Raw genomic sequence first — 72,089 nt, forward strand, 5'->3', positions numbered from 1 at the left:
TTAGGGTGTCGTGCTTCATCATGGGTGTTGTCTTGAACCGGATTAAAGCGTCACGTAGTCACCATCATAGATTTTTATGAAAAACAAATAGTCTCATTCCCACAGAGGGCGCCAAATTGTTGGTACAGTTTTCAGTATGATGACGTGTCGCTTTGTGATTCGTCGCTGCCCTTGATTCTTGTTCACCTCGTAACCTGCAAAATAACAAACAACTAGTTGGGGGTGCCGATTTCGCCAACTCGATGCCTAAGTCAGTTCAAACTATTTATTTATGGAAAATGTCTATAATCTCAAAGCTTAGAAGATGCGTGCAAAATACCTGGCGTAGTAGTCTCATTTATAGGCTAGTAGTCACAGACCTACTGAAGCTCTCGAAGTACAATTGGACTAGGAGTCTGAGTCCTGATTTGCTTGGGTCTTAACCTTATTTTCAGGGAATTTGAATAAGGCAGTAGAGTCCAGATTATGAATTACTCTCATTTCTCGATCTTAATTCCATCTTATCAACAATCTTATCCTGTTGGTGAGGGGATAAGAGTCAATCCTGGAGATCTAGGGAGTGGAGTCTTATCGCTATTCTAATTTAATCGCAGATAGGAATCTGTGTCCATGAATCTTGGACGTAGAGTTCTATGGACTCTGAAAAACCCGTTAAACCTGAAACAATAACCTTGAGGCGATTATTCCGTATACTGACCAACCTTACGCTATGGGAATATCCGAGACATGTTCGCTGCGGACAAACTAGGAGATCTCGGACTATTCCGCACTGTAAAGAGCTCGGTAGGTCTGGGACCCAACTTGGATACCTCGGACTATTCTGCACTGTGAAGAGTTCAGTAGGTCCGAGGTGTGATCTTACCGAGATGAACTTTCTATAAAAGGTATCTGACAAATGTCCGATGTGACCTGCGGGTCGGTTCTTTTGGTCCGAACCTTTGACTGTCACAAAATCCATGTGTCTTCGGAGTTGATTTTAACCCCAACAGTAAGCATGAAGTTGGTGTTCTTTGTATGCATGAGTAATGATTTGAGTGGTGTGTTGTGAAGAGTTTTTGGAGGGATTGGAATCATGTTTGGAGGTGATTTTCGAGTGTTGGTGCAATTTATGCCATTTGCCGTCCAGACGACTATAGCCCCATCCAAACGAGAGGAGACTCGTGAGGCTCATTCGGTAGCCTCATTTGGTTTATGTACAAACGAGTTCGGATAAAATAGCTTGTTTGGTGCCTATATAAACGAGTTTTAGACAAAACACCGAAATAGATATAAGAGGCACTCGTTTGGTCGAGGTCTTGATAAGGGAAATAAAAAGAGGAGAGCCGAGAGGCTCATTTGGTTTATGTACAGACGAGTTCAAACAAGATAGCTTGTTTGGCTATCCCAACAAGTTTTAGACAAAACAGCTCGTTCAGTATTCCATTCGGACCTTGTCTGGACGAGAGTATTCAAAATTGGAAACTAGGGTTTTCAATGGGATAAACAAGACTATATGAAGTTCAGTAGGGTCTTAGAACCACCAAAATAACATAAAACCTAACATATAAGGTGGCATAATGCATACAAGTTCAAAAACGGATTGATGATGTGTAATTAGCAAGGGAACTAAGCGAAAGTTGTATATAGAGCCTTCAACCAGTTGTAAATTAAATACTTTACATGAAATGTTTTGTATTGATCGAATGCATCGATGTTAAATGTTAAGTATGTACTACATTATGGACTCCAGTAAAGATGAGTCCTATCTTTCACGTAGTTTAAATTGTAAAGAAAGTATGTTACAAATGATATTATCAAATGTGTTACATAAAGGTGTTTAAGGAAAATGGCATGTACATAATGTAATATATGTAATGTTTTAAAGTTAAAAGAGTAACAAAAATGAATAGTTAAGTAAAGAAAAAAAGTAAGGACTAGCACATTTGGTGATGGTCCAAGTAGTGAGGTGCCCATAGTACGGTAATGAAATGGTTATCCTTGATTCGTCGATGGCCCAAGTAGTGAGGCGACCATATGTGCCAATTTTCACGTGATAGTTCTACATCCCCAATGGCACATGAATGGAAATGAAAAACAATTAAGACCTCATTTGGTTCGTGGAATGGGTATTCTATTAGGAAAATGAATAGTTATTACTGAAAATGAGGAAGAGTAGAATGAAATAATTATTCAAATTTCTTAATTTGGTGACAACACATATACCACAATTGGAATTGACATAAAATTACTAAAAAACCTACATAATTTCTTATTTTTCAAAAAACTCAAGAAATCTTTTTAAAATAATAATAATAATAAATGTTGAACCTTAGATCTGTGGGTGGTCGACCACATATCTGATCTAAATTATTTGTTTTTTATTTTTATTTTTTTGTTTATTTTTTAATTTTTAATTTTTTTTTTTAAAGTTTAGTTTGGAAAAATTAAAGAAAAATATGTTTTTTTTTGGGAAAAGGTTGTCTATTACTTGAGAAATAGCCATTCCAAGGAATAGGTCTCTACCAAATAAAGGAATAGATATTCCAATGGAATAGTCATTCAATTTAAATGACTTATTCCACAAAGCAAACGAGAATAGAAAGAATTATCAAAGGGAAATGTAAAGCTGGTATGTATGTATTGTTAAATGAATGTGGTCATATCTTAAATTGAGGGATAATTATAAAAAGTTTATCAAACTGCTAGTTGTTTTTAAAGTAGCACATTGAACTACCAAGTATACTAATATGACCCTCAAACTATCAAAGAGTGCTAAAAAGGTCATTTTGTCGAAATATTCCTATAATACCCTTGCCACGTGTCATATATTCATTTAAAAAAAAATTAATTAAAAAATGAAAGCTTTAAAAAAAAAAATTTTTAAAAAAAAGAAAAAAGAAAATGAAAGGTGGCTCAAGCCACCCCAAAATAGCAAAATGGGGGTGGCCGAAACCACCCCCAAGACATTTTGTCCTCGAGCCACCCCTCATTTTTTTTTTATTCATTTTTAAAATTATTTATTTATTTATTAATTAAATATATGACACTGTCAGAGGTATTATAGGAGTATTTTGACAAAATAAGTCTTTTTTGTACTTTTTGTAGTTTGGGAGGTCATATTAGTACACTTAATACTTCAGGGGTTACTTTAAAAACAACTAATAGTGTGAGTTTTGTTTTGTTTTGTTTTTTTTTTTTTTTAAAAAAAAAAAATTATCCCTTAAATTTAAGTATGTGTATGTTGGCAACATAATTATCTAATAGTTTTTTTTTTTTTTAAATAAATATGTATGGTACGTATGTTTTTATGCATGAGAAAATTGTGTTATGATGTGCAAGGTTTTATGTTAAAGTTCATGTAACGCTCTTCGTAAGTTTTGAGGGAAAATGATAGGAGGATGGTTTCAAGTAATGTTTTAGGTTCTTGTATTTATGAAGGGTAAATATATAATAAATTCTTGAGTCAATGCGTGATTTGAAAATAGTCCATCACTTTTTTAATTTTAAATATTTACTTCTTAATTTTTTCGAGTTTTTGAATTGGGCCATTCTGTCAATTTTTCATCTAATTTTGTTAATTCCATTTGGTTGAGTCACTATTTGGCCATGTCAGCATCGACAACTAAGCCTAAAAACGATATTGTTTCAATATTTCTTTTTTCTTTTTTTTTTTAATTTTTTTTTTAATTTTTTTTAAAAAAAATGTGAGAAAAAAAGAAAAGAGCAACCCCTTGGTCGGTCTCGGGTGGCCCGTGGCATGAAAAAAAAAATGATGGGTTTTGATCATTGGGGGTGACTGAACCACCACCGTGGACAAACCCAAATTTTTTTTAGAGGGTTTGACCATTGGACGAACCACCCCCATAGGCTATGATGGTGGTTCGGCTACCCCAAAGGCCAAAACACATCATTATTTTTTCTTGCCATGGGGTGGTTCGGCTACCCCAGATCAGCCAAGGGGGTTGAAAAAAAAAATAAAATTATAAGGAAATATTGAAACATCGTCGTTTTTAGACTTAGTTGTCGATCTTGACGTCGCCAAACAGTGACTCAGCCAAACAGAGTTAACAAAATTGGATGGAAAATAGACGGAAGGAGTATGACTCAATTCAAAAATGCGAAAAAATTAAGAAGTAAATGTTTAAAATTTTCAAATTGCGTGTCAACTCAAGAATTTATTATACATTTACCCATTTATGAAATAATCAAAAAATGTATTTAAATGAAGTGTTTTAATTCATCTCCTAAAATTATGTTAAAACAATATTTTTTAGTAAAAATAGGAGAGATGAATTTCTCAGTTAAAAGCTCATGTCAGACACGGTTGATTGATTTTATCTACTTATTGAGCCATGAACTCATAGTTCCAAACGCCACTGGAACCACCATCACCAATGGAAAATGTTCTTAACAAAATATTTTTCATACAAACCAATCATTATTTATTTAATTTTTTTTTTTTGAGGATGACCATTAAACACTGAAAACTCAATAGTTTTCCTAAAAAATATTAAAAAAAAAATTTGTCTTACATTACAAAATAATTAATGTTAAAACAAAAATGGAACCGATTTTTATGTTATTTATTTTAAAAACTATGGTATGTTAATCCTGTTAAAACATGTTAGCTTGACATATGTTATGTTTGAATAATTATATTAAAACAATTGTCCCATGAGTAGTAGAAATGAACACCTATTGTCAATTCAGTTTGGTCAGTGCATCTTTGTTTGCTTAAGAGGTTGGTTTTTGCTCACTTGTTGAATGCATGATTTACAAGAAATTTAATTTGCTTGTAAAATTGTGTCGGCAATGTGGTTGGATAAACTCTCCCCAATCCCTGTCTCCCCCCTCCCCCACCCTTTAAAAGGTTTAAATAGTTGTCCATTTTTTATAAAAAAAAAAAAAATAATAATTTTATGAGTGATTGAAAGGGTTCAACTTTTTGGCCTTTTTCTTTTCTTCTTCTTCTTCTTCTTTTTTTTTTTAAATGTCAACCGCAAAGTAATGATTATTATATAAATGGAACCAACTATACATCTTTTTGCCATATAGTAGCCCTCCATTTCAGCCTAAAAAGCAAGGTCTAAACCAAATTGAATTGGACCAACACAAAAACAATTCCTCAAAATCCATGATCCCCTATCTTTCTATTTCAAACACTTCCAAATTGCATAGTGCCTTTCCACTACCTATGCATGTTTGGGTGTAAGACAAGGATAAAGATATACGGTAATTATTTGTTTGAATTGCTAGTAATTTTGTCAGGTAATGTAAGAGATTTCATATGAAATTCACTTTTCCAAGTAAGTGGTTAGACAATCCAAAATTTATTTGGACATGTGGTTTCTATATAGGTCTTTCACATTACTTTCCCAAATTACTACCAAGTGGATCCCACTCAAACAATTCTCAATTTTCACTTTTTTCCAAAACTCAAAATCTAAAATATGTTTGATTTACTTTACCAAACTGGCCGCAGAGTGGCTTTAGCTATTATTGGGTTTTTTTTTTTTTTTTTTTTTTTTTTTTTAAAAATTGTTCGCTTCACTTTATTACCATGACATTAAAATGCTATTTGGAGTGGAGTAATACAAAGTTGATGTACCATTTAAAATTATTATTAGATTTGAGATGGGTTGATATCGAATTTTGTCCTTGAGATGTGCTATTTGATTTGGGAGTCGTTCTGTACCATTATTGTAAATTGTGTTTTATTTTTATTATTATTTTAAAATTATGTTTTTTGTTTTTTTTTTTGGGTATTACACTACTATTGTTAAACAATTTCTCAATTTAAATAAAAGGGTATTTGAACTAAAATAAAAGAAAAATTATTGAACTGAATTTAATACTTAATAATCACCATTAAGAAATAAATCTCCACGTCATATTTAGTTGGAAATTTATTCGACCTGGCCACTATGCGCGTGGGACCACATCGCGCTGTGCTCATTCGTTTGTTCTGTCGCTAATTTCAAATACAATGAAAGCTTTGCAAAAGACAAAAAGTACAAGGCGGGAACGCCCACTCCAAAGTTAGTGGGGGGCTGGGGCAAAACCGCAATTAGGTAACAATATGAGCCCCTCATTTTAAAAAACAAAGAATCACAAAAAGCAAATCCTTTTTCATTTCAGTCCCACATTTCCCAACGTTTCCAACAAACAGAGAAAGGGGAAAAAAGAAAAGAAAAAGAAAATAGAAAATCCTCTCCTCTCTTATCGCTCTCGCTCTCTGAAATATCGGGCCTGAATTTCGGCGATTTCGGCTTCGTTTCGCAAACGGATCGGTCCGAAACGCGCATCGTTTTGCTGTTGTATGTTTTTACGTATGTAACGCCGATCTCGGAGCTCGGCGATTTGTGGTTTCCGGAGATCTCAACCGCATTTCGCAGCCTTATGAACCCTCAGGTTCGTACTTTTCAGCTACATTCCCCTCGTTCGTCTCTCATTCCTGCGAAAATTGGGGTTTCGGGCGGATCTGATCTGTGAGAATTGACAATGCGAGACAAGAAATGCTGGTTTTGTTTGTTTGTTTTGTTTGTTATTTATTTTTATTTTTAATTATTATTATTATTATTTTTTAATAATTTTTTTGGTGTTAAATAATACTCTGTTTGGTTGCTGAGAAAATGGAGGTCTAAGAGAAGAAAGTTCATTTCGCGTAACATATTATTTTCTGTTTGTTTTGTTTAACAAAAAAAAATGAGAAATTAAACTCAGCTAAGCAAAAGAATTGTAGAAAGTGTTGGAGAAGAAAAGAATTTAAGCGCGCTATGTGTTTTAGCTATTTTCCTTTTTATTTTTGGGTTAATAATAGTAATTAGACAAAAATTACGCTCGTTATTTAGGATCAAACCGCTATCTTTTCTAACTTGGCGTTTTAGATCGCCTTGTTCCATGTAAAACAGGCCTTAAAATTGTGGAGTCCGATGGATTTTCTGAGTGCGCTTATGAGAATTTGTGAAGTTTTATATAAGCAATAGATTGCTTGCTCATCAAGTTTTCGGCTTTTCTTTGTTCAGACCGGTAATTTTGGTTTTAAATACACGCCTGCATGATGACTTACAGTTTTCTTGTATATATGCTTATATATATTTTTATATATACTCTCCTGCCTTCATGATATCTACTCGCTTTAACTTTATAACATATGTATTAATTGAACCATTGGTGAATACAATTTCTAGTCTTTAAATAGTATGGTGTGGGTTATGCTTTCTCAAGGGAGGCAGGTACGCCTGCATTCTTAATATCAGCCTCCACTGACTACATTTTGTTCCTTATGTTTAAAGTAGACTGCTTTTTATAATTTGTATGAATGGAATTGTTTCATTGTAGCACAGTGTCCGTAATTGATCAGGGAAACAAGGCATTTGGGAAGGTCTCATCATGAGCACCTGGTTAGAGCCGTACACAGGTGAAAATGGGGGATTCGGCTATTCAAATGGAGCAAGTGCTGAAGATGTTCAACAACTAGAAATTTATGGGGGTATGGCTGAAGGTAACTGAAGTTATGCTTCTTTAGCACATAACTTGGTTCCATTTGATTTTTCTTTTTCTATTTGTTTTACATTTGAACTCTTATTTTTAGGTTACCAGCGATCTTCTCTGGTGGAGTGGTTGAATGGTATGCTTCCTCATTTAAGTCTGCCTTTGGAAGCTTCAGACAAGGAGCTGAGAGCATGCTTGATTGATGGCACTGTCCTATGCAGCATCTTGAAGAAGCTCAGTCGTGGTTCGATAGATCTGGTAGGATTACCTTTTGTCTTGTTCATTTATAACCTTTTTGGATTTTATATTATTTTGTGCTTTATGACTTTTTTTGTTGTTGTTATGTTTCCTCTTTTTCTTGTTGTTTCCATAATGTACAATTCCATTTGATCTTGCATTTTCTACTTTAGGGAGGCAGTCCCAAGTCTAGTCTCCAAAATGTCAGAAGGTTTTTGGGAGCTATCAATGAAATAGGATTGCTTGGATTTGAACTATCAGACCTAGAGCAGGTATTTGTTTTTAATATTGCATCTATAGCAGCCTGATTTCATTGCACTGGTCAATCATAAAATTGAGCTCGTTGAAATTGACAATCATGTGGGCAACTTCCCCTTGGTTCTGTTACATTAGGCCATGACCTCAGGTTGTCTCATATATATTTTTATACTTTTGCATTGACCCAACCTCGAGAGAAGTGTTTGGTAATATTGTGGTTCATTATCCATTACGCCTAATGATAAAAAACTGAAATGTATTGTCTGTGAAACCAACTCTCAGTTCATTTCTGGGTTTTGCTGAATTTTCCCAACTTGAATTGAGTTGCACCTGTATTTGGTTTGCAAAAATTTAAATCCTTGGAGCTTCATTATCTCTTCTAACTTCTAATTTTTCTTATACTCATTTTGGTTGATTGTCTGATATTATTTTTCAGGGATCCATGGTGCCAGTTTTGCAGTGCCTTAATAATCTTAGAGAGCATTTTAATTCTAATGTTGGGGAAGAAAACTTTCAAAATCATTTGAGAAAAAGATGGGATCTGACAGAGGTAGGCTCTTTAGAGGGAAATGATCTTTCCCAAGGGGATGTGTCATCTCGTGGACAACACTCAGCTGAAAATGGAGGAGAGCGGCGAAGAGATTCAGTTGATGCCAAATTTCAACATCCTTTGCATGGTCCTTCTGGTACGCTTATCCTATCTTAATTGACAGGGGACAGAAGTTAAGTGTGTGTGGCTTGTGGTGAATGTGTGTGCAAATTCAAATGCATAATGTATGAGATTTTGCATGCAGCATGTGATGCATCAAAAGTGTCTCTTTGGCTGTGGTGGACTGCCTTAATTAATGAGTGACTAGATGTGCGAGATTCATTGCAATGAACTTTAAGAAGCAGGATTGGGTTGGGAGAGACCCCGCGGGGCAGGAGGTGTTAGAATATATGGAAAATATATTATATTTTCCGTATATTCCTTATTTGGTTGATATTGTAATATTCTCTATTTACGGTGAATTGTAATCAAATAATGGGGATTTGATTACCATATTAGTATTTACTTTGAACCCTATAAATAGGGACTTTTGTATTGTAGACATGACAAGTTAATAAGATCACAATGTAGCCCTTTGGGCTTTACCCTGTGGACGTAGGTCATAGACCGAACCACGTAAATTCCCTATTTCTTTTCTCTGTCTTGCTTCCGTTATTATTCCAATTATTATTCAGTTCAATTTGACATGGTATCAGAGCCACAAATCATCTAAATTAGGTTTTCTTAGTCTTTCAATTTCCTGGGTTAGTGGGTATCAAAGTATTCCTTTGGTGTTCAATTTGATTACGTCCCTGGTGGTTCGGTGTATTTTTTTTCTGGCGGTTCGGTCCCTGGTGTTTGGTCGGCCGTTCCTGGGTAGCAGCAAGTCGGCTGTTTCTGTGAAGTTCTCGAATGCCGCCTCTTTTTGGTTCCTTGGCAGTCCCTTTGGGTGTTTCTCGAAAATTCTGTTTCTGGGTGATTCCGTCCGGTTGGTGGTGTATTTGTGCAATTTCCGGTTTGGAGATTTCTGGTGGTCCAACAATTTCTGGATGACTACCGGCCATCTCTGTTGAGGTTGTCTCATGCAATCTATGGTGGACAGAAGCATGTCCTTAGGCAGCGCTTTAGCTATCGGTGTTGTTCTGTGTTGATTCTAGGTGCGATAATTCTGGAGGGTTCTACAGTTCGGTTGCTGTCTTACTGTTCTTCTGTGGAGGGGTTGGTTCCTGTGTTTTAGTTTTCGGTTGCTGTGCGGTGAAGTTTGGTGTTCTGTGCTGTGCGAATCTGTGTGGGTCGTGGAACCTGGAGGGTTTGGTGCTGTAAGGTGTTGGTGCGGTGAAACAAGGTGCGATCCTGTGGACTCGCGGAGTGCGTTCTGTGGGCGAAAAAAAAAAAAAAAAAAAAGGCTGGTTTTGTGCTTCTTTGAAGGAGTTTGTCGTGAACTCCTGTGAGAATTTCTGTTTAGCGTGTTATTCTCGTGGGTGTTGTGAATTTCTGGAGTGGCCTCCCGTGGCCTACTATGAGTTTCCGGTGAACGAGGAAGGATGAAATCAGTGTGTTATTCATTCCTTGGTGAGTGTGGGTGTCATGGGTGTGGATTTCTGGTGTGGATTTCTGGTCGCGTGGATCTCTCATGAATTTCTGGAGGGTCTTCTCTCTCGGTTCTGATCTCAGTTCTGGAGTGGTAGACTGGTGCAGTTCGGTGCAGTCTTATTTGCGGTTCAGCGTGTTGGTGTTATTCTGGCAGTGTGTGGTGTAGTGTGTTTTCTGCTATGTGTGGTGCGGTGCTTTCTCCAGGAGTTGCTTAAAAAAAAAAAAAAAAAAAAAAAAAAGAAGAAACGAAAAGAAGTTCTGAAGCAGTAGTTTGGGTGAATCAGCGAGTGGGTTTCCGGTGGGTGCTCCTTTCTTCTGTTTGGTCGGCCGGTTCATGCGGTCCCTTGGTGTGGTGTCATTCCACGATGAGCGTGGTATCCTTGGTGTGGTATTATTCCACGGTCGTGGAATTCTTTGGTGTGGACAGGTTCCGAATGAGGAAGTCCCCTTCGATTTTGGTAGTAGCCGATTCCTATCGGTGATTTCGGTAGTAGCCGATTCTGATCGGTGATTTCGGGCGTTTATCTGTTGTTCAACCGTTGCCCGACGGTTCTCGGTAGTAGTCGATTCCAATCGGCGATTTTGGTAGTAGCCGATTCTGATCGGTGATTTCGGGCGTTTATCTGTTGTTCAACCGTTGCCCGACGGTTCTCGGTAGTAGTCGATTCCAATCGGCGATTTTGGTAGTAGCCGATTCTGATCGGTGATTTCGGGCGTTTATCTGTTGTTCAGCCGTTGCCCGACGGTTCTCGGTAGTAGTCGATTCCAATCGGCGATTCTGGGTATGATCTGATTCTGATCGGTGATTCCAAGTTTTTCAGGGGGAGTATTCCCGTTCAAGGTTTTCAGGGGAAGTAGTTCATGTTCAAGGTTTCTGTTGCTCTTGGTCGTTCAGGGGGAGTAGTTCCCGTTCAGAGAAAGAAGAAGAATCAAACTCAAGATTTCAGAATCTTCCATCTTGAGTTTGAGGGGGGATGTTAGAATATATGGAAAATATATTATATTTTCCGTATATTCCTTATTTGGTTGATATTGTAATATTCTCTATTTACGGTGAATTGTAATCAAATAATGGGGATTTGATTACCATATTAGTATTTACTCTGAACCCTATAAATAGGGACTTTTGTATTGTAGACATGACAAGTTAATAAGATCACAATGTAGCCCTTTGGGCTTTACCCTGTGGACGTAGGTCATAGACCGAACCACGTAAATCCCCTATTTCTTTTCTCTGTCTTGCTTCCGTTATTATTCCAATTATTATTCAGTTCAATTTGACAGGAGGTTGGGGTGGGGGGGTTTGGTCGCTTGGTTTCATTTTATATGTGGAGCTGTTGGTCTTGCAATTCATTATCTTGGACATAAGAGGCAACCACTGAAGAGTTGGGGTGGGGTTGGGGGCATTAAGGCACACATGTCATTCTACTTGCCACATTTGTCTGCTGTTTTTAGTGTTTTAATTGTTGGTTTTGCTTAGTTAATCTTCATTTATATTTTTTCATTCTTGTGTAGAGCCATCAGATGCTTTAATACACCATCTTGGATATAAATTTCATGAGGTGTTGCAATCGGAGCAAGGATGTTTTGCTGATTCTTCTGATGCTAAAATTTTGGACATGATAGAGTCAAACAATTTGGATGTAAGCTCATTATTTTCCTTTATGCATATGATTGAAATTTGCTTTTTCTGCCATTTCAATCTTACGTTTAATGCTTTTCTCATGTTTTATTGCAATTCTTGTTACAGAAGGTGTCAACTCGATTGCTTTTCAACATAGTGAATAAGATTTTGGATGATAGCATGCAAAGAAAGAACGGAGATGTACCTAATGTATGGCAGTAAGAGGACACATGGATGCGTTATAACTAAAGCATGCTGGAAGCCTTGAACTAATACATTGTGATGATTCTTTCTCTTTATTGTTTGCCATTTTGTATCACTCAGTGGTTTTTCCCCCCATTTTGCAGCGTGTGGCATGGCTGCTTAGAAAAACCTTACAAGTTATTGAAGAGAGAATTTCAAACCACGCAGAGAACTTAAAAATTGTAAAATGCTTTAGAGATTTTCTTTCTTCCAAAATTCAGAGAATGTGGTTTTATACTGATCATGAGTAATAAGTGTTTGTATGTTGCATGCTTGCAGCAAAGTAATCTTTATAAAGCTCGTGAGGAGAAGTATCAATCAAAAATAAGAGTACTTGAGACTATTGCAACGGGGACTACTGAAGAAATGGAGGTACTCTTGGTTTCAGGTGTTTGCCTTTTGTTTTTTTCTTCCCCCTATTGATTTTAACTGTTCTTGTTTCCTATAGGTTGTTATGAAACAACTTCAGCAGATAAAGGTGCTGTACTGTTCTTAGCCCTATCTTTATATTCAAATATAACGAAACATGTTTCTGTTATTCATCCAAGATTTTAATTGTTGTCTTGTAGAATTAGCAATCCAAAGTTTCTCATATCACTTCCCAACCTGCCTTTTATCTTATATTTACTAGTACATATTAGATATTATATGCATTTTAAGTAATCCGTAAGTTTCTTCCCCTAATGAACATTATTTAGCTGTGCCACTTATCTTGAAGAGAGCTAATATGATTTAGGGTGCGTTTGAGATTGCGATTTTGTAGACAAAAAGTGCGATTTTAAACCAAATCGTAAAAAATGAATTGTTTAGGAATTAGATTTTAAAAAAACTGCGATTTGAAAATGGGGAAAACTACTTATATATATATAAAAAAAAATGGAGAAAACTACATTTTCAAATTGCAGCTAAGAGGGTATTTTTTTGAAAATGCAGAATTTTTTTTTTGATAAGTAAGTAGATTTTATTGAGAAAAAAGCGTAAGGCGCCCCTACGTACACAGGAGAACTACAGCTGACCCGAAAAACCCGAAAAAAACCCAGGAAATAGCCCCAAGTCAAAACCTAGAAAACAAAGAACCAACTAAAATACTACCTGCAAAAGAAACCAAACAGCACCCAAAAAACCAAGAAAACCTGAGAACAACCCACAAAAAAATCCTCAAAGCAACCAACGCTACGACCTATTGGCCTTGTCTCTCCTACACCTCGAAGAAGCTTTGATGTCTTCGTAATTTACGAAACTTTGTAGATTCCGAAGCTCCCTCTTACTCTCGCGTTTCTTGTTCTCAATCATCTCACCCCAAATCTCTCGATGATTCTGTCTCTGTTCTTTAGTCACCAACGGATACACGTCGAAGATCTTCCCCCAGAGCTCTACCTCGATTCTCCAACAATCCTTCTTCCAATTCTGATCGCAAACAATAGGCTGATCCTTCTTCTCTTGAAGCTTTGATACCTCCTTCCTCCACCAATAGATTGCATCTCGGACTTTCTCTCCCAAAGTCGAACCAGTGGATAACTCTGAAATCCGACTAGGATCTTCAGTAGACTTCTTCTCTTCAACTGGATCTGCAGAGACATGTAAAGAAGAAGCTGCGTGGGCTTGCACAGAAGGAACTACAGGGACTAGAGAGGGGGAGGACACCGGAGAAGAGTTCAACTCAGAACTGACCAACAAGGAGACAGAACCCAGAGAAGTTGCCGGAGCCACTGAAAGCAACAACTCTGGTGCTGGTAGAGGAGGATGGTAGAACCCAAAAGAACCTGATGACACCATACCCATACCCTTAGAAGATTCTTTAGAGGCTGGAGTCTGGCTTGAAAGCACCTTATGGACGTTGCTTGACTCACCCCCTGTGGAAGGCATAAACGATGTCGTCCCTGTAACTGCCAACGACGAGGGCTCTAACCTAATGGAACCCCCATCAGAAACCGAGATCGCCGGACCCGCGCCCTTTGTGGCTACCGACGCAGCAACCTTCAAACCCCCAGGAGGAGGTCGAACCAAAATCAGCCCAGATGACACCTTCAACGTCGTCTTCGGCGGTGAACTTGACGGACGGGAGACTTTAGCTTTCGGCATGAGACGAGCCACGCGGAAGCCAGAAGATTTACGACTTAGCCCTGACCCAGCAAAACGGTCCAGAAGATTCCTTACGGCCCGGCCCAAAGCCAAAAAAACACAGTACCCAACTTACGCCACGTCCGCAACCTCGAATGTTCGATTTTCAAATTTGAACAAGAGGGGACGCTTCTTACCCTACGGACGAAGAGGACGGTCTTTGTCCAACAGGTTGAGCTGATGCGACTCCACTGAGAAGCAATCCACTATTGTTCTCTGTACAGACTTTGCATGCCACACCGTCGGAAGAAGATCAAGCTCATAAGGCTCCGGCAACGAAGCCCTTGACCTGGAACGATTGCCACCCATGATGGACAACTCCTTCGCAGCAATGGCTGGAACCGACCTCAACACCTCCGCAAAAGAGGGTCCCGTCCACTTCAGAGCCAAACCCAAACCCAAACTCGGCTAAACAACCTTCACTTCCTTCTTCTCCGAAGACGAAGAGGAACCACTCCCACTACCCACAGGGCCAGAGAGAAAATCAACAACCTTTTTCAGCTCATCAGAGAATTTGATCCAACCCCACCCTCCACGACCCTCGGGGATAACAATGAACCCTTTCCGACCACCCAACCCGAATGAAGAAACCTCTAAAAAGCGCCCATCTTTGTCCCCACCTCTTCGAGCAATCAAAAGTTTCGATCCCTCTCTGAACGATTTTACAATTTCTTGCTCTTCCGGTAAATCCAACAACACTTCCAACATCGACGCAAGCCATTCGGAGCTCTGAGAATTCAATATGACCACTCCCAGAAATTTTTTCCTCTTCTCCTCCACCCTCAGTGCCGACACCCCAGCCAAAACAGAGAAAGCAAAAGACTTCGACTCCATTAAAAATTTCTTATCCATCTCACAACGCCCCCGGAGCACCGACGACCAAGTCAAGCCAAAAATTACATTGCCGGAAAAAGAACCACCCAAACCAAAGAGCACGCTGACAGACTCCCCTGCGAGAATCACACCCCAACAGACTAGCAAAACGGAAACTCGAAACCTGAGTACCAAACAAAAGACTAAGAAAGATAGAGTAAGTGGTAGGCGACGAGAAGAAACAAATCCCTAGCTAGATGCGCTCTCACGCGCCGACGCTAGGGCAGAGAGAGAGAGGGAGGGAGGGATTTTGCTAAACGTTTAATTGCGTTTTTAAAAATCACTTTTTGAAATTGCACATTTTAAAATCGGTATTTTGAAATTGCACTTTTTGAAATTGCAAACCCAAACAGACCCTTATTGACCATTTTTTTTTTTTTTTTTTTTTTTTTTTTTTTTTTTTTTTAAAGTTAGCAAAATTTATAGAAAAAAAGCTTGAGGCGCCCCTAAATACACATGTAGTATATACAAGAGAACCAAAGCTAACCCGCGAAAACCCAACATAAACCACGGAAACTAAACCCTAGAAATCGAAAGAACACCCAAAAAAAATCCATAAAAGAACCCAAACAAAAGCACCCATAAAAGAAACCAAACACAACCACCTAGAAATTGAAAGAACACCCGAGATACAGCCCACAAAATCCACCAAGGCATACAACCCTACAACATGTGGGCCTTGCCTTTCCTACACCTAGAAGAAGCTTTAACGTCGCCATAATTGACGGAACTTTGCAGATTCCGAAGCTCCCTCTTTCCTTTGAATTTTTGACACTCAATCATCTTGCCCAAAAGAGCCCTGAACTCCTCGCCTTGACCCTCATCTATCATCCACTCCACGGGTAGCCTCTCCAAAAACGCCTTCTCCCAAACAGCTATCTCTCTATTATGGTCAAAATCGACAGTCGAAGCCTGGGTTTGGGAGAAGCCATTTCCGATCCCCCAAGACAAAGCACTCTGACGAGAGTTGAGAAATCCCTTCCTAAGAAAGTCTTTCTTAACTGGAGGCTCAGCTACCTTCTTCAATGGAAGCTCTGCAGCCGTCTTCGAGGCTTCTAGGGAATTTGAGAGGAATCCATCGTTCCACTTCATGGAATGGCCTTCCTTGAGCTCCCCTAGCCCTCCGATAATAATGCCGAAAGGGTTTGGAATTAAGCAGCAAGGGGGGAGAAGAACGAATCTTGATGATCACATTAAACACCAAATTGATGATCACACATGCTAATGTTGTACGGTCTTGAGTGAAAAAACTGCAGTCCATTATTTTCACTTTTCTGAAGGAAGTAAGCATGTTAATAGTGGTTATTAAGTAGTGAACATGTCAATTTTATCTTTATGTAACATTCACATTTATGTCTTGCACATTTGACCCATTATTTAAGTGTATATTACATATTTGATGAAGCATGAGTGATAATTAGAATCTTTGCTGAAACCTGCTCAGTTAAAGAAGCAGGTTTTGCATATTTGTGGAATATGAAGAATCATTATGAATTTATGTTTCTTAATCTTAACTTATATGTAAAATGCTAATAAATATAGCACATTGAAAAAGATGATAAAGACAACAAATTAATAAAATGTTGATAACACCTATTATATTTTTTGTTTGTAAAAGCAGAACCATTGCTGCAACAGGGTTCTCGTTAGTTATTTTGCTAGTGAGTTTATGTTGCTCCTAATATACTTTTATGTGGCTCAGAAAATAAAAATAATAAACTTTTATGTGGTGTGGCAGATTGAAAAGGCCAAAGTAGAAGATAAACAGAAACTTGAGGAGCGGGATGTGGTAAAATTAAGGGAAGAGAAGGATCATAGTGATATGGAGATTTTGGCACTAAAACAAGAACTGGAAGCGGCCAAAAGGACACATCAAGATCGTTGCTTGCAATTAGAAACAAATGCTAAGGAAGCTATAATTAAGTTGGAGAAGAAGTTAAAAGAACTTGAGTACCTTTTAACAGATTCAAGGAAGAAGGTAGAAGAACTTGAGGCATTTTCTGAATCTAAATCACGGAGATGGAAAAAGAAAGAGAGAATCTACAAGAGATATATAGATTGTCATTTTGGAGCTTTGCAGGTTTGCCTTAATTCTTATTTTCTTGATCTCATATCTTTTGGATATTGATCCATTAACATGGTTTTATTGTTTAGGAATCGAGGGTGGCCTTAGAGTCCATAAAACACGAAGTTTTGAAGACAAAAAGAAGTTATGCAGAGGAATTCAATTTCTTGGGTAGGATTTGATTATTTAAAGTTAGTTTACATCCTACTTAATGTGCATTTATCTTTGTCTGGGCATTTTCTCATGAGTATGCTCTCTTAAACAGGATTGAAGCTTAGAGGACTGGCAGATGCTGCTGAAAATTACCATACAGTTCTAGCAGAGAATCGTAGGTTGTATAATGAGGTTCAGGACTTGAAAGGTACGTCTTAGTCTTGCTTGGTTGTTGCTTGAGTTTGTTGGTTCTTAGTTTCACTTTATTCTTTCTCCCTCTCTTATGCAGGAAATATTAGAGTGTATTGTCGCATAAGACCATTCCTTCCAGGACAAAGTAAGAAGCAGACCATCATCGAATATATTGGTGAAAATGGTGAATTAGTTATTGTGAATCCCTCTAAGCCAGGAAAAGACAGCCGTAGGTTGTTCAAGTTTAACAAGGTTTTTGGTCCAACATCTACTCAAGGTATTGATTTCCAAATGAATAATTTTTTTTTTTTTTTGTGACACCTTTTCTTCCAACTACTACATTCCTTTATTAGTAAAAAAATTCTAACATTCTAATTGATATTTATTTTGAATTATATGCTGATAGAGGAGGTATTTATGGATACCCAACCATTAATTCGCTCTGTACTTGATGGATACAATGTCTGCATATTTGCTTATGGTCAAACTGGCTCAGGAAAGACCTATACGATGGTATGCAAATCTTTCATATTGTAGCAGTTTTAATTTTTACATGATTTAGGATTGTTCCTTACACCTTTTATTGTGTTTCTTCTAGAGTGGACCTAATGTATCATCAGAAGAGGACTGGGGGGTCAACTATCGCGCATTAAATGATCTTTTCCTAATTTCTCAAAGCAGGAAAAGCTCCATTGCATATGAAGTTGCTGTTCAAATGGTTGAGATATACAATGAACAAGTTCGTGATCTACTTTCAAGTGATGGTCCTCAAAAAAGATATCCTTTATTTTTTTTTTTCCTTTCATTTTTACTTTTGGATTTCATTCTTGATTGTAAGTTGAAAACTCCATCTGATCATTGAATTCTGAGTAGTACTCGTCTTTTAATGGAAAAGTTTTTGTTTCCTTTGACTTGCACACACTTGGGATTTGGAACACCACCCAACCAAATGGGTTAGCTGTCCCTGATGCAAGCATGCACCCTGTTGAATCAACCGCAGATGTCTTGGAGTTAATGAATATTGGTTTGATGAATAGGGCAGTCGGTGCCACAGCCCTGAATGAAAGAAGTAGCAGATCCCATAGGTTGTATTCTCAGTACTAAGTTCTTTATCAACCACTTTCCATGGTAGTTTTTTTATTTATTGGTTCTTATTCAATCATATCGTGCAGTGTTCTCACTGTTCATGTTCGAGGCACAGACTTGGAGACTGATGCCATCTTGCGTGGCAGTCTACATTTGGTAGATCTTGCTGGTAGTGAGAGAGTGGGTCGGTCTGAAGCAACTGGGGATAGGCTTAGGGAGGCACAACATATAAACAAATCACTATCAGCGCTTGGAGATGTAATTTTTGCTCTAGCACAGAAGAGTCCACATGTACCATACAGAAATAGCAAATTAACTCATGTACTTCAGAGTTCTTTAGGTACTTGTCTTATTCTTGGTCTTTAACTTTGTCAATAAGAGATATGAGTGATACTGTAGTTTTGAGTTTCTTTTATTTGTGACTTGTTTTATCTGTATTTTTTGTTCCTCTCCAAATTGTAGGTGGTCAAGCAAAAACCCTTATGTTTGTTCAGCTTAATCCGGATATAGATTCTTACTCTGAAACCATAAGTACCTTGAAGTTTGCAGAGAGGGTTTCTGGTGTAGAGTTAGGTGCTGCACAGAGCAACAAAGAGGGAAGAGATGTTAGAGAACTTATGGAACAGGTCCAATCTTTTATTCTTGTTAACATGTTTCTTAGATATCTTGCTTTTAACATGCATGGCAGATGTTTCAGAGTGCTTTCTCTTATTTCGCTTAATAGCTATTGTTTGGAGATTTTTTTGATATGATACGCACTCTAAAACTATTAGCTAAAAATTTCACAAGGTTGTCCACCACGTTGTTATACTACAGAAACGGACAGATTCATTTGTAGAATCCTCAACAATCCTATGAAATCAATGGGTTATCAATTAGGAATGATTTTAATATTTGGAAAAGAAGGGTTGGCTGGTATGATATCAATATTGTCTGGAATGCAATTCCTTCCTTTCTAATGTGGTGCATTTGGAGAGAAAGGAATGCTCGAAGTTTCGATGATCGCAAGTGAAAGAGCTTGGATCTAAGGACTTGTTTTCTTAAATCCCTTTTTTGAGTGGATTTTTGCTACCACCCTTCTCCATGTCTCTAGTTATGCAGATTTTTGGTCTCTTTTTTCTCGTTCTTGATTTTGCTGGGTGTTTTCTCTTGTATACTTCCTGTGTACTTGGGTTGTGTTCTTTGTGCTGTTGATGAATTTCCTTTACTTATATATAAAAAAGGGAACGATTCTGAGAACTACACTTAATATTGAGGATGAGTCTGCAAGACAAGCTGAAGAAAATTGCACGTGTAGCTTCTAAAGATCTTTGAGTAATGAAGTCCATATCTAGCCTCATACTGGTCAAATTTGTACCACTCGTGCAATAGCTAGTGGGTCTTGGTCATCGTATATTGGCATTTTGCGTGCATATTCCATTTCTGTTGTGTATTATAATGTTTTGGGGTGGAAAATTTGTTCTGAATTTATGGCAAATTCAGTCAAAATGTTTAACATTCTTCCACTTTTGACACTTTTGTCCCCCTTATTTAATTCAAAGGGGAAGTGTGAAAGAGTTCATATGCTCTTAAATTATGTATACAAGGGGGTTGCAGTATAGGGATTTGTAACCCCCTACTTAATGAACAATTGAATTGGGTTCAAGAGGAAATTTAAGCATTGATGGGGCAAAAGAAGTAGATATTTTATGGTTGGTGATTCTATTTGCAAACAAGTGCACTCTTTAAAGATTCTTTTCCAATCCGCTTACTTAAAAAAAAAAAAAAATATTTTCTTTTCCAATCTGTGCTCAAACTGCTCGTAGTTGTTGTTGAGCAGAACATGCTTCCACCAAGTGGGCATGAGAGTGACACTGATTAGTACACATTTTAGCATGGCCACCACAGGTAGAGAAACAGACTATGCTTACTTACATTGAATATTTTCTCTCTGACTAGGAAGCACCCATGAAATTTGGCCCTAAGTTTAGCCACTGTTATTGTGCACGTACCAGTTTCATTTGCAAAACCATTTGTGGCATTCCACTTTACAAAATTTTGTATTGTGAGCTTGATAGGATCTGATTCTCTTGACTTCTTAAGCGCTTGATCGGGATTAGCTGGTTAAGGTTGAAGGTCCTTGCTCCTTGCAGCCTGTTCCGTAAGAGCCATTTTGCTTGAAAGAAATTTTCTTTGGAAGGCCATTTCAAAGATGATTTCTTTCCAACCAATATTACAGCCTACCATGTTTGCCAGTTGTTTACCCACCCATATTCTGGCCTACCATTTTTTGTCAGGTTTAGGGAATAAAAAGTATGAGAAATTGTTGGAGGGAACACCTTGGGTCTCAGCTGATTACTTCACATTAATGTTTAACGAGGAAGATTTTTATTCCCTTTATTTTTTTTTGTCTGATTTCCATTTTTACCTTTCAGGTGGCATCTCTCAAGGAAATAGTTGGAAAGAAAGATGAGGAGATTGAGCACTTGCAGCTTCTCAAGGTCAATGTTAATGGTACGATGCGTGGTATGACCTCAGTTAGGTATGGGTCTTCTTCTCCAAGAAGACATTCTGTAGAGACTCCTCGACACAGCCGAAGACTTTCAGGAGGAAAACGCCCCGGGCTTACAGAGAAAGCAGCTTCTGATATGGACAACTGTTCAGATCACAGCGATAAGCATTCTGAAGCTGGTTCTCAGCAGTCAATGGATGAATTTAGACACCAGAAGGAACTTTCTCCTCAGTCGAAGCTATCTGGAGGGAATTTAGGCCAGCATTTTACTGAAGACATTGAGCTCTTGGGCTTTGGGGATGCAGATTCTGAGGAAAGATTAAGTGATATTTCTGACGGTGGTCTTTCAATGGGAACGGAAACTGATGGCTCAATGGGCAGTGTTGTGGAGTACACTCTTTTCCCTGAAGTTGCAAAACCAGCTGAAAACCTACTTCCTGAGCGTGCACCAGTTGAGAAGCCACTAATTCAGAACTCAGAGAAGTAAGTCTTTCATTTTCATGGTGGTCCAATTGAGGTTCATTATTCTTATTGAGAACTGGCTGGTGTTAATCAGATACATTTCCTCCCCTACTAGACGCTAACAAAGAAGCGAGTAATGCTAGGAACCATTTTTTACCTTCCTAAAGTTGATGTAGTTTTTAAAATCATTATTGGATCAAAATCCGATACTGATCCATCCCAAATCCAATGATAATTTTAAAAGCAACATCAACTTTTGGAAGACAAAAAGATGATCCCTACCATTATTCTAAAGAAATTGGCATGTGCTTCTAATATGTCACTTCTACATATATGCTCATCTATATTCACTCTGTGATGCCAAGGCGGCAAATATTTTGTAAATCTTAAATTGTGCTGCCCACTCCACTTCTGCAACCTGGGTTATGGAAGTTTTCATGATCATTGAACCTGCCATGTTTTCTGTAGTTGAAATTTAGTGAAGTGTCGGGGCCTGCTTTGGAGTTTCATTTCACCCCCTTTTCTTCAGAAGGGTTATGGGCCCCTTGTTCTTGGGTTTTGTAATCAATGGCAAATTGCAGTTTTCATATCAGTCACTCTTCTTTTGAGTGATCTTACTTCCTAGTGATATCGAGCTCGTTTGGTAACCCTTTTTAGGTAACTTTTTTAGCAAAAAAAGCAAAAGCATTAACAAACAACCCATAACACAAAACACTCAAAATTACTTTCTCCTTTATAAGCAAAAAGCACTCTAGAAAGTTTTGCCAAACAAACCATCATATCTCTGCATTTTTTAATTCCAACTTTGCTGCCTTTGGTATTTTGATGGAAGCTTTAGTCAGTGACATTTATTTTGGGGCTTGAAGAATTTCACTTGACATTGCTACTTATGGGATCATCTTTATTCAAACTAATCTGACACACGACTTCTTTATATTTGCCCGAGCACAGGCCACCTTTGTTTGACCGCAGGCCAAGTTTACCATCTAAGCTTCCAAAGCCACCCCAAAAGCTGGCGCAAGCAAAATCTTCTCGGTTATCATTGACCAAAAGCTCCTCAAAGGTCTCATCAAGTAAGTAAATATATGTATTTTTCCCTTTTTCTTTTCTTAACTAGATTGGCAGCCATTTAAGTTCCTTAATAATCTCTGAACCACACTCCTCTCCTTACCCTTACTCTACCCATTTCCCAATTCCCTTCTTGTGATGCACGTCAGGTGCTAGGAAAACTTTTGCTGGCAGCTCCTCTGCAACAAGGCCCTCCTCCTCCAAACGGTGGCAATAAATTTGAAAGCAATTTGGTTGGCAGAAGATTATTTACGCCCACAATAGCCTGTACTTTCGGTAGGAATCCAATGTAGCTTGTATTCTAACTTTACTGTGCTCCTCACATTTTAGATTATGGCCTGCTTCCATTAATTTAGTGTACTGGAAGAGGGAATTGGAAACATCACTCTGTAAAATGTGTAGTTTAGGATCATATGATTATCCATGCTCTTTATGATTATCCATGTCCAGATGACATATGATGTAACTTGTTTGGATGAGTGTTCCTTTTGCTGGATTTCAATTATCTCATAATGCTATAAGGAGGACTAGAGTTTTTATTATGTCATTTTAAATGTCATGTGGCTTTTAAAATCACCAGTAGATCAAACCATTAGATCATCGCAAAATCAATGATAATTTTAAAAGTCGCATGATATTTGGGAGGACACAAGGACTTTAGTCCTCTTTATAGCGTTACTCTAATCTCTCTTGCTCACAGTTGTCTCAATTATTACTTGTGATTTTGTTGGCATTTGTGTACTATTTGAGCTTATTTTCTGCACAGCTAATTTCATGTAACACCTTAAACTTCCTTCTCATATTTATTTATAGGGTAATTGGTAATTAAAGATTATTAAGAGTTCATTTGAGAATTAAGACAGATGGAGGGTTGAAATTTTTACAAATATATATTTTTTTTAAAAGGTAAATAGATAATTGATACAATTGGTTTACCTCTATCAAAAAGGTATTTGAATTTTAAAAAGTGACAAATTTGATACTTGTACTTTACAAATCTATTAATTTGATATTTTTGTCCATCTACGGTCTAAAAACCTAAAAACATCTTTACCTTGTATAAAAAGGAATATAAGACCAATTACACTTGTACAAAATGCCACTTCAGCTTCATACTTTTAAAAAAATGAATAAAGAAAAAAAAACTAATAAAATAGGTGGCGGAGGGGGTGGCTCTTCCTCTCCGTGACCTAAGCCCTAAGGTTAGTTGGATCACTCTCTTACTTGAGGTGAGCTGAGAGAGGTCAAACCAACCCCAGAGGAGGTTTTTGGGATGGCTGGAGTATAGCGGAGAAATGCCTAGGAAGTCTTTTAATAAGGGTACTCCACCAGTTGAACGTACACTTACTAAAGGTCTGTTTGGATTTGTGGTTTCAAAAAGTGTGATTAGAAAATAGCAATTTTAAAATACAATTTTTAAAAATGCAGTTAAACGTTTGGTAAAATCGCGGTTTTGACTTTCAAGTCACAATTTAGCTTTTAAAAATAGTAGATTTTTTAGAATACATTCTCTTACCTGCGATTTGAATTTTTTTTTTTCTTTGTTTCCAAACTGTTTTTTTTTTTTTTTTTAAAAAATTACACTTCCAAACCAAGTGCTTTGCTGCAATTTGGTTTAAAATTACATTTTTGACATGCAAAATCCCTCTCCTAAACACTCTAAATTTCAATTATAGATAACATCTCTGGTTGCAATGATCATGGAAACTTCCATAACTTCACGATGCAAAAGTGGAGAGGGGGCACCATTTATGGTATGTTGGATGTGCAATTTTTTTGTATTATATCCTATTATTTTTTTTATTATATTTAAAATTATAAATACCCAAAAAAAATTATTTTTTTTAAATTATGTTTAGATAATTTAGAAAACTTGAAACAAAATTGAAAAACTTGAGTAAAATTTAAATTTAACAAAACATTCCAAACATATATTAGAGAAAAGTAATAAAATATAATACAAAAACGTGTTACCCAAACATACCCTTAAGATTTACAAAAACATAGTGCACAGAGTCCGTGATCATCTGATCTTCCAGCAATTAGCATTATACAAGTGAATGCCATTTTCCTTTTTATTTTTGAATTTTCCATAAAAAAATATATTGAAAAACACATTTTTCTTATTTAGGTCAGTTTTTTCTCCACTTTTTTATGCATTTCCCCGAATAAAAAACCAATTATACTACTTTTTGCATGTACGTACGACAAATTTAGTTTTTCAAATATTTTTAAATTGAATTCAAATTCTACTAAGATTTTATCTATTTTTTTTTTTCTAATTTTGTCTCAAGTTTTTAAACCATTCAAACATAATTTCAAAAACAAATTCTCTTAATATTCAGAATTTTTCAAAAAAATCGCATGACCAAATATCCCATAATTTCCAAATAAAATTTAAAACAACTTTTGAGCCTCACTTGCAATTGTGGCTATTTAAAACGAGTTTGGGCTTAGAACGTAATTATATTTGATCTATGGGAATTTTTTGACCCTGCCTCGCAAGGGTGCGGGTTCCCTCTGGTGGGGATGGGGCGGGGATCCCCGTGGGTTTAGTTCCCCCAATAACCAAAAAAACCGAAAACAAGATCCACAATTCAAAATTCCAATTCTTTCCCTTTTCCCATACTTTCCTAGCATCCAAACATAGAACACAATTAAAAATCAACCACAACCCAAAAACCTAGATTAATAATCATAAGTATATAATGAGCAAACCATCACATTCAGAGTAATACAAGCTTCTCTTTTACTAAATATGAAGTTTTATCAAAACAAAAAATAAATGGGTTAAAGTATATATATACAGGCTAGGCATCGTTGAACAGGAGAGAGGGGGGGGGGGGGGGGGGGGGGGGGAAACTAAAATTTGAAAGAACAGTTCTTGGAGAAGAAGAGAGAGTAGAACATGAAGAAGAAGAGATAGCAGAATTTGGAGAAGAAGAGAGAGCAGTACCTGAAGAAGACTTTGGAGAAGAAGAAGAAGAGGGACTAAAACCACGCCCTCTTCTGATTCGCTTGGGAGACCCATCTGGGGAAACATTTCTTGACAAACTCCTCCCATCAGTCAGGAGGTCACCTAGCTCTTTGTGATTCTGTGAAGAAGAAGAGAAGAAGAAGGGCTACGGCGCTAGGAAGAAGAAGAATCTGGAAGAAAAGAAAAAAGGAAATATGAGGGGGGAGGGGGCGGCGCTGGAAGAGAAGAAGAAGGGTTAACAAATTAGGGTTTTTTTTTTTTTTTTTTTTTTTTTTTTTTTTTTTTTTAAATTTAAAATTTACACGGGGAGGGGAGGGGTGGGGCGGGGATCCGTGTGAAAAAAAATAAAACCCGTGCCCCGCCTTGCCTTGCATGGGTTGGTTAAAATCCTACCCGTACTTGCGAAAAAAATACAAAAACCCGCGTTTTTAGGGGCGGGGCGGGGGGTGCGGGTTGGGGCGAGTTCTCGGGTTTTTGCTCTCCCCTAACTAGGACAATTCCAAACCTATGAGTCTGTGTATAACAAGGTATTTGCTTCAACAACTTCGAGATCAAAATGAATATCCAATATGTGCCCGGCCCTTTAACTTCTTTAATCGCCTTGTGTGGGCCAATAAGAGGATCGGGTCACTTGTTTGACCTATTTCTTACATTTTATAATTATTTCAGCACTATTTTAGTTTGGTTTGGGTCTATTGTTGGGGAGCCCATCCCTTTTTTCATTTATAGGATCGTCCACTTCTTCTTTCTTTTGGATCAGAAGTGTGAAAGATCCTCCCCCTGTGACCATTTTCCTTATTCAATTACAAAAAAAAAAAAAAAAAAAAAATCCAATCCCACAATATCATCAACGCCTCTACTTCATAGGAATGGGATCTCAAGGCTTTTGTTAGGGTAACCCACAAATCAGTGAGGCCGAAACAGATGCTCGAATGGTTGTGTCAAGAATATTATAAAAGGAAAGCTTGAACCATTTACAAAAGACTTTTGATTGTCAGCTAAAAGCTCACTCTCATTTACTTTTAACAACTATATATAATAACAGCAAAATTAATGGTTTATTCTTTTATTTGGCAGGGACGATTCCCAGGTTCTTATGTGGGTCGGCCACCCACAACGATTAGATATTTTTTAAGTAATTTTGATTCAATTTCAATTAGAGCAGAAATTTTACTTTTTGACATGTCCGCACAAGAGGGGGAGGAGGGATTCGAACTAGTGACCTCCGCTTCATGAGGCGTAGTCCCCAATCAATTGAACTACCATTCGAAGACAATTAAGACATATATTTTATCACTAAACTAAATAATAAGAATAACTATTCTATTATTAGTCTTAGGAACAAATTTATCTATTCATCTTCCATGTGGGTGCGTAGAGAGTGACATTCAGAGATTGAACAGACAACTTACGCAAAAACAAAACGTTTTTAGACGCGGGCTGGGTGTTGTTTGTGCCAATGGAGAAGAACCAAAGACAGGTGACAGCTAGCTTTTGTTTTTTGTTCTTTTTGGCCCGACATTAAATTCTGGTCATGAGAACATTGAGAAGTCAATGGCGGGTGCATGCATCATGATTAATGGGTTCTTCCAAAAAATCAATATTTAAATAAAAGAAGTTGTGGACCAAGTAAGGTTCGGCTGTGTTAAAAAAATTCTATTTTGTTTTTTTTTTTTTTTAAAAAAAAAAAAACCCAAAAAAACATTTAAACGATGGAAACCGACTTTAACAGAAAGAAATTAATTAAAAAGTATGACTACTGTTTATATAGAAATTAGGGATAATTACACTTTACCTCCCTGTTTTATCCACGGGGTGGCGATTTAGCCCCCAATGTACCAAAATTGTTAGATGACCCTCCTGAACTTGTCAACGTGTGACAAGTTATACCTTCTGTCCATTCGGCCGTCTGTTTGGACAGAAAATCGGTCACGTGCGTTGCATGTGACCGTTTAAAGGATTTCACCTTCCAAAAGTACCCTTTTCCCCGTCAACCTTCTTACCCGCACATGCATTAAAAGAACAAAAGAAAAGGAAAAAAAAAACTCATTCAACCCGATTGTCCAGCTAACTGCTCCGACACAGCCCAGTTGCTTCAACCAAGTGGTTCACGGATCTTACGTTGTAGGTTGTAGGTCGTCCCCAAAGTTGCTCGTGCTGCACGCGAGCACGGCGCGGTGCCTACCGGTGCGACGATCGGGTGGATCGCCGATGGATTGCGATAGATTGCCCAACGGCTACTAGTTTGATCTAGTAGTAAAAGCCCAGAACCATTTATAGCTACAGATTAAGACCCATTTGATAAACCCATCAAAAGCTTCTGACTTTTAATAAAAATCTTATGATTTCAGCTTCCTTCTCTTTTTCCCAGCCATAGTGATTAGTGAGAACCAAATGAAGCGGCTTTTGCCTAGACAGAGAGAGAGACTTTAGAGAGAAAGTTCAGAGAGTAGAGAGAGAGCCTGTATGTTGACATGTGGAAGTGGTGGTGGCAACACATGTGAATCCTTAAGAATCAGGTGTGAGAGTTTTCACACTTTCGGTCTCCATGAACCAATCAATTGAAGCCAAGTCAAAATGATTTCACATGAAGTTGATATTTGTTGACTATATGTGAGGAAGAAAAAAGAGGTTTTGAGGAAGAAGAAGCTAGGCTGATGATGTTGAGTTGGAGCTCTGTTGCAGCAATGAAAAACAGAGTCGAACAAAGACTTTTGTTTTGCATGTTTTGTTCTTTCCCTGACCAACTCTTTTTCTGCAAAATGTTATGGTGTACCTCATCCAACTCAAATAATTACCACGTATGCTAGTACGTGGCATCATGCATGACAAAATGAAACACTCTCTGCATGCAACGTGCATTTCATATTCTTGTAGGTGGCGTGGACCATGGTACCAGCTTCTAGTCCGTCTAGTAAAGGTGAAAACCTGCATAATGGGGAAGCACCCATGGTTCGAAAACTTGGAAAACACCATCCTAAAGTAGTGGTCAGCTCATATGATGCAGTACCTGGTCTCAACCCATGCAGTCCCGGGCTTGGCGATTGCTTTCAACATTATCATCGCATGGGATTTTACTGTCCGATTGATGCCATGCGAGGCATTTTGGGTGCACTAAGCCTGGATTAGCCGGCGTCATATGTGATTAGGGGTTAGGTCGGATTCTTTTGGCAAAAGATGTTTGCTGACCGGACATGTGGTATTCTTGCTTGTGAACAGCCAGTGTTTGATGCTTTCCTTATCGTAAGTAACAAGCACATCGGCCTTACGGGCAGATGCAAGACATCGGGGAGGGCTTCCACGCTGGAGGAGGCTGTCGGGGCTCTGAGATGAACGGATTGATCTAGGCTTGAAGATGGCTGATATGCGTGATCAGAAGAAGATGAGGATGGGTTAGCAGGAAGGAGAGAAAGCAAGGAATCTTCGGGATTTTGAGGTGGGCTTGCCCACGTGGTAGAATGGGGTATTTTGGGGAGCAAAAATGCATTAATAGGTCACGTGCAACGCACATGACCGACTTTCCGTCCAAACAGACAGGCGACTAGACGGAAGGTAAACTTTGCCACACATTGACAAGTTCGGGAGGGTCATCTAACAATTTTGGTACATTGGGGGGTAAATCGCCACCCAGTGAATAAAACAGGGGGGTAAAATGTAATTATCCCTAGAAATTAAAAGTTTGATTATGACATGATTAATTTATGATATTTGAGATTGGAAATTAATTGCATATTTGCATGACCATGGACCAAAAAGTCAATAAAGCACGTGTGAGTTGTGACGTCGTTAAAAGAAAGAGCTAGTTAATTAGAGCGCCACTCTGCAATATTGAATTGGTTACGTGAAGATTTGGCACTACGAAAAAGGCCAAGAGAATCAAAAAGAGAACGGAGCTACACGATTTGGATTCGGAACGGAGCTCCCGGCCTGGCCTCCTCCGATCCCTATATAACTAACTAATAGTCTAAATTTTTTTTCTGACTCATTTTTTTTTTTTTTTGAAAAAAAGAAAAAAAAAAGAAAAAGAAAAAGTGAAAAAGTAAAAAGGTAAATCGTTTAATAAGCTTAACGCCGGTCAAATAATAAAGAAGGCCTTCAACAGTTTGCGATTTTGGATTTCTTCGATTCTTCTTACATAATATCTTCTTAATAGTCTTCAACCATTCAAATTAATTACTTAGTTATTTGTTTTTTTTAGAGCATGAGGAGCAAGAGGTATGTGATCAAAATTTTACATTAATTAAGCTTTTATATATTTGTTTATAAATATATATAGTTTTGGTACACATTTTAATTATATGAAATAATAATTGTATTTACCTAACATTACGGTGCTTCGGTGAACATCAATAATTCTAGTTCCAATCAAATTTTAAATTAACACGCTAGGCATGACAAAGTAAATTGTAAATTACATTTATATGTTTTAAATAATAATTAAATTTTGTTAAATTGTTTATTTATTCTGTTAGTCAGCAATGCTGAGTCAGCAAGCTGAGTCAGCAATGCTGAGCATAGCTCTAAACTATGCAATGCTGACAATCTCTTTTCTCTCTCTTTCCAGTCTAGAGTAGGTTTCCTACTCTTGAGTCTTGACTGGGATCGAAGAGAGAGAAAAGAGATTGTGTTTTGGAGCCATTCACTGCAATCGAAACTTTTCTATCACCTTTATAGGCTTATAACGAATTGAATGCTTCTTTTAATCTGTAAAATCTCTAAAAAAAAAAGCTAAGGGTCCTTTTCAAGTTAAAATCACTAAAAAAATTGCTCGCCTCCTCACAACTCTTATCTAAATTGAGTGGGAAAAAAAATCCTTAATTAACGACTAGATTACGTAGTACGTACGCAAATTGCTATGGCCTTTGCCCTTGGGTGAGTATAACCTGCATGCATGCACACAGTATTGAGCAAAGTACATGGGATTGTGATTATCTCTTCTATTTTAGTAAGAGCATATTTTTATTCATCAAAGCTGACGTAATAATTTCATCAATTCTTAATTTTTATTTTTTATTTTTTAATAATAATTGATTCAAGGATTGGTTTGAAGTACTGTCACGTCAACTTTATAAGATAATCATAAAAAAAAAAAAATATAATTGTTAGCATTACTCTTTTAGTAATATATTTTTATTTATTTGTTTTAAAAAAACAAGGCGCTATTAAGTTGTCTCATGTCAGATGCAAATTTGCTTACTACTTTTGCTGTACACAAGAGAACTGTTGCCACTCTGCGTTTATAAATTTCATAAAATAAAAATGTTAAATACACCACCCTTATCTCACTGCCCACTCGGCTGGTGTAGCATTACTTAACGGTAAAACTATTTACTTAACGGTAAAACTAGCAGCTATTTACCATTATGTAGCATTATTTAATTGTAAAACTATTTACCCTTCTCGAGCAATTATAATCGACGTTAGAGCTAGAAATGCTATTCTAGACCCTCACTATGGTAATGCGATATGGATTAATAGTCGTTGGATCAACCGTTATTAAAAAAGAAGAAGAAAAGAGATCAACTTAATTGAGAACAATGTGACATGAATTGGCAATCAGCCCAGTGGTTCCCTAAAAAACCCTAATAACCCAACTTTCTAAATTCTTTTCCGTACGGCTCCCTAGCCTCCTCCAATATAAAGTCCCACTCCGTTCATACCTTTCTCTTCACAATTAAAGACAATATAATTAACCTCCGAGAAAAACCACAAACTTTCTTTCTTTCTTGGTTTTTTCTCGGCCTGATCGATGGAGGCTTCTCTACGACTCTCCCGCCAACCCAGTGGTTCTCACACTTTGCCAGAAGGAAACGACAATGAAAATAGAGAAGTTTCACTGGAACTATCTCTTTTTTATAAGGACAAGAGAACAAATGAGAGCAGTTCCCCCTTTCCTGAATGTAACGAGAAAAAACCCATCTTCTATAATTTTTTGGGTCTTCAAGAGAACGATGATCAAGCTGATCAAGTCGGTGAAGCTGATGAAGGGCTTGGTCAGATCACCAAGAGCCAACATGGATCGGAGGAGATATCGTTGGAATTGAAGGTCGGTTGCGCTTCTTACACGACCAAAAAGAGAAAAGCAAAGGAAAACCTCCTTGCTTGTAGAATCAGAAGAATGAAACTTAGTTGCCGTGAAGTTAGAAGAGAAGAGATGCGTTGCGGTGTTTCCTTGGAGTTGAAGCTGGGCGTTGATCCCTGGGTTATCAAGAAGACGATCGAGACAAGCGATCTCGGGCATTTGTCGAGGCTCTTGTTGGCAAGGGATGGGGTGAAGAAACATATCTTACCCCAGTGGGATGCAAATCACATTGAAAGCTTACATGAAGGGGTGCAAGTTTGTGTTTGGGATTGTGATACCAAGTCTGAACATCAATTGGTGTTCAAACGATGGGCAAGTAGTGGGAGCTATGTTCTCATTGGAAAATGGATAAAGGAATTTGTGGAGAGGAGGGTCCTGAACAAGGGTGACGAGATTGGACTTTATTGGGATCAAACCAATTCAAGATTTAATTTTAGGATTCTCAACCGGGCTTGAACATGTCTGTTTTCTGTTACTTAGGTAGAAAGAGAAGCAAATTGTCTCTTAATTTGCAGTTTCGTGTTGCGGCTGTTGTAGTTTGGGTGCAGCTTGTTTTTGTCTTTTGCGGATGCAGTAGTTCACTAGTTTGTCTCTTGCTTTATGTTGTAGTTCTGTTTTGGTACTGGTTTCGATCAGTAGTTGTACGTGTGGTTTTCTTTTGGTGAGATTCAGTCTTTACTGGAGTGATGTAATGTTTGGTGTTTGGTTATAAAAGTCTTAATTCATCCAAAAAAAACACATACTTCCTTTCTTGGTTTTTTTCTCGGTCATTTTTTTTTCTTTTTTTTTTTTTTTAATTTATTATTATTATTTTTTATGAATACGTCATTATTATTGGTTTTCCTCGTTGCTGACAATGGGATGGTTGGTTGGATGCTATGGGATGGTTCAAGTTAATGCTTCCATACAAGCCAGAAACAATTTTCATCAGTTCATACTAGGGTTTGGATAATATATTGTCGTAGCAATTTAGTTGTGTTTGCTCTTTATTGGGTGTCCAAACCCCGAAGAAAAAAAAAAAAAAAAAACAAACAAACAAACTTTGGGCTCTAAGAGGCTGCTCTATTAGCTAGGATGATTAAGCCACCGTCTAAAGCTCCTAATTTATAAAGGCCTCGAATCCTTTTTTATTATTATTGTTTTAATATTTTGGACATAATTGGTACGTCGCATGAGGACTTAGAATGACAGAAGTGAAATCCTGCAAAAAACTATATACTAGAAGATCTCATTAAAGTTTCTAATTGCCTCTTCCACTAAACTATATATATATATATATATATATATATATATATATATATATATATATATATATATATATATATATATATATATATATATATATATATATATATATATATATATATATAGAAGGAAGCAGCCCATAATAAAACCAAGAACACGGGAGAACATTTCCTGAATAATCTGGAATTGAATCTTCGTATCGTCCTGCAACTGTGTTTGTTCACCTCTTCCTGATGAAAATCGTGAGCCTGCAAAGTTTATATATATATATATTCCATATGTATACAAGGATAAAAATATCATCAAGGAAAAGCTGAAGCATGTAGTTTTGTATAAATTAATCTGCGTTGCTTTTGCCGCTTGTTACTAGGAAAGACCTACAAATCCTAGTGCATGTGAACGCGCGGGTACGTTAAGAGGACAAATATTATGCCATATTTGGGAGTACCTTTCTATTGATCCATGATTTTTCGAAAACAAATGCCCCATCAATAATGTGTCGTTTAATGTTGTACCTAATCTTTATCTCTATCACTGCTTTATGATTTAACAAACGCATTTATGTGCATATTTTTAAACATAAATTTCTCCCATAACTGACATGAAATGGGCTAAACGCATGGGTTGGTTAATCCAAGTCTTGGTGGTATTTAGCGCTCTGGCTATGTATCTAATTTTAAAGAGTTGGCTCAAGTGGTAAGGATTTTGATATTGGTGCATCGTGGTATCTCTGTAAGGTTTAAGGTTTCAATCCTTTTGAGGTCACATTTGCCGGCGAAGCTAGAAGTTTACTTGAACTGTGTGGAAGGGATGCTTTGCACAGACAAAAGTAATATATATATATATATATATATATATATATATATAGTCAAAAGAAGATAAGAGAAAAAAAGAAAAAGAAAAAGGGAAAAGAAAAGAATTCAACCTATTAAATTTTTACTTATCTTAAAAAATTAAATTAAACTCCCACGAATATACGTGCTAATTCTTGTTCAAAATATCAAGTTCTCCAGAAAATAAAGCAGCGACCAACTCGTCAACATCCGATTGTTTCACACGCGCACCGTCAGACAAAACTCAAAAGTGGTCCCTCTCACGCTCCTTATTGTAGAAGTCGGTAGTTGTACTCCAATTCCTACCACCAAGACATGTACAACTTCTTCCTCTGTCACACAACAATTCTCTGAGGAAGGAAGGGAGTAAAGGTGCAATTTTGAGAAAAAGGAAGAGAGAAGAAAGAAAGAAGAATAGAAGAGTTGGGTTCGGAAGTACCAGTTGCGTGGCAACTTGTGAGTGGGTTGCTGAAAGGTGCGGTCCAGCTGGGCTTCTAGATGAGGCCATGTGGTGCGTTTTGAGTAGCCAACGTTTTATGTTATTTAGTGTCGTTTTATGCTTTCTTTTGTGTAGTCGTTTTATGTTCAAGGGGGTTGCATTTTGTAAGGGGCGTATATAAGTCCCAGGGGCGGTTTTGTCTAGGTATCTTTGATGAATAGTGATCTTGTTTTGGAGGTTGGCATCCTCGAATGTGCCGTATCAGTTATTCCCTAATTTTCATCAAACCAATTTCTCAAATTCTATTCCATTAAACCCAAAATTTCCTTAACAATTAGTGAACAACAATTAAATCTGTTCCAAATTGGTATCAGAGCCCTCGATCCATAGCTTATGAAAACTCGATCCGCTACCATGGCCCAAGAGGCACAAAAACTAGAAGTATTACAAGGTCAGATGACGCAGCTACAGGCTGAAATGGCTACCCGTGCAGAGATGACTCGTCTTCAAGTTGCGCAAGGTGAAACCCGTACTGAAATGCAGAATGCTCGTGCTGTGATTGATCAGCTCACCCAGCTTGTGCAGAAGTTCATAGCTGATGGCTCCAGTCCAGCTAGGGGGCAGAAAACTTCTGGGCAGCGATTCCCTGATTCTCACGTTGCTTCCAGTAGTGGGGGCGGTGGCTTCACGGATGGAACTCACACTGATGAGGGCATCAAACCAAAGCCCTTCCGCTTAGAGCTTCCACGTTTTGATGGTGATGATCTGGCGACATGGTGCTGTTGGGCAGAGCAATTATTCAACTTCTATGATACCCCGGATGCGCAGCGATTATCCATCTCTGCAGTTCACATGGATGGTAAGGCGTTAGTTTGGTTCCAAGAACTTAAGGCTAGTAATACAGTCTCTTATTGGACGGAATTTGTAGAAGCAATTCAAATCCGGTTTGGTCAGGGATCATACGATGATCCCATGGAGAACCTGTCTTATCTGAAGCAAGATGGGTTGTTGGAGGACTACAAGAACAAGTTTGATATACTTGCTCTAAAAGTCCAAAACCTCCCTGAAGCTCATAAACTGAGCTGTTTCTTGGGTGGGTTAAAGGAAGAGATCCAATTACCTGTTCAGATGTTCCACCCCAAGAATTTGGTGGATGCCTACTCTTTGGCACGCATCCAGGAGGAGTGTGTGAGTATCTATTCTAAGGGAGGAAGGCAGAATTGGAGGTCTACCCAATTTTCTCACTCTCATCGTAGCATGAGTACTGAACTCCCGTTGGGAGCAATGAAGGGAGCTTCCTGGGCTAGCAGCAATCGGGGGGTGCAACATGACCACTTTAAACAGAGTACAATGCCGCCAGGGCGGTTGGGGTAGAACCCACAGCGGGCCTCCAATGGGAGCCAGGGCCTTGTGCACGTCCAAAAAATCTCTCAGGCCCAAATGGAGGATAGACGGAAGAGAGGCCTCTGCTATTACTGTGATGCCAAGTGGTCCCACAGCCATGTGTGTGCAGCACCTAAACTATTCATCATTGAGGGTAAGGCAAGGGAGGAGTTGGAAACCGAGAAACAGGCTGAGCCCCCTGAAGAGGATCCGAGGGAATTTTTTTTGGAAGAGTTCCCCGAGATTTCCTTAAACGCTATTACCGGGACCCCAAGCCCAAAGACTATGAGGATAGTGGGCATTATCCGTTTCAAGGAGGTTATCATTCTTATCGACTCGGGCAGCACCCACAATTTTGTTGACACAAAATTGGTTGCCACCTTGGGCATACAACCACAACAACGGGATACCATTACTGTGCAGGTTGCTAATGGGCAGGAAGTAACAAGTCCAGGCTGTAGCATAGCTGTGGAGGTCAAATTACAGGGTCATGTGTTCAAAATAGACCTCTTCCTTTTGCCCCTCGCAGGGTGCGATGTTGTCCTAGGAATTCAGTGGCTCAGAACCTTGGGGCCTATATTATAGGATTTCTCAGCCCTTAAGATGGAGTTTTCCTTCGGTGGAGCCCCCTGTGTCCTACAAGGCCTAAGGCAAGGAGTGGGTCTACGTTGGGAGGAAGGAGCCTCATTTAAACTCACGAGACATGAGAAAAAGGGGGTATTGCTACAAATGGTGAGTCCAGCGGCGCCAAGGTTGCACTTACACCCTACAACTTATGAGAATGGGCAGCTTCAGCCATCCGGTCCCGTGGCCCAAATCCTCAAGGATTATGAGGATGTTTTTCAAGAACCGAAGGGTTTGCCTCCTCACCGGGCCCATGATCATTCCATTCCTTTGATCGAAGGAGCCCAACCAATTTCCGTTCGACCCTACCGTTACCCGATTTATCAAAAGGAGGAGATCGAAAAAATCGTGCGGGAATTATTGGAATCAGGGGTTATACGCCCTAGCCATAGCCCTTTTTCTTCCCCGGTCTTATTGGTGCGCAAGGCGGATGGCACATGGCGTATGTGCATGGACTACTGGGCGTTGAATAAGGTGACTATTAGGGACAAATTTCCTATTCCTGTTGTAGATGAGTTATTAGATGAATTGTGGGGGGTGCAGGTGTTTTCAAAACTGGATTTACGGTCTGGATACCACCAGATCAGGGTAGTGGAGGCTGACATCCCTAAAACAGCCTTTAGAGCTCATGCTGGCCATTACGAGTTCTTGGTTATGCCCTTTGGGCTAACCAATGCCCCCTCTACCTTCCAATGCCTCATGAACCACATTTTTCAGCCTTACTTAAGGAAGTTTATTTTGGTGTTCTTCGATGACATATTAATATACAGTAGGGATATGGAGACTCATCTCACTCATCTCATTTGGGCCCTCGATCTTTTAAGGCACCATCAACTCTATGCTAAGATGTCCAAGTGTACTTTTGGCTATTCTGAGGTGGAATACTTGGGACATGTGGTCACGGCACAAGGGGTTTGTGCTGACCCCGCGAAGATACAAGCAATGGTTGAATGGCCTTTTCCTAAGACCATTAAGGCGTTGAGGGGTTTCCTAGGGTTAACCGGGTATTACAGGAAATTCATTAGAGGCTATGGTTCCATAGCTGCTCCACTTACAACTATGCTAAGGAAAAATGCCTTCTCATGGACAGATTTGGCACAAAAAGCCTTTCAGGCCCTCAAGGTGGCTGTCGCCAAAGCCCCAGTCCTCGCTTTACCTAATTTCTCACAGCCCTTCCTCATAGAATGTGACGCGAGTGGTAGTGGCATTGGTGCTGTCCTTATGCAGAATAACCAGCCTATTGCCTTCCTTAGTAAGGCACTTAAGGGGAAGGCTCTCCACATGTCAACTTACGAGAAGGAATTATTCGCATTAGTAACAGCTATATAAAAATGGAGGCCCTACTTGTTGGGACAGTTCTTTGTAGTTAGAACTGACCAGCAGAGTCTTAAATTTCTGCTGGAACAAAAGGTGGGAACTCCATTCTAGCAGAAATGGATTACCAAATTACTGGGGTATGACTTTGTGGTTGAGTATAAGAAAGGTGTGGAAAATAGGGTGGCTGATGCCCTATTTAGAAAGGAAGGCTGGGAAGAGGAGGTTACCTTATCCTTATTAACTATTCCTATAGCTGGCTGGGTGGAGCAACTTGAAGCAACAGTATTTGGTGGATGAGATGCTCCAGCAGCTGCTGGATAAGTGGAACAAGAATTAGCTGGACACCTGGAAATATTCTGTCAGAGATGGTCTTCTACTCTATAAGCATAAAATCCTACTTGGCCAATCTCAAGAGTTCAAGGCCCTGGTGCTTAACTTTGTGTATAGTGACCCTATGGCGGGGCACTCCGGGTATGATAAGACCCTCCAACGAGCCAAGAGAGATTTTTATTGGAAGGGGATGAGGAAGGAGATTAAGAAATTTATTCGTGAATGTGACATTTGTCAGCAGACTAAATATGAGAATACCTACCCGGTTGGGCTGCTACAGCCCTTACCTATCCCTAATCGGGTCTGGACAGACATTACCGTGGACTTTGTGGAAAGGGTTACCCCTATCCCAAGGCCATTCGGTAATTTTTGTAGTGGTGGATAGGTTGTCCAAATACTGTCATTTCACCTCCCTCTCCCACCCCTATACCGCAACCAAGATAGCCAAACTTTTCATAAAGAATATATTCAAGCTCCATGGAATTCCCCAGTTAATCATCTCAGACAGGGATCCCATTTTCACCAGTCTCTTTTGGCAGGAGCTGTTCAGGCTATAGGGGACCTCACTGAAGCTCAGTACGAGCTACCTATAGGATTTTAGGATATGTTGGTAAAACTGCATACTATAATTGTATGGCAGTGTTGGAATATATAGAGAATAAATCATCTAGCTTACACTAGATATCTTTTACATGAAGAGTTCTAGTACTAATAACTATCTACCTTATCACAAGACTTAAAGAGACCTAGACTAATAGAATATAACTAGTCTAAAGATTATCCACAGAGACAGAATCTTGATCTAACTCTAACACTTTACACTTATCATTATCGGATAACAAGTCTAATCCAATACGCCCCCTCAAACTCGACGTGGGAGGATGAACGTTGAGGTTGAATCGGAACATGATGAACTGGGCAGCAGCAAGTGGCTTCGTGAGGATATCGACCAATTGATCTTTTCCAGAGATGAAACATACTTTAAGGAGCTTTTTAGCTACCATATCTCGGACAAAATGATAGTCAATCTCTATATGCTTTGTACGAGCATGATAGATAGGATTGGAAGCGAGATACGTGGCACCAATATTATCACAATACAAAATCGGTGGTTCTGGAGATATTACATCAAGTTCACGAAGAAGTGTTTGGATCCAAGTTAACTCTGCAGCTGTATTCGCAATGGCCTTGTACTCAGATTCGGTACTAGATCGGGACACCGTGGGTTGTTTCTTGGAGCTCAAGGATAAGATGTTTTTACCAAGAAGGACACAATACCCGGAAGTAGAGTGCCGATCATCAGGACAACTAGCCCAATCAGAATCTGAGTAAGCAGTGAGATGCTTTGAAGAATTCTTTGAAATGCAGAAGGTATGTGAAATTGTGGACTTTAAATACCGAAGGATACGTTTTACTGCCGACCAGTGAGTGTCTCGAGGATCTTGCATAAACTGTGATACTTTATTGACTGCAAAGGCAATGTCAGGCCGAGTAAGGGAGAGATATTGAAGAGATCCCACCGTGCTTCGGTATTGAGTAGAGTCTGTAATAGTAGAACCTTCAAACTGGCTGAGAGTAGTGGAAGCCGACATAGGAGTAGCTATTGGCTTTGCAAGCAACATGTTTGTCTTGGTGAGGAGATCATGAATATACCTCTGTTGGGAAAGATGAAGATCATCATTGTGCCATGTAGCTTCAACTCCAAGAAAAAAATGAAGAGGTCCAAGATCCTTAAGGGCAAAGGATTCGTGAAGGTCACTGATGAGCCGAGAGATGGCTGCTGGATGGGAGCTTGTGATTATGATGTCATCAACGTATATTAGGACAAAGACAGTGATGCCATGAGCTTTGTATATAAACAGAGACGAGTCTGATTTGGAGCTAGTGAACTTTAGATCAAGTAGTCGAGTACTTAGGAGCAAAAACCAGGCGCGGGGGGCCTGTTTTAAGCCATATAAGGCTTTGCGGAGCTTACAAATAGCTGTTGGATATTGAGGATGCTGAAATCCAGGAGGTTGAGCCATATACACAGTTTCTTGGAGGTGACCATGAAGAAATGCGTTGCCAACATCCACTTGTCGAATGTCCCAACCTGCAGAGACAGCAATGGAAAGCACAGTACGAATAGTAATAGGTTTGACCATTGGACTATAAGTTTCGGCAAAGTCAATTCCAAGTTGTTGGTGAAACCCTTTCGCCACTAAACGAGCCTTGTACCGTTCTATTTCGCCATTAGCTTTTCTTTTAATTCTGAAAACCCGTTTGGAGCCGACAATGTTCATTGAGGGAAGGGATGGAACTAGAGACCATGTTCCATTTTTGAGGAGAGCATCAAATTCAGCATTCATAGCTGCTCGCTAGGCCGGATGTTTGCTGGCTTGAGAGAAACAAGTAGGTTCTTCTTCGGTGGATGCAATGGAAGCCATGAGAGCTTGAGGAGGGTACCTCACCCTGCCATCAGTGAACTTGGATGGCTTGAAGATCATATTCTGTGACCGAGTGGTCATGTCATGGACTCGGGTTGGAGGAATTTGTAAGGGGGCAGAAGAGGCTGGCTCGGATTGAGAAGGTGAGGGCGGTGTGTTTACTGTAGGGGAAGGTGATGGAGTAAGTGGTGTGTTTGGAAAGGTCAGCAGAGGTGGATCTGAACATGAGGCAGGAGATTGAGGAGTTAAGGAAGGTATAATGGGAATAGAGATCAAGGAAGGTGTGATAGGAACAATAGATGTTGTAGTAGGAGTAGGAGTTGAAAAGGGGAAGCTATTTTCATTGAAGACGACATGTCTTGTAATATAGACTCAACCGGAGGGAAGATGAAGACATTTATAGCCAAGATGTTGTTTGCTATATCCAATAAACACACAAGAGGAAGAGTGGAAGGAGAGTTTAGAGGAGTTGTAAGGGCGAAGAAAGGGCCAGCATTCACAACCAAAATTTTTAAGGAATTTGTAGTCGGGAGGAGTGTGAAAGAGAGACTCAAATGGAGATTTTCTGTTGGTAACTTTAGATGGGAGACGATTGATGAGATAAGTGGCTGTTTCAAAAGCTGAATCCCAAAAGATTAAAGGTACATTTGCAGTGGCAAGAAGGGAGAGGCCGGTTTCAACAATGTGGCGATGTTTTCTTTCAATAGTTCCCATTTGATGATGGGTGTGTGGACAACTTAATCTATAAGAGGTTCCCATGGAATTAAGGGCAGATTGAAGTGGGCGAAATTCACCACCATTATCACTTTGGACAGATTTAATTTTAGTATTGAAGAATGTTTCAACAAGATGTTTGAAACGAAGAAAAGTTGAACACACTTCAGATTTAGTTGCAAGAGGAAAGAGCCAAGTGTACTTACTAAAATCATTAACCACACTTAAATAGAAACGATTGTTGTTTACAGAATTTACAGAGGCAGGGCCCCATACATCAAGAAACAACAATTGAAAGGGAGAATTTGAAATAGAAGGTGAATAACTGAAATGAAAACGGTGACTTTTGCCCTGTTGACATGGAGAGCAGACGGAGGAGGACTTTGATGAAGACACATGCAGTTTATTTGACTGGACAACTTGGTTGACGATTGGAGAGGCAGGATGACCAAGCCTTAGATGCCACTGATCCAGGGAGACTTTTTCACCAAGGAAGGCAGCAGGAGACCGGGAAGAAGCAGCATCAAAGGATGGCCATGGATAGAGACCGAGCTTACTCGGGCCTTGAAAGAGCAACTGACGAGTTTGAAGATCCTTAACACAGAAAAAGGTAGGGTGAAACTCAATGAAAACATGGTTATCACGTGTGAATTGATTTACGGATATAAGGTTTTTCTGTATTTGAGGAACATGAAAAAGAGAGAATAAATGAAAATTACGTGAGGGAGTGGGTAAGAGTCCACGACCAGAATTTGAAATATGCAAACCTTGCCCATTGCCCACTCGGATCTGATCAGTGCCATTGTAGTTCTCAGCATGCATTGAGGTTTGCCAGCTCATTCGTGAGATGGACATTAGATCCGGTGTCATGATACCATTGAGAGTCAGATGCAGTAGGGAGGGAAGCCAAGTTTGCATTTAGGGGAGAGCTTTCAGATTGGTATCCTTGTTCAAACCGGAACCAGCAAGTGGCAGCCGTATGGCCTAGCTTGTGACAAATTTGACATGTAGGGCGTTGGGACGGGCCAGAAAAGGAATATTGATGAGGTGGTCCTCGACCACGGCCATGCCCCCTACCACGAGAGAAATTAGTGTTGCGGTAGCCCCTATTGGAGCCACGATTGTTCCTTGGATAGCTAGGACTTTGACGTTGAGCAGTGTTGGCAGTAGAGATGTTGATATCAAGGGCTGTTTTGTGAGTCTCCAGACGCAGTTCATATGATAACATGTAGCCATAAAGGTCAGTAAGAGAGATAGAATCCTGTCTTGTTGTGACAGAGGTAACAAGGGGGCCATAATCAGCACCCAGTCCAGCAAGGATATTTGAGATTAGTTCAGAATCTTCGACGGGCTTTCCAATGGCAGCCAAGAGGTTTGCAATTCCCTGTGCTTTTTGGAAATAAGCAGAGACAGTTTGAGCATCTTTCTTCAGATTGGATAGTTGTTGCTTGAGTAGGAGGATCCGAGATTGGGATTGCGCAGCAAATAGAGTTTCGAGAGTGACCCAGACTTCCCGAGATGTTGTAAGGCCGATAACATGAGGCAGTGTTTCCACCGAGAGTGTGGAGATGATGGCGCTGAAGATAATGCGATCTTGATGATACCATGGAGAATGATCGGGATTGAGGATGAGGAGACCAGAGGTTCGGTCAGGGATGAGTTTTGGAGGCTGAGGGAAGGTGCCATCAACATAACCGAAGAGGTTGTGGCCTTCAAGAAACGGAACCATGAGAAATTGCCATAGGATGTAATTATCCTGGGTTAGTTTTTCAGAGATGTGATGGTGCACATTCTGAATAAGAATTGGGGAAGTAACTGGGATGGAGATAGGCGGTGGGTTGGAGGTGGTAGAATCGATTTCAGAGGTGGGAGCAGCCATAGACGTTAGTCTTGACTGGCTCTGATACCATATAGGATTTTAGGATATGTAGGTAAAGCTGCATACTATAATTGTATGGCAGTGTTGGAATATATAGAGAATAAATCATCTAGCTTACACTAGATATCTTTTACATGAAGAGTTCTAGTACTAATAACTATCTACCTTATCACAAGACTTAAAGAGACCTAGACTAATAGAATATAACTAGTCTAAAGATTATCCACAGAGACAGAGTCTTGATCTAACTCTAACACTTTACACTTATCATTATCTAATAACAACTCTTGATCTAACTCTAACACTTTACACTTATCATTATCGGATAATAAGTCTAATCCAATACTACCATCCCCAGACCGATGGTCAAACGGAGGTGGTGAACAAATGTCTAGAGAATTATCTTCGCTGCTTTGCAGCGGACAGACCTAAACAATGGACCTTTTGGTTGCCATGGGCTGAGTAATGGTACAATACTACCTGACACTCTTCCATCAAGATGACACCCTATGAAGCCGTCTACGTTGTTCCACCTCCCAGACTCCTAAGCTATGTCCCGGGAACAACTAGGGTTAAGGCGGTAGATGAAGTGCTTCGCAACTGCGAGCAGATTCTCAACCTCCTCCAGCAAAACATTAAACAGGCCCAACATCGCATGAAAAAGTTTGCAGATTTAAAGCGCACCGAGAGGGAATTTGAAGTAGGGCAGTATGTTTACCTGAGACTGCAACCCTATCGGCAGTCAACCGTCGCGCACCGTTAGTCCCTCAAGTTGTCACCCCGGTTCTATGGTCCTTTTCGAGTCATACGTCGTGTGGGTCAAGTGGCCTATGAACTCGATCTACCGCCGGAAGCCCGCATCCACCCGGTCTTCCATGTCTTCCAGTTGAAACCTAAGCTCGGATCTGCTTCCACCGCTCTACCCAAGCTACCTCCAGTCGACTCCAATGGTGTCCTTTGGCTAGAACCAGCCGAGATACTGCCCCGCCGCTCCAGCCCAAGAAATAACCGGCCTTTTATCGAGATTTTGGTTCAGTGGGAGGGACAATCCACTGAGGATGCTACCTGGGAGGAGTTCCACAGCCTCAAAGATGCCTACCCACACCTTGTGGGCAAGGTGTTTTGATCAGAAGGGGTATTGTCACACAACAATTCTCTGAGGAAGGAAGGGAGTAAAGGTGTGATTTTGAGAAAAGGAAGAGAGAAGAAAGATAGAAGAATAGAAGAGTTGAGTTCGGAATTACCAGTTGCGTGGCAGCTTGTGAGTGGGTTGCTGAAAGGTGCGGTCCAGCTGGGCTTCTAGATGAGGCCATGCGGTACGTTTTGAGTAGCCAGCGTTTTATGTTATTTAGTTTTGTTTTATGCTTTCTTTTGTTTAGTCGTTTTATGTTCAAGGGGGGCTGTGTTTTGTAAGGGGCGTATATAAGTCCCAAGGGCGGTTTTGTCTAGGTATCTTTGATGAATAGTGATATTGTTTTGGAGGTTGGCATCCTCGAATGTGCTGTATCAGTTATTCCCTCATTTTCATCGATCCAATTTCTCAAATTCTTTTCCATTAAACCCTAAATTTCCTTAACAATTAGTGAACAACAATTAAATTTGTTCCATCCTCACTATAAACGGCGTACTCCGATTCCTTATTTTTTTTTCCCCTCTTTTACACAAGGATCTAATTAACTTTTCATTGATTAATTGTTGAATTTGACTTAGTTAAGTAATTACTTGACAATGCATTAATTCATATTACATAATAAAAGTGCCATGCGCCTGATCGATCGAGAAGTCATGACAAACTACCATTTTAACTTGGGCACAGTAAAATACCTTGTGATATATTTTTTGTAAGAAATATAATAAATCTATTGTCAAAATTAAAGTATACCGTCCTTTCAGAAAATGTTTCTTCAATTTCTTTTTCATCTCAATGTGATCACAATGATTTTTACTCCAACTTTGAGTTTTATGCGTACATACCGCCGCTTCGATATTGTAATTTTAAAAGCCGCATGATATTTGGGAAGACAAAATGAAGACTTTAGTCTTTCTTATAACATTACTCAAGAGATTAATAAGTGTTGTCAGGAATACCACAATTTTTACTACAAGTTCTTTCAAATTGAGGTTGTTAGAATAGTTTCCGGTATGGTGTGACAGCTCCCTCTACGATGTTCTTCACTTCCCACAATTGCGGTAAAACAAATAATGTCAAGAGAACACGCCGGGGTTGTCGGTGGATCTCACTCCGATGCTTAAGTTAGTCTCTAAGAGAAAAATATGCTAAACACAATAATTCAATCTTAGGTTATATCTGGTGTAGAGGCTTATTTATAGTATGCCCACTTGACAACTTGGCCTAGCTAATATTTAATTAGAGTTCCACTAGTGGGCCACTGTTGGCTTGGAGGCTCATAACCTTTCTGAATGGGATGATCTGAGTTGAATTATTCCCAACAGAAGTAATCATATATTCATATCATATATATATATATATATATATATATATATATATATATATATATATATATATATATATATATATATATATATATATATATATATATATATATATATATAATAGAGGAATCATTCAGATGAATGCTTAATATTGAGACAAGTGGCGTATTAAAAATGTGGCGTATTATTGATGCTAGGAGTCCTCACCATGAAAGGACGCAAACGAAGGACTTCATATCTCTTGCGACACGCCCAGCGTACCAGGCTGAGTAAGCGTCCGTTGGGATCTCGTTCATCTTTCTTATGATGTTTGCCTGTCATGCTGTAGTCCAAAATATAGATTAAAGGAACCTAAAAGAAAATATTGTTAACAATTAACATATTTCAACTAAAGAAAATCTCACACTCACTATAATCAAATAATGAATAATTAACAATTTATAAACCATCAAACTTGAAGCGAAATTTTATAAATATTGTTTTCTTATTATCGTATACATGGTACCTTCAAAATGGAGGGCAATATCAAGTTAACTGTAACTCACAAAACATTTTATATATAATGGCTAAATTATATAATTATCAGCGTACATAATCAACTACAAATTATAATTATTGACCACAAAATTATATATTATGCTTAATTTGTGGTATGAAAATTGATTTGCACGCTTATTGCAAATTATTTTCAAATTAAGCATATCAAATCACATGTATTGAATATTTACATTTATTAAATTTAATTCAAGAGAACAATTACATAATATTGTAATGCACAAAATAGTGTAAAACAAAAAGAACTGGATAAAGATCAACAAACAAATAATTATCCATCTTTATAAACTATTTTTTTTTTATTTTTTTATTTTAATATTTTAAAAATAGCCATCGTCAAACACACCCAATCCTTATAATTGCGACAAATGGCGCTTAATTCTGTTGACAAGTGTCCCTCATTATTAAACGTGCGTTTAAGTTAGTTAAACTTGGTGTAAAGTTAGCTATTTTGGTGAGTAAAATTTGGTGAGGCTACTATGAATGCTCTCATCATGCGTGCAGTTTTTATTTTTTAAAACAAAATAACTGTATCTGAAGTCAAATACAAAGGAAAAGATGCGATTAGTTTTTTTTTTTTTTTCCTACTAAATAACTGTATCTGAAAAATTGTTTGAAGGAAGACGCTATAACATTAAAAAAAGACAAGACTTCTTCCTCACTATTTCTCATGCTCCAAAGAACTTGCCACCTTATCAAACTCCCAACCCTTTACGCTGATCAAGTAAGTTTTCTATGCATGCTTAAGATTTCATTTTAAAATTTGTTTTGTGGTTCATTTATTATAATTCTGAATAGTTTTTTTTTTTTTTTTTTTTTTTTTTTTTTTTTTTTTTTTTAAATTGACTTTGATTATGTTTATTATGTTTTGTTGTGATAATACTCATATGGTTAAATAGTATTGTTCTGTGATTGGATATTAGTTAAAACACACATGAGTTAAAAGCATAACGTTCCAAAATTGAAAGAACGAATTTGTGATATATTCCGTAGGTCTTTAAATCAATTGATAGAAAATTGGTTCTTTGGGCATCTCTTACGGTGTTTTGACTACATCGTTCGCTACATTCTATTCATTTCTTTGTCTTTGCTTTTGTATTTATTTTCTTTTATTTTGTTTGACTTCATGGCAAATTAAAGAAGAATCTAGACGTACGCTCTATTTCTTTGTTTGTTTTTGCTTTTGTATTTTTTTCCTTTTGATTTGTTTAGGAATTAGGCATACCATTTTTGCGTTTTGTTCAGCTTGCTTTTTTTTTTTTTTTTTTTTTTTTTTTTTTTTTTTTGAGATTACAATAAATGGCCTCTTTAATTTGTTTGCAAAATGTATCTTACTGAAAATAAATAGCACAAAAATGTTACTTTATTGTTAGTTTAAGTTCCATTACTTTGATTTGTAGCATTTATTTTCAAATTTTCACTTAGTTGTTATTTTTCCTTTCTCATGTGGTTCATTTTTGGACAAACCACCATATTATGTATAATGACTTTTGAATTAATGTTTAAAATTATTAAAATATAGGTGATCTCTCCAATTCTCTCTAAAAATAGTTTGCAAGAAACGTGAAGCTGGTCTCATTCTCCTTCTTCAAATTAAAGTAAGTTCCTTCTCAAACTATTTTATTTGACTTCACAAAGGAATAGTCTAAATACTCTATTTCTTTCTCTTCTACTTGAACATGCTATTGGTATAAATGTCGTCACATTTTTAAATTTTTGTTAAACTGCTAGTTCTTCCTTCTCCTGTACTTAATTTTTAGTCAAATCACCATATTATTTATAATGCCTTTTGAATTAATGTTTAAAAGTACTAAATATAGGCGATTTCTCCAATTCTCTCTCAAAATAGTTTGCAAGATACGTTAAGCTCATCCTATTATCCTTTTCAAATTAAGGTAAGTTCCCTCGATTTGTTTTGTAGCATTATTTTGACATTGTAAATAAATTGCAATACATGCGGAGGTATGTTCCTAATATATATTTCTTGCTACATCAATATTGTAATTCATAAATTGAATTGTTAAATACTTATATTATACTCTTAACCATTGCATTTTTAAATTATTCTCTTAAGTAATAAATAATATTATATGTTCTACTTGAGTTTTATGAAGTAAATGATATTCTGTAAAAAAAAATGTGACTTAATTTTTTTCTGTAGAAAATTTTACAATAGGGAAAAAATGGAAAACACAAGACTCGCATGACGTAGAAGACAGATGCTTTTACATGAAAAAAATCATTCCATACCTAAATATAGGTTTGAACTTGCAGACTATGAGACAATAACATGCCGTTGCAATGACCATACTTATTTGATAGGTATCGATAATTTCTTTACATTTATTACAAAATTTAGTTTTAAAATTTTGCCATAACTAATAAAAAATACAAAATCAATACTATCTTCATTGATATATCTTTCATGAATATACAAATGTTATTGGTAGATTGGAATCAGTTGGAGTAATTCAGGAAGTAAAGTTTAAATGACGTCCAACCAAAATACGCACAATCCATCTTCTATTGGAAGAGTAAGGAAATACTTGAATTCCAAATTAAAGACAATAAGCTATTGAACCCATAAAACAAAACTTTATATCACATAAAAATAAAATAATGTGAAAGTTGAGAAAATTATTTCGAACTTAGTTATGTATTATATCAGAAACAAAGTTTTGCAGATAACTTTGTGGGGGGTCTAAAGCATATCAAATAGATGAGGATTTTTATAAGAATACTCCAAGACCAGCCATTGCAATTGTAACTTCGACAATTGTGAGAACTTATAGAGGTAACTATTTATCTTAGTATGTTTAATAAAAATAAAATGACTTTCTACTAATAATGGTAATGAATTTCTCTTTGAAATTTTTGTAGGTTAGTACAACTTATCATCAACAAGTGCAACAAGGGTTTACATCAATCTTGATATTCCGGAAGTTGATACAGTTATTGACAAGTAAGAACACTACATTATATTATTCTTTATTTTTTTTTTAATTTCCATTTTTAATAAAAAACAACATTTATTTATGAATAGGTTAAACAACGTCCCAATAATAGAAGTGAATCAAATGAAGATTGAACAACCACCAATAATACCAGATAGAGAACTTGCCTTACACAATAGGAAGACAATTACAGAGATAAAACAAATGGAAGAGAACTCAGAAGCGAAGGTATTAATAAATTATAACTATTTAATGCATTTATAAAATATCATGAATACAATATCAATTGTTTAATTTTTTATTAAAAAAAATTGCAGGAAATATTCTACACATGTTTATGCAAATTTGAAAGAATAGACAACAAGTATGGCTGATATTATATTGGTTGTATAACATGCAAGACGAAGGTTAAGTTTAAATAAGGAAATTTTTGGTGTGAACATTGTCAAGTAGAACCGAAATTCAGCGTATCAAGGTAAACAACAAATGATATTTAATTCACTCATATATATAGAAATATATAGAAATATCTCTATAGAATCTTTGAAGCGCAAGTTGCAGAAGAAGCTAACATCCAAAAGGTAACAATGCTTTATATGTTGAATCCTTAAAATCTACACAATATTTACCTACATAATTATATGCAACTTCTAATGAAACTCGATTTCTTATTATAGGAAACTCCAACTGTAAAGTTTAGGGGGTCTAGCTCCAAGCAAGAAAAGGAGTACGACGTTGTTAGCCAAACAATAGAAAATGAACAAATGTTTAGTCAAGATTCTTCATTGCATTCTTCCCTACCTACAGAAGACACAGAGTCCGGTGATGATGAAATACCTCTCAAGGTTCTTTACAAACGATTCAAAGCTACTAAAAAGAAGTTTTGAATCGTTTATCTTTTTGTATTTGTAATTTGTAATCTACTATATTTATAATATTGACAATATAATATTTGGCTTAATGTTTGGTAGTTTATAAATTGCTAATTATTCATTATTTGATAACGGTGAGTTTGCGATTTTCAGACTTTCATTTTTATTCCTAAATTTTTATTTTATTTCTTAAATTAATTGTAATATTCTAATTTGTTATGCAATTTTAATTAGTAACAACCCGTGCATGACGCGGGTTATATGCTAGTGAGTCCATAGAAAGGATCCCATGGCAAACTTTCTCTTCTGTTCCGCATCCCCATTGATTGGTAGGCCATACTGTTTGAGCAAACAGTCAAGTTTCCACTATAATATTGTATGTCCCCAAGTATAAACAGGTAGTTTTGATTTCATAAGCAAAGGTCAAGCAATTAATTGAAGTCGTTTAATAAACGATTCACCTAAACCATTTTGAGTATGAGTATGAGTAACAAGATGTTCAACACTAATATTGATTGACATGCAATAGTCATAAAATGCTTGAGATGTAAATTCACCTGTATTGTTCATCTGAATATATTGAATTGGATAATCAGGAAATTGTGCTCATAATCTAATTATTTGGGCAAGAAGTTTAGCAAATGCAACATTACAAGTAGAAAACAGGCAAAACATGTGACCACATAGTTAATGCATCTATTAAAACCATAAAATATCTAAATGACCCCCATAGAGGGTGAATCGACCCACATATATCTTATTGGATTATTTTTAAAAATGATAGAGATTCAACAATTACCTTAGAAGGGGATAGTTTGATAATAAATTTATCTTTAGAACATGGAGCACAAGGATAATTACTTGGTAAAATAATATTTTGGTTCTTTAAGGGATGTCCATGTGAGTTTTCAATTATTCGACATATCATAATTGTTCTCGGATGTCCAAAACAATAATTCCAAAGCATAAATATCTTTGGATCAAAGTACTTCTAGTGCATCACAACATGTGATTTAATTGTTCTAATCATTGTATAATACAACTCGAAAGAGAAAGCATACAGTTTTTTTCAATATAAGCTTCTGACCCGAAATTATTGAAGTAATATAAAGATATTCGTCACTTTTTTTGTTAGTGGTTTCAACATGATAACCATTTAGAGGAATTTTCTTAAAACTGATTAATTTCTTTTTAGATTTAGAAGAATACAAAGCATCGGCAATACAACTTTATTTTTCTTTTTTATTTTTGACAATAAGATATTTGCTCTTCCAGAGCCTTCAATTAGGTTTGATGAACCTGAAATTGAATTGACACTAACTTTGTTTAATATTAAATATTGTAAATGTTTTTTTTTTTTATCTTGAATCATTCCATTGGTATGAATCATACCTCCATACATAAACAAAATGTATATTAAATTTCTTTACCCAAAAAGAAAATAACAAAATACAAATAAAGTTGACTTGGCCTGTCAATTGCTTGGATAGGACACACGTTACACATTAGTGCTGCTCAACCTTTAACCAGACATACTTTGGAAAAGCATCTTCTATATTTCATTGTCAATCACCATTTTATTTTATTGAATTTAACCCTAAATATGATGTGAAGTGATAATTACGTTTGTCATCATCTAATTAAATAAGGCATGCAACATTATGCATATTGTTAATTAAATGCAACAGAATAAAATATTAACTATAAAATTTTCAACAATCTTTGTCCGCGTAAGGTTGCAAGTTTTAAAAAAATAATATAGATATCTATATATATATATATATATATATATATATAGAGTAAAAAACTAAAAAAAATAAAAAAATAAAGATATAGAAGCTGCATAGGTGTCATGCAAACTCTTCGCCGATCGAATGTGTCGCCTAAGATATTTTGCAAATAATTGATTCTTGTGCCTTATTAGATTAGATTAGGAGTGTCGAAAATCAACTAGTATGCGTCTTCTTCTAGTTGATTAAGGTCAAAATTATATATATTTTTTGTTTTATTTAATGATTTGTATGATTTTTACGCATTTAGATGTGAAAAAAAATAATGATTTTAAAAAATTCAAATATTCTTTATCCTTCCAATAAAAAATGAAGAAATCATTGAAAAAGAATATTTAAATAGAATAGTGAAAGTGAATAGCTAAAATAGAGTGATATGTAGGTGCTTTGAAAAAGTAGATAGATAATATACAGAAATGTGATTTTTTAAAATTTAAACTAAGAAAATAAATTTTTGAGCCGAATGTGAATGCTCTAAGAGGTGGATTGGAATCTCAAGTAATTTAAGTACAAATTGCTAGCAATTTTGACAATAACTATAAGAAAGCCATTACTTTTTTTTTTTTTTTTAAAAAAAAAACTATGAGAAACCCAGTATAGAAATCCTTGATGGATTTCATCTTTGAAACACTTTCTCTGAATTTCACATGAAAAAAAAAGGTTGGGTCCAAATGCCCTAGACAAGTGAGAATCCTTTTCTTGCATCTACGCTGTTCGGAGCACCCCAGCCTCCCAACCCCCTCATTCCCTACACAAATTTTATTTGGTAAAATTTCCACAAAGAATCGAGGAGATGCCCATCGTGTAGTTATCAATTATTTTAATGCTTTCAAAAATATTTTGGACAATTTTCCGAAATTTATTTTCATTGATAGGGATTATCTTGTCATATGGGCCATCATGTGGAGATCAATTGATGCTGCAAAATATTTTAGACAGTTGTAGTTATTATCTTTTCATATGATAGAAAAACCCTCTCCATTTCTACAAACAAACAATTGACTTAAAACATTGCATTATGGAAAATGTTATTTACACTACACCCACATAACAATGATACAACAGCCCCTCACATGGGGTGGGCCCCTCACATTGTAGGGCCCACCTCATGTGAGGGGCTGTTGTACCATTGTTATGTGGGTGTAGTACACCAATCAAGTCCCTTGCATTATTGACACGCATAGATATCTACAACAATTATCTCTTCAGCTAGAAGACAGTGAATAGTTGGTTATTTTTTTTAAAACCAACTATACAATCTTCAGAAGACGGTGAATAGAGTAAACAAATAATATATATATATATATATATTAAGTATATATGTTTCAAGTTGTGAAGATTAAGGTGTGAAAACGAAATTTGGTGCGGAAGAAGTTAAAAACATATAGAACTACCAATTTTCTAGCGAGAGAGAGAGAGAGAGAGAGAGAGAGAGAGAGAGAGAGAGAGAGAGAGAGAGAGAGAGAGAGAGAGAGAGAGAGAGAGAGAGAGAGAGAGCCCAACAAAAATATAGAACTACCAAACTACTAAGAGTATTTGTTTTTCCTCTTATGTCATACATATAACATAAGTGTGATATCCTTTAGAAAAAGCGTGGCAATATTTGGAATACACTTGTTCACATATTCCCCTTTTATTCTGTAATCGAATTACTAGGCCAAGTTTCAGTTAATTGATTCAGGTTCTCATTCCAATTTCCACCCAATAAAACAAACCTCCCCAATCCAAATTAAAGTTTGAATAATAAAATATAAATATATTTGAATACATCAAAAACTAATTCATCATAGAAGCATGTTATGCAACAAATGGTGTTAATTGAAATGAAAAACTGGCTAGAGTTAATAGTACATAAATTAAAGCTACTACCATAGCCTGAGAACCTCCAAAATAATATCAGATTTAATTTTACTCCATTTTTTTTTCTTTTTCTTTTTCGAAAAACTTAAAATTAGATTTGAACAGTTAAAAAAATTGTACAAAATACAAGAACCAGAAACCATCTTAACATCAGGCGCATTTGATTCCATCACCACCCTCACCTTCTCTTTCCCTCTCACAGGCCAATCAAAAATCCGCATCAGTTGGACCCCCACCATAAAAGACTCCACGTGATCCAGAGGAAAAGGCTGGAAAGCCTACTCCTCCGAGGATGGCCACACAATCTTCACGCTTGGCTGTTGGCTCCAACCACCCCTTAATTCGCTGACGTCATCACCGCAATAAACGCCTCCGTGGCGTCAACCCTCCTCAGGTCCCACCCGGCTTTTCTCAAGCGGGCTTGATTATGGTTATTAGTTCCATTCGTGTCTGTTTTTTGTTTACTTACGTAAAAAGAGAATTAAGCAAATTGTCTCTTAATTAATAGGCCCTTACAATTAGTAAGTATTTTTACATTGTTTTATTTTGTGTTGGGTGTATTATTGAGAAGTCCATCCTTTTTCGGTTTTAAGACCATCCTTGTAATATTTTTCATTTATTTAATCAGAAAATAAATGCATTATTTTTTATAGGAAAAATGTAAATTTAATCCATATGGTTTTACTGATTTGTAATAGAATAATACTATAAATCAGCTCATCCCCCCAAAGCCTGCATGGCGTAGTCTCCCATTGCATTTGGTACTTTGGTTGGGGAGATTACGGCAGGGGCACATAGGCTTTGGGGATGGGGATGAAGAGGATTACTCTTTACAATAAGTTTCCTTGTGGTTTTAAAATGTTTTGAAAGCTCAGTATGATATATGTAAAAACAACAAATTAATATTTTTTTTTTCTTTATTAAAAAAAATATTAATTTTTTTTAATAAAGAAAAAAAATCTCCGTCTTTGATGTACGTACTAAAATGGTTTTATAGTATATACACCATTTCTTGAGTCAAGTGAATTCCGGGAGCGAGAAGGATTGAGAGTTAATAGAAATCTTATTATTATAGGGGAAATGTGATTTGTGTCATTATTTTGTACATTTATTTTGTATTATTTTTTCAAATCTATCACTAAATTTGTGGGACTCACATGTGAGTCCCACAAATTCAATGATAGATTTACACACCTCTCATACGGAAATGGACAAAAAATGTGTAAGAGAATGAAAACAATTTTTTTCTTTGTTAGAAAAATGAGATATGATACTTTTATAACCTTTGTACAACACCAATAATTTTTTTTTGTCAAACTAACCATTAGATCTGTTTTCCCACATATAGGTCTTACATATCCAATTTTTGATATTAATAAAAGTTGGTGGAGTTGTACCAGATTTATATAGAAGTTAGAAACGTAACATATTTCTAGAGAAATTGACACTTCAGGGATCCAATATATTCAAGAAACTCTCATTCATACGGCTCTAACACTATATTTAGTAAGGAGATGAACACATTAAGGAGTTTTTCGTGAGACCATAATATAATATGTTGAGACAGCTTAATACAAAAGCTTGTTTATGGGTTCGGGCCAACTATGCTTTTTATGTTAACCATTAATTCACACTTGTGACATCTTTCTAATTTGGAATTCAATTTTTTTAAACTCACACGTGTATGAATAATGCTACATAACACACAAATATCCTACAAAGCTAATGTGATAAGGTCTAATAGCCTTTGAATAAACCCTTGTTATATATATATATATATATATATATATATATATATATATATATATATATATATATATATATATATATATATATATATATATATATATATATTCTCCATATATTAGGAGATTTGATTTAAGATATTTATTGATATTATTTGATGGTATCAAATCAATCAAATTACATTGATTGATTACCATATATATACTTATCTACTCAAACTCTCCTATAAATAGGAGTTTAATGTATTAAGAAAAGATCAAACAATAAAAGTATAATATAGTTTTAGGACTTTATCATGTTAATATAAGTCATAGACCGAACCACGTAAAATCCATTCTCTTCAGTTTATTATTTCCGCTGTATCTTTATATATTTGTCTAATGTATTGAGAAAAAAATAAGCAATAAGAATATAATGTAGCCATAGGACTTTATCCTGTGGATGTAGGTCGTAAACCGAACCACGAAAAATCTCTTCTTTCCAGTTTATTATTTCCGCTGTTATCTTTATTTTCCTATGTGTTTATCTTTTCTTTCATATATATATATATATATATATATATATATATTCTATGTCTACTAAACATTGCCACATTAGCTTTGTGAGATATTTGTGTCGCATATAACATTACTCTTTCACATGGACATATATATATATACTCAAAACATAGAATAATATATATATATATATATATATATATATATATATATATATATTAAAAAAAGGAAGAGGTTGAGAAAAATTATGGAAAGAAGAAGATAAAATAGATAATGATTTGTCCTAATTAGATTATGAACCATGACACATGCATAGAACTATAGAAGATGCATGAAACTCGACATCTCGCTTTCTCAATGTAAAATATAATCAAATTTTTGTATTCAATAACAAGTGATAAACTAGTTGCTTACTCATCTGCTCGTGTCGATCCGTATTTTGTTTGAGGATGCTTGCGCCGATTCCTATAGATGGATGGGTCTAAATCTCCATATATATGTTAATTTCCTACTGATAATGACTTACTGCTGATAACTACATTACTTCTTGACAACTGGAGGATAAACGTGCATTTGTATTCCTATTAAGCAATTGATGTGACACGACAACCTACGACAACCTTATTTTTTTTTATGTTTAATCTGGAACATTACAAACTGTCAGCAAATTAACTCATTTTTGTACACGATTTGCAGTCAACTCTAGCTTCGATCAACTTATTTATTATTTCAGTTAACTATAAAATATATTTTCTATTCAAAGTATTAAATGCATAATTTAAAAGATCTACCTCGTTTATGTTAAGCCAAAATTTTCAAGTGTATAGAAAAAAAGATTGTACGGTATTTGTAATGGTAGAAATATTCAATATATTGCTTAAACTAACATGCGCAGCGGAAAACAAATAAGACAGGATTCAGGCTTACCTCTAGCCATATTTGCTCAAGCGTTTTCACGATCCATCTGAAGAACAAGAAAAAGATTATCTGAGGGATCTTCTAATCTATGCCTATGACTGTATTGCAGTACTGATGGTGTACACATGCTATTAATTTATATGCTAGGTCAGGGACCCTCAAATATGGTAAATACCGTATTGTTCCTCCCATCAATGAAACAATATTATTAATTGATTCTAAATCAATTAAACGATTCCATTACGGTAATTTAAATTAATAGAAATTACCATAACCATAATACCGTATATTATATCTATAATAAATATAATAAACACCGTAATATGTGACATAAAGGCCACATAAGGAAATAATATCTTACATTCTCCCACTTGGCCTTTATAACACATGACCTTATGGTATTAGGTTCTTTAGTTTGGCCAATCATTTATGGAATCCTCCAACTCAAATAAGAAATGTTTCACATGAATCATGACGGTAAAAACATTATAAAATTAGGCCGTCCCTTCCATGTATCACAATGTAAAACACTTCTTACATGAGTACCTTATGGATAATCAAGCTTTATGAATGAATTTCCTACAAGTCATTCGGGTCCAACTTTATTTATCCTCATGGATAAAATAACAAATGTGCACAAAATCTTTATTATAATAACTTTATGTCTATAAACCAAAAAGAGACAAACCAATTTAACCAAGCAAAATGAATTAATGAGTTTCATATACTCCGCATGACTTTATTCTTTCTTTACCGGTAAACTTTAAGTCGTAGGATCTGCAATCATTAATTCAGTACTTATATGCTCAATAGACCCTTTATGTCTCTTAATGTTATCTCTCGTACTGAGATACTTGATGTCGATTTACTTCTGCTTCTACTATTTATTCTTATAAAAGAAGATTATAGTAGAATTACCTCAGAGTATCTTTATGGTCTAACTGTAAAATCGACAATATTGAGACTTTTAACAAAATGTCTCATCCATCATGCCTGTGTACTAAATTCATAGCACGCTAGACTTTTAGCTTTTTTGGTAGACGTAGCAACTATAGTCTGCATACTGCATCTTTAAGATATATCTCTCAATAAAAAGATATATACCCTAAAGTAGACTTTCTACTATTTACACAATCAGCAAAACTCAAATCTGAACAACTAACCACCTTCAAATGGAAAGTGTATCCTTAGGTTAAGTTGTACTTCTTGGTTTCTTGCATATTCCGCAAGACTTTATTTACAGCACTTTATTGACCCAATATTTTTATTGTCAGTCATATGGTTATGCATAATGCAGATGCTTAAAGAAAAACTTTTCATCTGCCCTATTCCAATACCTTTTGGGACATTAATCTGTATTTAATTGGTCCCTCTTAATTGCTACTGAAGGTGCAAATCTTTCATTCTAAATTTTTTCAAACCTTTTTCAATGTAGGCCTTCTGAGACTGTGTTAATATTCTTTATGTCTCTATGAATCTCTATGTCAAAAGACATAAGAGGTTTCACCCAAATCCTTCATTTCAAAGTTTTGTGAAATGAACTTTATGTAGCAAACTTAAATCACCACTTGCAAAAAATAATATCTACATATAGGACTAGAAAGATTACTGTACTCCCACTGACCTTAAGGTATACTAATTAACAAGGTTTTTCAACAAACAATGAAGCAATAACCTTGTAAAAAGTATATCACTGATGAGAGATCTGTCACGGCCCATAAATAGAATTATTTAATTTGCAAGTATTCTGATTGTTATTTTATAAAACTTAAGGTTGTGTCATATAAACCTCATCTTTAAGATCCTCGTTCAGGAAAGTTGTTTTCACATCCATTTGATGTAGCTCTAGTTCAAAATGAGCTACTAATGTTATGATTATCTTGATGAATCATTCTTAGACACTGGAGAGAATGTTTCATGATAATCAATGCCTCCTTTGTGAGTAAAACCATTGGCTACGAGTCTAGCTTGACTTTGAGCAATGGATTTATCTCTTACTTCATGGCACTGAATCACAATGTAGAGTTTTTTTTTTTCCACTCATAGCATGTGAAAACAATTTTGGATCATCTTTATGTCCAATGTCAACATCAGACTCTGGGAGATATACAACATGATCACTAAGAATTGTTGATCTCCTTATTCTATAAGATTTTCTTAATTCTACTTCCTTTGCATTTTGCAATGGGAGAATAAATTTATTTTGAACTTGTTATGTATGAGTTGGTTGTTCTAGAACTGATTGTGGCTCAGGATAATCAATCTGATTTTCCCTGAATACAATCAATCATCTTCTATGAGGAGGAGATTTGTGTGAATGAGCACTCCCACTATGTTCCGCATCCTCTAGAAATTTTACAATCAACAACTCTAGGATTATATGAAGGATAATAAAACATTAAAACCCCTTAAAGTTTACTAAATAGCCTATAAAATATCCGCTGGTTGTCCTTGAATCTAATTTCCTTAGGCGAGGATTATAAACCCCCTCTTTAGCAAGGCAACCCTATATGTGTAAATAATTTAAACTTGGCTTCCATTTATTTCATAAAAGGTGTCTAAAGGACAACCTTAAATGGAATCCTGTTCAACATATACACAACGGTCTTCAAAGCTTTACTTTATAAGGGTAATAGCAGATTAGTATTACTAATCATTTCCCTTTTGTGTGTACCTACCATAATACTCTTTGCCTATATCAGATCTTATGATCTTCATGTTGTTTCTCTTCTTCTTCCTTATAGGTATTGAAAGCATTTAATACCTCAACTTTATTATTTAGAAGATAGAGATACATAAACTTTTTATGGTCATCACTAAAAGAGATAAAAATATCTCTGACCATTTAGACAATGAGTATGAAAAGGTCAACACCTTTCAATGTACATGATCTCAAGAATCTCAAAAGGCTTTCTTTGGCAGCTCTAGTGGTCTTGTTGGTATGCTTTCCCTTATGCAGTCCTCACAAGTACCAAAGTCAGTAAATTACCGACTTTTATTTTCTGTATGGAGATATATTTCAATCTCCAAAGCCATAACAAGAGCATTTTTAAATTTTCAAAGACTCTACTTTACGTCAACATTAGTATGGAGAAACAAACAAATAATTTTGTTTCAAAAATTGGAATGTAGGTCAATTTTAAATAGACTTTAAATAAACCCCAACCAATATTCCACCCAAAATAAGAAAAAATTTCAAGTTTAAAATAAAATTGAAATTTTTAACAAACCAAACTAGAAAATAAATTTCTAAAAGATTATGGAATATAAATAATTTTTGAGGTAAAAAATATAACTGAATCTCAAAATTAACCTATAGATCCCAACAAACTCAAATTATAAACACGTGTTATTCATTTTAAAAAAACTCTGCATTTGTGTTGACAACGTGGATTGTTAAACCATAATCAATCCACAACATATTTGAATAAGTCACTAAAAGAAATTCACGACATACTAGATATATGAGATTATCTTTATTTTAAGTCATTTCTTATACTTCATGTAATATTTCTTTATATGCCCTTAATTTTCCTTATTGCATGAGAAATAGGTATCTTGATTGCCATAATGCTTTATTGGCACCTTATTCTTATGCTTTAATTGTTGGGCATGATTGTATTTATCGGTCTATCCGTTGACATGAGTAACCATGTGAACACTTTATGGATTCTCTCATATTCTTGAACACACACAGTTAGAAGTTCATTTACTAACCATTTATCCTTACGTGTGTTACAAGATAAAATTCTACACTTAGAAGAGAGAATTCAAAAAATGAAATAGACCAATAATGATTCAAAAAATCTCAATCTTTAGGGACTAAAGCTAAACTATAATATCATTCATTCCCTTAATGAGATTAGAAATACTCAAATGAAAAAACATATTAATCTTTTTCCAGTCAGAAAAATATTACCATAAAAGTATTGGAATATAAAACTACCAAAAGGTAGAGTAACAGGAATAGCTGCAATTACCAAGAAAATAAGAATACTTTAATGCTATGAAGTAACTTTATTTTAAATTAGCCAATGCCAATTTAAATAGTAAATTTCAACATACCTGTGGGCAAAGGCTGCGTCACGCATAAAATTTACTCTTTATTAATAAGACTAAAAGCAAATTTAAATATTAATAAATAAAATTCTCCGTACCTGTGGGCAACCGAAAGAAATTTTACTTTTAATACTAAATTTGTTATCTTATTCTAATTAAGTCATAAAAATAAAAACTTCCCTATGGGGATAAGTAATTAAATTTATGAATTAATTACAAGACGATGTTAACTTTATTTTAAATTAGCCAATGCCAATTTAAATAGTAAATTTTCAACCTACCTGTGAGCAAAGCTTGCAGCATGCATGAAATTTACTCTTTAATAATAAGACTAATAAATTTAAATATTGATAAATAAAATTCTCCGTACTTGTGGGCAACCGAGAGAGATTTTACTTTCAATACTAACTTTGTTATCTTATTCTAATTAAATCATAAAAATAAAGACTTTCCTGTGGGGATAAGTAATTAAATTTATGAATTAATTGCAAGACGATGTTAATTTTTCTATATGAAGTTCATGTGTATGATCTTTATGCAATTATTATAAAATCGAGATGTTGTGGCTCTCCCAAAATCATAATAATCACGCTACAATTTATGAACATCTAATAAAATTCTTTATGATGTTCATACGTGTGATCTTGATGTAATTATCATAAAAAAATAGGATGATGTGGCTCTCCCAAAATTATTATGATAATTACGTGTGTGAAATCTTGATGCAATTATCATTAAAAATTGGAGTGCTATGGCTCTTCCAAAATTGTTATGATAATTGCGACTTCATTAACATCTAACAACTTTATAGATGCCCCTTTAATAGCCCCAAGAATATAACAAAGCAATACCTAAATGGGGCAAACAACATTTTTCAAGGTGCAACCAGGTGAGTTCTCAGGAAAGTGAGGGGGGTCACTTGGACACACTTAAATCTCAAGACTTTCCTAGCCAGAACTTTTCTAGACATTGCATTCTTGGATATTACTGTAAACACACCAGCATATATGGTATTGTTAATTATTCTTAGGTCTAGGCATCAAGCAATTTATATTTAAACAATATAAAAAACAAAAATGCATCTATGTATTAAATAAAACAATCAATTTTTAATACATAACAATTTAAATGATAAGTAGAATAAAACTTTAAAAAGAAGACATAAAACCAAGCATAGTTGAATGGTTTGAAGCTTGGCACTTTATGGACATGAAGGTCCCAAGTTCTAACCCCATATAAGCCTAACATTTTATTTTCTTGAATGGGCTACTACTGTATTGGGCTGATGGGACTCTTTATAGGGCTGGGTCAAACCCACTTAATCGGGTCAGGCTTATGAGTCAATGTATAGGGCTGGCCCAAACCGAGTCAGCCCACTTAAATGAGCCCCTTTTCTTATTTATTTTTTTTTTTTTAAAGCTGGATTGGGCTGACCCGAATGGGTCAACCCACTTGAGATCGGGTTGGACTCATGGGTTTTAAACCCTACCCGGTTCACGACCTGACCCGCATTTTTCTCAAAAATTTGGAACCCTAAATTTGAACCCAGCCGCCACCCCTCCTCCACCCCTGCCGCCGTCACCCACATATGCCGCCCCTTATGCGGAGGCCAAGAGAGGCCGCCGCTCTGACGACCACGGCGACCCTTGTGGGTCGCCGTGTACTGGAGAAGCAGCGGCCAAAAGGCTGCTGCTGACTGCGACGACGGGAACGGCGACCCAAAGGTCGCCTTTTACCGCAGAAGCAGCGGCCAAGGGGCCGCTGCTTGGGGTGCTGGAGCGGAGACCCAAGGGTCGCCGTTAACTGTAGAAGCAGCGGCCAAGAAGCCGCTGCTTGGGGTACTGGAATGGCGACCTAAGGGTCGCCGTTTACTGTAGAAGCGGCTGCTGCTTGGAGAACCCGAACGGCGAAACAGGGGGGGCCTCAGCTTGGTTTCTAGGCAGGGGCAAAACAATAATTTTTACAGCAAAAGCAGTAAATATCACTAGGCAAAACGATATTCACTATCAATTACAGTATAAACAATCTCTTGGAGAGTGAAAAGGTTTACAATATAAACAAAAGGAAATACCCTTAAATCCGAATGTTTTTCCAACCATATGTGAACAGTAAATATGATTAAAAGAACAATATGTTCACAAAACAATGTTTAACGACTGTATGTGAACAATAAAAAAAACAGATTATGTTCACAGAATTATGGATTCAACAAAAACTTATTGCTAAGCAAAATAGCATAGAGGTTGCTCTGATACCACATGTTAGAAATATTCAACATATTGCTTAAACTAACATGCGCAGCGGAAAACAAATAAGACAAGATTTAGGCTTACATCTAGCCATATTTCCTCAAGCGTTTCTACGATCCATCTGAAGAACAAGAAAAAGATTATCTAAGGGATCTTCTAACCTATGCCTATGACTGTATTACCGTACTGATGGTGTACACAGGCTATTAATTTATAGGTTAGGTCAGAGACCCTCAAATATGGTAAATACCGTATTGTTCTTCCCATCAAGGAAACAATATTATTAATTGATTTTAAATCAATTAAACGATTCCATTACTGTAATTTAAATTAATAGAAATTACCATAACCATAATACCGTATATTATATCTATAATAAATATAATAAACACCGTAATATGTGACATAAATGCCACATAAGGAAATAATATCTTACATGTAATTGTACCCGCATTGGCTAGAGATAGTGATCGAGGTCAATCATAATTTAACTATAACTTGAGTGATGGAGAAGAGAGTTAGCTACCTAGTTGCGGCTACTTCGCTTGGGTAAAATTCGTTGGAACCATCGCTTTTAACGTAACGTGAAAAAACCCATCTTCTCTTTTTCTTTTCTCTCTCTCTCTCTCTCTCTCTCTCTCTCACTACGATCGAGACAAGCGTTCTCGGGCATTTGTCGGGGTTGTTGTTGGGAGCGGATGGGGTGAAGAAGCATATCTTAACATAGTCTAAAGTTGATTTGAATCGATTTGAAATGTGGGAAGTGTAAATTGGGTGCATGAATTAATTGAAGTCAAGCCATATTTTATGTGGGAAAAGAATTAACAAAGTTTAACTAGTATTGTTGGTTTTCCTGATCGATATTTGGCTTCACACAACTGTAGTATAAGCAGAATGTTTGAGGATTATATATATATATATATACAAGATGTGAAGATGAAGGTGTGAAAACGAAATTTGGTGCAGAAGAAGTTAAAAACGGCATGCTAGCTGCGGCTGCAAAAGAAAAGGGCAAAATTTGTAACATTATGTGCCTGATCGACCCAATCGACAAATGCGAGGATTGTCCAAAAACCATAATACATTTGAGAAACAGAGTCGACAAAAATTTGCAAAAATATATATAGAACTACCAAACTACTAAGAGTATAGCTGCAGGAAAAGGCTGGAAAACCTACTCCAATTAAGAAAGGCCTCACAATCTTCACGCTTGGCTCCAACACCTGTTTCTCCCAAATTTGCTTAAATTTCTGATCGATCACCCCTCCGCTGACGTCATCACCGCAATCAACGCCTCCGTGGCGTCGACCCTCCTCAGGTCCCACCCCGCTTCTCTCAACCGGGCTTGAACATGGTTATTAGTTCCATTCGTGCATGTCTGTTTTCTGTTTACTTATGTAAAAAGAGAAGCAAATTGTCTCTTAATAGGCCCTTACAATTAGTAAGTATTTTTGCTTTGTTTTATTTTGTGTTGGGTGTATTATTGAGAAGTCCATCCTTTTTTGTTTATTTTTCATTTATTCAAACAGAAAATAATGCATTATTTTTTAAAGGAAAAATGCAAATTTAATCCATGTGGTTTTACTGATTTGTAATAAAGTAATGCTATACATCAGCTCATCTCTCAAAGCCTACATGGCGTAATCTCCCATTGCATCTCGTGCTTTGGTTGGGGAGACTACGACATGGGCACATAGGCTTCGGGGATGGGGATGAAGAGGATTACTCTTTGCGATAAGCTTCCTTGTGGTTTTAAAATGTTTTGAAAGCTCAGTATGATATATGTAAAAACAACAAATTAATCCATATTAAAAAATTATGTTAAAAAACTTAATGGATTCTGCTAGTTTGCCACATCATATCCATATTATGACACATGTAACCTATAATATATATATAAAAGGGGGGAAGGGGAGGGTAGTGGTGGAGAGAGGGAGGAGGAGGAGGGCAGTGACAAAGCCAGGAATTTATGTTTAATGGGGCCGAACTATACTGAAGCATGAATTCCTAACTTCGCAATTGAAGGCGCTTACTTAAAAATTTGTATATATAAAATTCTCCATTGACACGAATATGGCAACACCATTGTGACTTATTTATCTACTCTATACATTTCAAGCAACAAAATTAGATTTATATTACGATATATAATAAACACACTAATCACACCTCCCACAATACTTTGTTTATGCAATCTAATATTATGAATTTTCATCTAAAAAATAATTAAACAAGACTATAAAGGAATCAAAAAAAAAAAAAAACAAAAAAAAACAAAAGACATCTATCATTTAATTGGAAGAGGAGAAGTAGACCTTTTTTTTTAGGGATAATTGAATCGTTGGTCTTTGTGGTATGCCATAATTATTTTTCACTCCCTATGGTCACTACAAGAAATTTGATCATTAGCGGCCACATTATTAGCGGCCAACGCATAATGGCCGCTAATGATCATATTATTAGCGACCACATTTAAAGGTGGCCGCTAATAATACACTATTAGCGGCCAAACACAATTGGCCGCTAATAGTCGCCGTTATTTGTAAATTATTAGCGGCCACTTAATTGTGGCCGCTAAAAATGACCGCTAATAACTTGGCGGGGAGTTGAGGGAAATTCCGGGAAACTATTAGCGGCCAAAAAGTGGCCGCTAATAATATTTAGTTTTTTTTTTATGTTTTCAAAATAATATGTGGCCACTTTTTTCGTTTTTTTATTTTTTATGTTTTCAAAATTTTCATTCTTTGTTTTTGTTTTTATTTTAAATATATATTTTTCATTCTTAATTTTTTTTTTCTTTAATTTTTTTAATTTGTTTGTAAAAAATATTTTTTTTAAAAAAAAAATTGGTTTTTTAAAAATAATAAAAAGAAAAGTTAATTTTTGGTTTTTCTATCAACAAAAAAAAAAAAAAACGTTCTTTTTCTTTTATTTTTTTTTTAAAAAAAGATTAATAGAAAACTAGTTTTTTCTTTTTCTTTTTTTTTTTTTTTTCGTTTTTTTTTTTAAAAAAAAAAAAAAACTGTTTTCCAAAACTATTAGCGGCTACATTAAAAAGTGGCCGCTAATAATGGATTATTAGCGGCCAAAAAAGTGGCCGCTAATAGTTTTGGAAAACAATTTTTTTTAAAAATTTTTTTTTATTATGTTTTCAAAATTTTCAGTTTTTCTTTTTGTTTTTATTTAATTTTTTTAATTTTTTTGTAAAAAATATTTTTTTTTTCTAAAAATTGGTTTTATTTTTTATTTTTTTTTTAAAAAAAGAAGTTAATTTTTGGTTTTTCTTTCAACTAAACAAAAAAAAAAAAAATCGTTCTTTTTCCTTTTAAAAAAAAAAAAATTAGAAAACTAGGTTTTTTTTAAAAAAAGAAAAATTGTTTTCATAATTAATGCACTATGGTCAATCAGATAGTTTATCAATCATATTAATCGATCAAACCTTCATTGTGTGAAGTTTGATCAGTCGAACTCTATCACGATCGATCAAATGATCTATCGATCCTATTGGTCTATTAAAATTGATCGAATGATCTATTGATCATATTGATCGATTGGATGATCTATTGGTCCTATTGATTGATCAGGATCGATCGGATGATCTATCGGTCCTATCTATCGATCCTATTAGTCTATTAAGATCGATCGAATGATCTATCGGTCCTATTGATCGATCACGATCGATCGGATGATCTATCGGTCCTATTGATCGATCACGATCGATTGGATGATCTATCGGTCCTATTGATCGATCACGATCGATCGAATGATCTATCGGTCCTATTGATCAATCAAGATCGAATTGGTCTATCAAGATCGATAGGATGATCTATCGATCCTATGAATCGATCACAATCGATTTGATGATCTGTCGGTCTTATTGATCGATCACGATCGATCGAATGATCTATCGATCCTATTGATCGATTTTGATAGACCAATATGATCCATAGGACCGATAGATCATCCAATCGATCAATAAGACCGATAGATCATCCGATCGATCAATAGGATCGATAGATCATTCGATCGATCTTTATAGACCAATAGGATCGATAGATCATTCGATCGATCTTTATAGACCAATAGGATCAATAGATCATTTGATCGATCGTGATCGATCAATAGGACCGATAGATCATCCGATCGATCGTGATCGATCAATAGGACCGATAGATCATCCGATCGATCGTGATCGATCAATAGGACCGATAGATCATCCGATCGATCGTGATCGATCAATAGGACCGATAGATCATCCGATCGATCTTTATAGACCAATAGGATCAATAGATCATTTGATCGATCGTGATGGAGTTCGACTGATCAGACTTCACACAATGAAGGTTTGATCGATTAATTTGATTGATAAACCATTTGATCGACCATAGTGTATTAGTTATGAAAATAATTTTTTTTTTTAAAAAAAAAAGACGAAAAATAAAAAAGAGAAAATAGTTTTCTATTAAATTTTTTTTTTAAAAAAACGAAAAAAAATAACGATTTTTTTTTTGGTTGAAAGAAAAACCAAAAATTAACTTTTTTTTTTTAAAAAAAAAAAAAAAACCAATTTTTCGAATATATATATATATATATATATATATATATATATATATATATATATATATATATATATATATATTTGATACAAACAAATTAAAAAAAAAATAAAGAAAAAGGTTTTTTTTTTAAAAAAAAAAACTGAAGATTTTGAAAACATAAAAAAAAAAAAGAAGTAAAAATATTATTAGCGGCCATATAAAAAAGTGGCCGCTAATATGTAAAACATAGCGTTTTGATGCCAAAATTTAGGCGGGTGGTCTTGGCGCTATGGGATTTTTTGGGACGAAATTCTTTCAGTTTCTTCACTTCCATCTTCTCCCCTTTCTTCAACATTTTTAGAAGCCTCTCTCAAGCTCTATCTCTCGTCCACTCTCACCTCTCTCTCTCTCTCTCTCTCTCTCTCTCTCTCTCACGTCCCTGTCGAGTCTCTCTCTCACGCTCTCTCTTTTCCCCTCAATTGCCATACTACCCCTCACCTCCAATCTCTGGCGCCGTTTCCAGCTAGCTCCGTCGACCGCTTCTTCGGCAGCCTCCAGCCAACGCATTTGTCTAATATTTGCACTTCAGCTGCACTGGTATCATCAATTTAAGTTTTTGGGTAAAGATTTTATTTTTCTTACTTTAATTTCTTACCATTTAGGGATTAGAGAAATTTCTCTCCATTGGGTGATTTGGGTTTGTGCTGAAGAAAGAAACATCTGGGCACTTTGATTGCTTTTGTTCTGCATATTATAATGTTTTTGTTGGGTTAATTAGTCGTTTTCTCCTTTGATCCCCTGAGCAATGTCGCTGATTTTGTTTTGGTGCTTTTGTGAATGTGGTTTGTGGTTCGGCATTATGATCTGTGCGCGTTGTTTGGTTGCTGAGAAAAACATGGAGAAGAAAAAAAATATGAAACTCTCTCGCATTGTTTTAGTTTTTAGATAATTAAAGCTCGACTCCCAGCTCGCATGTTCTCTGCATTTTGGATGTGATAGGGAATATCGCTGAATGTTGATCAGTACCGTAAAGGGGGAAAGAAAATAAATTGGGTTTTTTTTTTTTTTTTTTTTTTTTTTTTTTTTTTTTCTGTTTTCTATTTTACCTGAATTTGATTGTGTAGAAAGAAGTCAATGAATAATTTGTCTCATTGTTCCAAAATTGTTATGCAAATAATAAAAGAAATTAGCTTATGTAAGCAGTTGTATTTAGCCTTTTTTGAATTGACTTGGACTAGGTCAACTTGGTGGGGGAAATGTACACATCTGAGGTGCGAGTGTAAACTACACTCATGGTCTTCTGCCTCTTCTTATTTTTTTGTCTGTGGAAAATAAACCTGCTCCAGTGTATTTGGTTTGACAATTTCAATTTCTTTAATACCAGAAATGTTAAGGCTTGATATATCCGACTACTGAAATTGATGTTATCGTATGATAGGTGCTTGTAGTTAGGGAGGATAGTGGCAGATTCAAAGGAACAGGTGTTTGGAAGTTCCCTACTGGGGTTGTTAAAGAAGTGAGTACATTATGAGTGCGGTTCTTTATCCAATTCTTTAGAACATCTTAGGAAAGTGTTTCATCTTGAATTGAAATTTTGCATTCACAGGGTGAGGATATTTGTACAGCTGCAGTTAGGGAAGTCAAAGAAGAGACAGGAGTAAGTAATAAGTTTGCAATTGGTTGATTCAAATGAATATGACATTTACATACATGTGGGTTTACACATGCCAATGAAAATCTAAGACCATTCCTTATATTTTGTTTCAGATTGATACAAAATTCGTGGAAGTTTTAGCATTCAGGTACGGAATTTTCTCAGTATTATCCCTCCCACAATTTGCACATATTGTTGTTTTAGATGAGTCAACAGAAAATATTCCCTGGAAAAGCAAGTTTTACTAATGTTGCATTCTGGAGATTTATAGCAACTTGTTACACTAAGCTAGTGTTATTACATTGATAATTTTCAATATAATTTGCATGCTCCTCAATCTCCTTTTTGATTTTGGCCCTCATTACAGGGAAAACCACAAGGCATTCTTTAGCAAATCAGATTTGTTCTTTGTTTGCATGTTGCAACCACGCTCCTTTGACATCCAGAAGCAGAATCAGGAGATTGAAGCAGCCCAGGTACTTTTTTTTTTCCCCCAATAACACTACAATGCTTGTTTTGCTTTCATTAAAGTTACATCAAACAGATGTTTGGCAAGTCACACTCTGGAAATAGGCATAAAATGTTTCGAACTTTTGTCAATCGATCCTACTAGCTGCTACTACTCCTTGGATTAACTCTTCCAAAATCATACTAGCTGGGTGAAAGACCATGAGCCAAAGTAATCAGTTTGCAGTTCGTATTTGATGAAAGAAATGAATTTAAGGAACAATCAGTTATGTCTAAAGAAATTGTGTCACAGTGTCCGTATTAAGCATTTCAGTAACATGTTTTTCTTCCAGCTTGTGCTGAAGTCGGGGTTTGGTTGATAAGTCCAATTGGGAACTTTTTAACCAGGACTTGTGGATTGATGCTTAGAACTTATATTGAAGTAATGGAAAAGTAGGTAAGTTTGACTCAAATAGGGCCTCCTAAATTACTGAAATATGAAACAAGGTTTCCTTAGGTAAGTTTGACTCAAATAGCGGTCAAAATTACCCAAAATGGATACATGTGGTTCAGATTGATTGTTTTTGCAAATTTATATATAGATGGGGTAATTTAAGTCAAGAATTTAAAGGATTAGCGGTCAAAACTTCTAGTTGATCTTCCAGGAGTATTGTCTGACCTAGTTTTGGATAATTTTTTTAAGTTTCATATCTGCAGGAGCTTATAAAAATATTCATAACCAAAGCAACGACTACAGTAAAGACTATTTTATTTTTTAAGTGTTTGTAGATGCCAAGACAGAAAGATGGTCAAGCTAGAAATTGCGGTGCTAAAAGGCTCAAGTGATCAATGGTAAGTTATTTCAATCCTATTGTCATTTACTTATTGGTGAAAGTACTGTAAATTGTAGCAAGCGGGCGGCTTGCATGGAGTGATAAGGTTGTGCAAAAATTATTTGGAGTGTTTGAATATGGTTGTTGATACTGTTATATGGGGTAGTGAGATATGCATATATTTTGTGAATTTGGTAATATTTCTTTGCAAGCTTGTGTCATTTGGTATGATGATTATAATTTGTGAATTACCAGGAAGAGTAAGATAAGAAATAAGTGAAAAGGTTGGCCACATTATATTTTTATGAGCTTCATTAGTTATCTATGCGGAAACATCCTTTTCTAATTATTGTCGTGATATTGAAAAATTAATAAAATGCTTTTCACCTACTTGCTTTATAATGTTTTCCAAATTTATCTTTTTTTTTTTTTTAAAGAAAAAAAAAAATTAGAAGTGGAAAAGCACGTTTAGGCATTTGTAATTAATGTGAAAGCAAAAGTTTAATTTAGGAAATATATGAAATATATCTTTGACTTTGGAAGCATGGACAAAGATTTTGGGACGTCTAAGAAAGGAAATGTGGTCTACCTGTATGGGACAGAGGAAGGATTTTTTTGGTGCTAACAATATATATCCTTCTTTTTGTTTGTTTTTAGGAAAAGATGTAATGAATATTTAATGTTCAGTCAACTGTCTTAAGTGTTTTTAATCCAGTTTAATGGCTTGATGTTTCAAATGCACTATCTGTAATATAGATTCAGATTATAAAAATGACAACAATCTTGGTTTCCAACATTTATGTGTTTTTGAATCTTTAAATGTATGGTACATGAATTGGTTTGCATATAGAAGCCAATTTTCATTAGATATTGTTCTGCTGTACTCCTAATTGGCATGTTTTGGTTATGTAGATTATAGTTGGTAATGTTTTCATGCATCAAAGTTTGTAAATTTGTTCTATTTTCTCCTATCAAGGTTCTGTTGTACATATGTCGGCATTAGTCAAAGCTTCTATTTGTGGATATATTATAATCTGGTTGGTCTCCTTGGGCATGGTAAAGTAGGACTCGGAAATATGGTTCATGCAGAGCATTATAGTGTCAGATGGCCGAAAACCTATACTCTGTAATTAAAAGAACTTCAATTTACTCCCTTAAGAAACTAAAAGAATGCTGTTCATACCTTCTTTTTTTTTTTTTGTAATATGTTCATGCTTTGTTAGTTTGCTACAAGAAGGTGATTTTTTTGGTTTATTGTTTGTTTCGAATGTTATAATCTCCCTTTGAATTTTCCATATGCTCTTTAAGAATTGAAAAGAGATAAAAATAAATTTCCAGTTTCTCTTGCATCTGAGTTTGATCCCTTGATTCGTCGCACTAGGTATGATGACACAAATCCCCAAGCCGAAAAGAAAGAGTACATTGATCATATTGAAGAAATTGTCCAATGGATGGGTTGGGAGCCCTTAAAGGTATAGTGGTTTCTCTCCATTGATGGTGTATCCTCTATTGTTCTGCCCTTAGTTTTGGCAATTGTTGGATTTGCTTAATTTTGCAGATCACTTACACCAGTGATTACTTTCAAGATTTGTATGATTTAGCAGTGGAGCTCATACGAAGAGGTCATGCATATGTTGATCATCAGGTTGTTGTTTGATAATTGGACAAAATACTTATAATCTAGAAATTTGGAACATTATTTTCTTATTCTATTTGCTGTGAATTAGTTCTTGCTGCTAGGGTGTGGTGCAGTGCCACTTCCAGCTAGGATTTGACTCATCTAAGCCAAACTATCAATTTTATGGCAAAGTTGATTGCATGACTTGATGTTAACAAGTTATGTAGTTATGTGTAGTAACATGGGCTTTTGATTGTAATCTTTTTGTCCCATTCCTCTCTGCTCTATTCTTCCTTTCTTTGGTGAATGAAGGGCTGTAGCTGAGGCT

The 72,089-nt window shown here is 36.2% G+C and overlaps 2 protein-coding genes and 1 pseudogene across 6 annotated transcripts; 2 read left to right on the plus strand and 1 right to left on the minus strand.

Annotated features, from left to right (window-relative positions):
* The first annotated feature begins 5,091 nt into the window (after positions 1–5,091).
* Positions 5,092–22,944, plus strand: LOC133854188 (kinesin-like protein KIN-14J). Of its 5 annotated transcripts, none has more exons than XM_062290269.1 (22): positions 5,092–5,211; positions 7,343–7,483; positions 7,574–7,731; positions 7,884–7,982; positions 8,405–8,654; positions 11,606–11,733; positions 11,841–11,924; positions 12,062–12,139; positions 12,237–12,329; positions 12,406–12,435; positions 16,690–17,031; positions 17,106–17,187; positions 17,282–17,377; positions 17,459–17,638; positions 17,768–17,874; positions 17,960–18,138; positions 18,282–18,446; positions 18,534–18,787; positions 18,910–19,073; positions 20,862–21,421; positions 22,352–22,473; positions 22,618–22,944. In XM_062290269.1, exons 1-22 carry the CDS (start codon positions 5,178–5,180, stop codon positions 22,683–22,685), a joined length of 3,414 nt encoding a protein of 1,137 aa, XP_062146253.1. In that variant the 5' UTR covers positions 5,092–5,177; the 3' UTR covers positions 22,686–22,944. The 5 variants fall into 5 exon arrangements, with proteins under 5 accessions (XP_062146253.1, XP_062146257.1, XP_062146256.1 ...); XM_062290273.1 differs by having other exon boundaries at positions 5,098–5,211; positions 7,326–7,483; XM_062290272.1 differs by lacking the exon at positions 5,092–5,211 and adding an exon at positions 6,109–6,390 and having other exon boundaries at positions 7,321–7,483.
* Positions 22,945–31,194: 8,250 nt separating this feature from the next.
* On the plus strand, positions 31,195–31,983 carry LOC133853831 (putative B3 domain-containing protein At1g78640). The gene has a single exon (XM_062289856.1). The coding sequence runs from the start codon at positions 31,195–31,197 to the stop codon at positions 31,981–31,983; it is 789 nt and encodes a 262-aa protein (XP_062145840.1).
* A 10,107-nt stretch (positions 31,984–42,090) lies between these two features.
* On the minus strand, positions 42,091–42,189 carry LOC133855097 (small nucleolar RNA Z247; annotated as a pseudogene).
* Between the last annotated feature and the right edge of the window lie 29,900 nt (positions 42,190–72,089).

Source organism: Alnus glutinosa, chromosome 13 (genome assembly GCF_958979055.1).
Source record: "Alnus glutinosa chromosome 13, dhAlnGlut1.1, whole genome shotgun sequence".
Taxonomy (NCBI): Eukaryota; Viridiplantae; Streptophyta; class Magnoliopsida; order Fagales; family Betulaceae; genus Alnus; species Alnus glutinosa.

Coding starts and splice junctions, on each gene's coding strand:
- LOC133854188 (XM_062290269.1), top strand. CDS start 5,178: ATGTTTGGGTGTAAGACAAGGATAAAGATATACG. Junction 11,734..11,840: donor TAGAGTCAAACAATTTGGAT/GTAAGCTCATTA, acceptor TTCTTGTTACAG/AAGGTGTCAACTCGATTGCT. Junction 18,139..18,281: donor AGTGATGGTCCTCAAAAAAG/ATATCCTTTATT, acceptor TGACTTGCACAC/ACTTGGGATTTGGAACACCA.
- LOC133853831 (XM_062289856.1), top strand. CDS start 31,195: ATGGAGGCTTCTCTACGACTCTCCCGCCAACCCAGTGGTTCTCACACT.